Source organism: Palaemon carinicauda, chromosome 45, assembly GCF_036898095.1.
Source record: "Palaemon carinicauda isolate YSFRI2023 chromosome 45, ASM3689809v2, whole genome shotgun sequence".
Lineage (NCBI taxonomy): Eukaryota > Metazoa > Arthropoda > Malacostraca > Decapoda > Palaemonidae > Palaemon > Palaemon carinicauda.
Genome location: NC_090769.1, coordinates 39,282,774 through 39,343,960, shown reverse-complemented (window position 1 = coordinate 39,343,960; position 61,187 = coordinate 39,282,774). Strand labels below are relative to the sequence as shown.

Sequence of the window (61,187 nt, the reverse complement as noted above, 5' to 3'; positions counted from 1 at the left end):
AAGTTTATACCAACACTTAAGTTTCAGAAACTTGGCATTTAGGTTCTGATAAGCCTACATTCTTGCAATAAATATTCCATCATATTCTTAAAGCAGCTGAAGATAATGGGATAGATAATCATAAATTTTAATGACTGGCCGAATCCTAAAACTATCTGAATGCAAATCAATCATGACACTTGAAAATTCTTAAGAAGTCAACTAATAATAAATTCTAAAAAGTAAAAACCAGAGAAAAAACCATACATAAGACATTTTATCTTTTCAAGGTAAAAAACAAAACTTACAATACCAATTCAAATTACAAAACTATGAAATCGAACAGCTAGAGAAAACTAGCTAAAGCCAATTATCAAGACGACTAATAAATGAACTAAAAAAAAAAATATTACGAATCAGATAAAATCAATAGACCAGAAAAACAATCTAAAATAACCAAAACCATAAAATCAAAAGCCCAGAGAAAAAACTGTAAAACCAATTTAAAAATAAGAACACTATAAACAGCCAGAGAAAACACCAAAATAAGACTAATAAAACGGCCAAAGAAAAAAAAAAAAACTGTTTTAGACTTTTAGAAATAGTCTATTTAATAGACTATTTTGCCTTGGAAAACCCAACAAAGATTTGAAATTAAGCATGACAAAAATGCCCTGATGCAATAAAGACAAAGAACAAGCCATGAATTGTAAGTTACTAGAGAAAGCTTTAAACGGAACAGAAATGGAAGTATTGTAGATAAGAGGCATTGAGGAAGAGAAAACTTGTAAGCTTTGACTACCAACGAGGTCACAACTTGTAAGCTTTGACTACCAACGAGGTCACAGCTAAAGTACTAAAAGTTTTGGTTTTTGTAGTACTGTAAAAAATAATAATTAAATAAACTATCGGGACAATGAGGTCACAGCTAAAGTACTAAAAGTTTGTTTTAGTAATAGAATGTAAAAAAATTAAAACTGATTCTTTAGTTTTAACTACTGTACTAACCAATTAGCTGCTCTAGTTTTGTTTCATGCAGAGACATTCATAACATCGATGTTGAGTTTTTTCTATCCTCAGTCTGAATTGTCGTTTGTCATAAAAATCCAGCTCTTGGGCATTTCACATCTTCGATTATACCACTGTAGGACAAGGTTTAAAAAGGTTAACTCGCATCAATCAAGTCATAATTCGTTTAATCTGTAAAAAACAATTATAGTTTATTTTCTAATGTAAAACATAATTATGAACTAATTTCTTTCATTGAGTAAAGCTAAGAAAATAAAATTATGAACTAATTTCTTCCATTGGGTAAAGCTAAGTAAAAGTAATCCAATTTGTTTGCATATAACCCATAACGGGATTATAATAACCCATAACGCTACAAAATACCTGAACTTTTCACCAAAAAATTATATTTAAAAAACAATCGCTACCTCAAAGGGAAAAAATTTGAATTAGAAAAAATAAATGGTGTGCGTCCAAAACTTCTTCATTTCAAATCAACTAAATATCTAAATATTCCACTGCAGGGAATATTAAATTCTACTGAAATATAGTAAAAAATGAATATATATTACATCTTTAAAAGTAATTTGTATTATTCCTAGCTATACGAACCTGAGGAAATGTCCTCTTGAATCTTTAAAATAAAGAAATTTGAGGATGGGTTAGTTGAAATTCACCATCAAACCAAGCTGGCTCTTTTTCTTCCCTGGAAATGTCAGCCTGCCTAGTATGGGAACAAAGCAGATGATTCTAGCAACCCCTTTCCATAGGGATGAATAATGCTGTACAAAATTGGTAGGTGGTTAAAGGAGCGATACCTTTCCCCTAAGGAGATTGGGGTCTGGAGTAATACAGTATACTTATATATGTTGGTGTACTGTATATTCCACTATCTTCCCCCTCGTCTAAGCAGGCTCTCTAGAATCCTAAGAATGATGCTCAGTAGTGTAATTACTGGCATCACGTCAGATCCAGTGAGTAATGATTCTACCACTTCATCCTCAAGAGCGGAGAAAAATGCAGAAGAGCCAAATGATGCTCAGTAGTGTAACTTGCTGGCATCAAGTCATCCAGGGAGTAATAGTTCAACCACTTTGTCCTCAAGAGCGGGGAAAAATGCAGAGCCAGTCATTTTACCTCTAATTCCAAACTTACATCTAAATGTTACCAGATACAAGATGCTTCTACACAACTTTTTGAGCACCACAGAACCAAGCAGATAGGGGTCGAGGGACTTGCGGGTATACTTCTGTGGGTGTAAAGACCTCCTGTAGTTAGAAAGATGTGAAGATTGTTTGGCATTTGATTCCCCCTTTAACACTGCTTTAAAAAGCAAGAATTGGGGGCTATGCCCATGACTCCTTGAGCCCTGGTCTTTGGTGGTACCTTGACCGTCTCTTGTTCCTTGACAGCTCTTTCTTGGTTCTGCCCGTGCTTAAGCAATGCAGAACCCCACGGAACGGATAATGGGCAATAGCCGGATTGGTCACCTTGCCTACCTAAGCCGGTAAACACGGGCATCACCACAGGAGACACTGACACTGGAAAAGCAGTCTATGAGCTACCAGCTCCCTTAAAGATAGGAAGGGCTTACCTGGTACACCCAAGGAGGCCCAAGCCTCATTGTTGGTGGTCCGCACGACCTAATAAATTTTTCTAGCCCTCTTCGACTGGGTGTGGCAATCACTATGGGAACCCCACCAAAACCTGAAAAATCTGCCAATGATGATCACAGGCCTCCTCACTCGTGCCATATACTCCCAGGTTCAGAGCAGGGGTCGTATACACAAAAGCAATCAAACTCGATGAGGGAAAGAGGTACATTAAAAGACTTCCTCTTTATCTTCTTGGTCATTACCAAAACTGACACCGCAGAAGACTTAGCTCTTTTTTCCCCTTCAAAGCATAGACCTGCAACCACAGTTTTGCCATAAACTGATTGTAGCATCCACCCTTTCCCCAGCAAAAAAAGAATCTTTTGCTTCTCATTCATCACACACACCAACAGCCTGTATTAATTTTTTGCAAAGAAAATGAAAAAGATAAAAGCCCTTGGTTAGGGAGCCCCTAAGTCCATACTATAGAATGGTGTGCCTGAGTGTACGCTCAAGCAAGAAAACTCTAAACCAAGACCGCGCAAGACCATGGTACAGAGGTTATGGCACTACCCAAGACTAGAAAAAAATGTTTTGATTTTAGTGTCCTCATAGAAAGGCTGCTTACCATAGCTAAGTGTCCTCTACCCTTACTAAGAGAAGAGTAGTTAATGCCCTTGATTGAAGAATTCTTTTATCATCATAGTGTTATCAGGAGTAAAAGGAAAGAGACTATTCATCGTATGGGTAGGGAAAAGAAAAGTGAGGGATCCAATTTAGTACTATCTGGCCAGTCAAAAGGACCAAATAACTCTAGTAGTAGTACCTCAACGGGTGGCTGATGCCGTGGCCAACCAACCTACCTACCCATTATTATACAGAAACAAGAATCAAAGAGATTTTCAAAGAATATGAGTCCTTTAAAAGTCACTGAATAATGGAATCTTGTGTATTTAGTCTCACTGGTACACTGACCTCATGGTTTCAAGATTGGAGAAAGGTAGCCAGTCAGTTAAAAGGTTAATTAGAATGCACGTCCTTAATGAGAGGATGGACAGAAAGATGAAAGAAACAAGATGAGGTAAGGAAGTTTAAAAAGTAAGCGCAACTAAGGGTGGAAGACATTAAAGAGCCTTGAGTAATGTCTATATGTCGATATCAAACCACACACTCAAAAATTCTCAGGGTACTTCCATAAAACAAGACGAAGTAAGAATCAAGAATAGAGGAAGACAACACTCTTGAAGTCTTACACTAAAAGCCAAAAGTCTACTTAATAACTTCTGGCAAAAAGAGACAAATATATGAAGTCGCGGTAAATGACACCAATGGTTATCCAAAATACTGCAGTTAATATAACAGCAACAACAAAATATAGTAAACTGGTAAATGTGATTACAATATTATCCAGTACACTCGCTTCAAATACGAATTGAAACCATTTGTCAGAAAAAATTATGGAAAAGCTTAAGAAATGATTTTAACAGCAAAGCAGTTAAAAGCTTTCATTCCATGACAATGGGACATGTTCTCTAATAAAGAATTACCAGTTAACCACAGAAACTAGTCTTGAAAAGAGTAATTGAAGAGGGAAGACATGTCTTAATAACCATTTCAATTTATCTGTAAAATAATTATTTCAAACTAACACTTGTTCAATTTTGAAGATCAAATCTCCACCCCACCCCACCCAAATAAAAAAAAAATTGCATCTGTAGAATCATAACTGAAACAACAGTTTATAAGTAACAAAATAGACAAAATTATTACAACAAAGGAAAAGCTTCATATTTCTTTCTACAATTAAAAAATCCAAAAGCTTATAATTTGTATTTTTCTCAACTATACAAACCTGAGTCCTTTAATAGGAGTATGATATCAGCTCAACTAGAAAATTCGGCTGTTAAAATATATAACAAGATGGTGGTAGTTACTGCTAGGTAGCAAGGAAGCCACTCTGACCACCTAGAACGTGCGGGGTTGATGAGGCAAGATTTAAAACCTAAAGGACTCGAGTTTGTATTACGAAAAATACAAATTATTTTTTACATTTTTTATTTGTTCCCACATGTATACAAACCCTCATCCTTTAATAGAAGACTTATTATTGTTGTCATTGCTACAATCCCAGTTGGAAAAGAAGAATGCTCCACCTTATAGTTAGCATGGGGTGGGGGTAGGGTAGTTTGCTACCCCGCTCACTCACACACCTGGGTTGAGTAACCACTCTGCTTGGAGATAGGGCTTTTAGGGAGATATGTGTTGGCAAGCCAATTTGTATAAATAGCTACAGGTTTTTATCATTAGAAAAAATACAAATTACTTCAAAATTTGTCCTTTGTTCCGTTACTTTATACAAACCAATGCTATTTATAGGGGATGACTCGCCCCTTAAGAGGGTGGAAGTCCGCACCAATCTGGCTTGTTGGCATTTGACCCAGGGTTTTCTCCATACATGATATGCACGTAATTGGTTTCCAAAAGCCAGAAAGAGGTCCTGGGGTTGGCAAGACTGCTCAAAACTCTTCATCAGCACAGACAGCTCCCATGAGGAGGAAAGGCCTATAACATTCAGGCAAAAGACCATGCCTAAGACTGAGCAGTAACCTTTTATAGCCGCAACTGAGAGGAGCTTTTCTCGGCAAAAGATGAGGAGGAAATCCACAACCTGACCTAGAATTGCTTGTATGGAGAATTATCCCTTCTGCAATACCAATCACAGAAGATGGCCCATGGACCCTAGTAAATAGCTGCAGAAGACTGTTGCAGGTACTCAGACATCTCCTGTGCAATACCTCACGTTTTACCTTTTGCTCGGAGAAGCTGGATAGTTTCCAACCATGAAGTTTCAAAAACTTCATGAATTGGAGGTACCCCTGAAGGTGTGGCTGACAGAGTAGTATGGACCATTGGGGCAAGTCTCTTGGAACCTCGACTAACGGACTAATAGATCTGGATGGCAATTGACATGGGATCATCTCATCTGGGAGCCATCAAGGTTATTCAAAGCCCAGGTGTAATAAACACTTGGTTGATCAGAGGGCAGATGAGGCTGGACGGAGGAAAGGTATACACGTCCAGGTGATCCCATAAGTTGGAAGGCATCTCCAAGCACAGCCCACAGGTCTGCAAAAAACAGGGAGCTTCCTGTTCTGTTGTGTTGCTAAAAGGCGGATCGCCAGTAAAACCCATGGGAAAGACACCTCTCCACCACACAAGGATGTAAGGACCATTCCGAACCTATAACCTGCACCTAGAGACAATGTGTCTGTTAGTACATTCCTCTTGCTCAGAATGTATCCTACTGACAATTCAATGGCATGGATCATCACCCAGACATGCATCCATTTTGTTAGCTCCCAGAGAAAGGGCGAGACCCTGTACCCTTGCTTGTTGATGCAAGCCTTTACAGTTGTCACCGCTCATTATCAATACCAAGAGCCTCAAAAAGCGTTCTTGGAATGCTTGCAGCAATAGAAAGGCTACTTGCATTTCCAGGAGGTTGATGTACAGTACAGATGCACTTCTTGTGACCCAACACGAGACAACCAGGTTGTTCAGAGGCGCAACCCACCACTTCACCGAGTGAGATTCCCCTGGTGATGTGTTCCTCATCCACCCTGCCAGGTAAAATGGTCCCAAGCCTTCTGTCCCACTGGGACAGGAAGGAATGGGTGATCCCTAGCAGCTGACCATTGTGATCTTTCAAACACCAATAAAGAGATCTCTGATGAAGGCACCCATGTGGAACAAGTTTCTTCTACAAGGAAAGGTAGCCGAAAAGACTGGGCTGGTGCTGAAATGGGAATTCTGTCTTGAACAGAAATGCAGGAACAACCAACTTGAGCTTGCTGATGCAATCGTCTGATGGAAAAACTGCTTGCTGCCATATCTATCAGCATGTCCTTGTACTTCAAACTCTGTTTGGGTATGAGATTCGATTTCTCCCAGTTTATCACAATCCCCAGATTGTGACAAAATGAGAGAATTTCAACTTGATCCTGTAGCAACTGCTTCGCTTAGGAGAACAGGATAAAAAAATCAAGATAAATTAGCAAATGTATCCTTTGTGAGTTGGCCTGCACACCCAAGTGAACAACTGGGGAGCTGTACACAGTCTTGAACGGATACGCTGTACCGTAGAGAGGACAGATGCACAGGTACTAGGAAGTACGCATCCTTCAGGTCCACCAAAAGCATCAAGTCTCCCTCTCTGATGGAACACAGCACAGTATTGTTTCCACCCTCAACTTTAATTGTCGAACAAACTTGTTTAGAGGCGATGACCATTCTTTAACCCATGCAGACTATAGAAGCCCGGAGACTAGTCTCGAATGACTTTGAGTGCGTTCTTAAGCAACATACCTTCTACCTGTCTAAGCATGGTCAGGCCTTTTGGCAATTTTGAAGCATCAAATAATGCTATTACTAAGTGAGACAGCAGGAGGCGGTCATGAAAGGGTGGCAAGTAAATATCCTGAAAGACATTCACTATGCACGGTTCAGCCGCATCTCTGCCACGTTACCCAATGGCTATATGGGCATCTCCCCTTACTCTAGGCATCAGGAGATGTGGAATGCAGTCATCAGCATTTCCCTTTCCCTCCAGTCTCCATACTACAACCCTTCTTGAAGGAACTAGGTTGGGTGGCTTGATAGAACTCTGCATGCACAGGCTCCTATGGGGATGAAGTTGTAAGTGGTCTCGATCAGGGTCTAAGAGCAAGAATGGGTCTCTTCCTTGCACTAGATCCCACAGGCTTGACTGATAGTTCTTCAAAAGACCAGGACCCTGAACGAAACTACATGATGGACCAGGAAGTCCTGTAAAGTAGTTCTCCACTTCTCCATTGCATGCCACTTTGGAAAGATCCAAAGGGTGGATCTAAAACTGGTCTACTCATAACCCGGTTGCTGTGTCCACCCTTTACCCAGCAAGTACGAATCTCTTGCTTCTCATCCATTACAACCCCCATCAACAGCTAACATTCACTTGCTGTAAGAAAAAGAAAAGCTCGGAGAATGGTACAGCCGGAATTCAGTGAGGCTCTTCCGACAAGTGGCAGGGGGGGGGGGGGTTTTTCTAGTCCACTCGCACCATCTGTCATTAAATACTTTGTTAATGAATTCAATGGCAGTGCCATCTTGCACCAAAATCATCTCCCTATTTAAAGAACAAAGGGTTGCATATGCATAGGAACATCGACAACCGGTCATATTCAACTTTTAACACCTTAGCTGATATAGTTATATGGTTGACATACACTCATCTCATTGAGACAATTCACTTTCCTACAAACAATACAAAATTTAGTTATCTGGCTATCAAATTCAAAATTACATCTTAGTTTAGCATTGTGGCATAGTGTAATGGGAAGGTCCTTCTAAAGTCAAAAGTCTAAATCACTTCTCCAAGTCTTCTTAGTCTTTCTTTGCTGTGAATACTCTACAAAAAGTTGAATAATTCTGAATGGTGATTCTTATTAAGAATCAAGCTTCACAGCTAATAAAAATACAAAAGCCGGGGAAAGGACAATTACACACACGGGCAGCAAGGAAAAAATTGAAGGTTCCTGGTGGTGAGACAGGATACTACCCTGTGTGGACCTGGTCGCTTTACATCGCTCTTCAAGTCAGTCTTGACTCAAAATTTGAGTGGGCAGATTGCTCATTAGGAACAAGATGGCAACCAAAGCTTGATAGCTAGCAGACAAATTGCATAAATAATTATTGGATAATGATACTAAATTAATTCAATCATACCAAGGCCATACTGTATTAGTAATCAACAGACATTACCCAACTATTTTACCTAACCTAGGATGCTGGGTTAATTTTCATTAGACATCTCTCACCTTCTATGTTCTAATTTATTTTATTTTAGTGAACCATGTGAAAACAAAACATTTCTTCTCAATAAATTACCTATGCAGATTAATAACAACAGAGGAAAAATAATAAAATTACAGTAAGTACAGTATGACATTTAACTAAATTGTCTGATGATGTTTTTCCATATCACGATTTTTAAGACGACATGATTACACATGATTTGCACTTTACCATCTCTTATCTCTGTCGATTTGACCAAGCCTTACCTTGAATTAGCCAATTAAAATTCAGATACAATTCAAACATTCTTTTTATTGTGTTATCATTTGTCATTAAAATTTTTCAATTAAAAATTGTCATTTCAGTCATGGCCTACATTTGTGAGAGTTGTAAACTAAGTTCAATATTATAAGCCTTATTTTATGTAATAACTCAGAATCATTGGCATTTCCATATAACAAGGTTATTCTTCCAGGAGAAGTCAAGTGTCCTGAGTGTGTTAAGACTTACTGTCTACGTTCAGATCGACACTACTAGCAGTGTCACACAAAAGTCTGTAAGCCTAAATCTAAAAGACGTGCACAGTGTAATCTAGGCCTTCCCCAAATGTTGTTCGTTTTGGTGCCATTGCTCCCCGTCATCCAGAAGCATCAGACTCCGACTGATAGGGAAGGACAATATAGCATCTCAGGTCAGCTTAATAATAATGATACAGGTTATAGGTAATTATGATACATTAAATAATGATCCCCACAGGTGGTGTCCACCACACATACATGTACCTCTTGCTAGAACAAAGAAGTGATGAGATAATGTTAATTTGTGAGCCAAAGGAGCCACAGCAAAAACAAAAATGATTTGTGGGATGTGACATAAATCATGGGTAATCATGATCAGTACTTCGATAGTTACCCAAGCGGTTGGCATGTACAGCATATTCATGTACCGCTTGCCAGAATACAGGAGCAATGCAATAATGTTTATTGGTAATAAACATGAAAAACTATTTTTTTCTTTGGTTTTCTTGTTGTTTTCTGCTGTTGTTACCTTCCACAACCCTATAAATCCCAATAGTAATATGGGTCCCCCTGTGGGAATTGGGATTGTGGGTGAGGGAAAAGGAAAACTAGGTATATGCAGAAAATAATAGCAGAATAAAACAAAACAACAAGAAAACCAAGAAAAAAAAAATTTCATGTAAAAATTAGATGGCGAAGCAAATCCTACAGAGTGACTGCAGCAGAAGTACCTCTCTCAAGCACAGTTTTCTATATCAGCCCGATTTCTATACAACAATATAGAAAACTGGCTACACAGAAGGCTTTGTGATTTACTGCCACTCAAATGGTTTTTGCTTTGCCATGGCTAATTTTGCTCAAAATAAACAATTTCACTGTTCCTGTAATCTGGCAAATGATACATGGATATGGTGTGAACGTCAGCCGTGTGGATTGCTATCACAGTAGAGCATCATAATTATCAATAATTTATATCCCGTCCCTCATGTGGATTTTGCTTTGCCGTGGCTCGCTCCGCTCGAAATAAACATTACCTCAATGATTCTTTTGTTCTGGAAAGTAGTACATGAATGTGCATGCACGCCAGCCGTGTGGGTCATTATTTAATGTATCATAATTATCTACAACCTGTACTATTATTATTAGACAGACCTAAGATGCCATATTGCCCTACCCTATCAGTCGAATTCTGCTGTTTCCAAACAAAAGGCAGCAGTAGCACCTGAACGACCAGCCGTTGGGGAAGTCCCAAATTGCACCATATACATCTTTTAGTTTCAAGCTTACGTCCTTTTCCATGACACTGCTAGTAGTGTCAACCTGAACATAGACTGTAAGGCTTAACACACTTAGGATACTTGACTTCTCTTGGAAGAACATCGTGGTTATGTAAAAATGTCAATTATTTTTATTTACTATGTAAAATGATATTTTCATAATAAAATAAATTTTTGAATATACTTACCCGCTGGTTATATAAAAGAGCTGAAGTCCCTGACGCCAGGGCAGAAATTCAAATCTCGCGCTATCGAAGATACGCCAGGTGTACCAACCGCACCCTAGCGGTAGAACAGGTGGAACTACACACCAACTCCAGTTCTTCCATGCCTCATAGCCATACCATAGGTAGTCTCTAGAGGGGAGGAGGGTGGGTGTTAAATTTATATAACCAGCGGGTAAGTATATTCAAAAATTTATTTTATTATGAAAATATCATTTTTAAATATAGAACTTACCCGCTGGTTATATAAAAGAGCTGATTGACACCCCTTGGTGGCGGGTCAGAGACAGCTACATATAGAAAATTCACTTAAGGGTTACATACAATAAACTTAAGCAGTTCTCACCTGATAAGGAAGCTGACAGCAATGATACTCTGCCTCATTTCGTCCGCTATCCTTAAGAGATCCAGTAATCCACTCGGGCTGAAAATCTCTAGGAGCTGTCAAACGGTACAACCACCTATAACATGACAGAACCTCAACCAATACCTTTGTTCCGGGTGCACTCAAGGAACAAATTGACCACCTAACCAAATCAAAGATTGCGGAAGACTGACGCCCAATCTCCACAAACAACCATAACAAACGAGTTCCAAGAGATAGAAAAGGGGTACAGTGAACCCTCGCTACTTCGCGGTTCGACCATCGCGGATTCACCACTTCGCGGATTTTTTCCATAACCCATATATATACAGTAATATATATATATATATATATGTATGCATGTATTTATGTATATATGTAGGTATGTATATGTGTATACATATAAATATATATATATATATATATATATATATATATATATATATACACACACACACACACACATATATATATATATATATATATATATATATTTATATATATATATATATATATTATATATATATATATTATATATATATATATATATATATATATATATATATATATATATATATATATATATATATCTAAAGTAGGAAGATGTGATGTAGTTCTAAGGGAAAAGTATGGGAAATATGTCTGGGTAATAAGCAAAGCTCTACCTCCAGTTTGTTTCTACATTATGATCAGAGATAAATGTAAACAAAACATTGGTTGCCATTTTTTATCGTGCTTTTTAGCATGTTTAGGAAATGCATGATATAAAATCACCTTTAATATTTGTGCCTGTTTTAGTTTAGGGTACTGTAGTACATGCATTAAGTGTTCTGTACATTAAAGGGTAGTTTGTTAACAGTACTACGTACAAGGGAAGGTTTTAAAAGTCTGAATATACATGTTGAATAAATAGGTAAATATGGTGTCAATACTTCGCGGATTTTCACCTATCGCGGCCGCGACTGGAACCTATCTACCGCGATAAACGAGGGTTCACTGTATTAGGAAAAAAGGGAACGTAGTGGTAGATCATTCACCTACTATCGCATTAGCCGCTATAAAAGGACCCAACGTAAAAAAGTCCTCATAGCGAGTCTGAACATTCTTCAAATAATGGGAGGCAAAAACAGACTTACTTCTCCAAAATGTTGTATCCATCAGACTTTGCAGAGAACGGTTCTGTTTAAAGGCCACTGAAGTCGCTACCGCTCTGACTTCATGTGTCTTGACTTTGAGGAGCCTCTGATCCGACTCATCACACTGAGCATGAGCTTCTCGAATCAACAATCTAACGAAAAAAGACAAGGCATTCTTAGACATGGGCATCGAGGGTTTCCGGACTGCACACCACAGAGCGTCTGAGTTACCTCTCAGATTCTTAGTCCTGTCCACATAAAGCCGTAGCGCTCTAACTGGACAGAGAACCCTTTCCAATTCACCGCCAGCCAAATCAGAAAGGTTAGAAATCTCGAAGGATTTGGGCCATGGCCGAGAAGGGTTTTCGTTCTTGGCCAGGAACCCCAGTTGCAAAGAACAAATGGCTTTCCCATTCCGAAAACCAATGTTCCTGCTTAAAGCGTGTACTTCACTAACTCTTTTCGCAGTGGCGAGGGTAACTAGAAAAAGGGTTTCCAAGGTTAAGTCCTTAAATGAAGCCGAGTGTAAAGGCTCAAACCTGTCACTCATGAGAAATTTAAGGACAACATCCAAATTCCAGGCGATGGGAGCTGATTGAATCTTCTTGGTCGTATCAAAAGACCTAAGTAAATCTCGTAGATCTTTATTATTAGAAAGGTCTAGGTTCCTGTGTCGAAAAACCGTCGCCAACATACTCCTGTAACCTTTAATAGTCGATGACGAGAAGTTATGCTTAACTTTAAGGTCCAAGAAAAAATCTGCTATTTGGGAAAGCGAGGTACTGGAAGAGGAAATCGCGTTAGTTCTACACCATTCCCTGAACAACTCCCACTTGGACTGATACACCTTGATGGTTGAAGACCTTCTTGCCCTTGCAATTGCCTTGGCTGCCTTCTTCGAAAATCCTCTAGCTCTAGCGAGTTTTTCGATAGTCTGAAGGCAGTCAGACGTAGAGCTCGGAGGTTTTGATGATTTCGGGCCAAGTGAGGTTGTCTGAGAAGATCGGGTCTCATAGGAAGGCTTCTCGGAACATCCACCATCCATTCCAGTACCTCTGGAAACCAGCTCCTTGACGGCCAGAACGGAGCTATCAGTGTCATTCTGGTCTCCTCGTGTGAAATGAACTTCTGAATCACTTTGTAAAGGATCTTGAACAGAGGGAAAGCATAAACCTCCATGTGTGACCAGTTCATCAGAAAAGCGTCTATGTGCAAAGCTTCGGGGTCTGGAACCGGAGAGCAGTAACACTCTAGCCGTTTGGTCTTCGCGGTGGCAAAGAGATCCACGAGAGGTCGACCCCATAACCGCCACAGACTCTTGCAGATGTCCGGGTGCAGAATCCATTCTGTGGAGAGAACCTGACCTTTCCTGCTGAGTCTGTCTGCGCTCACATTGTTGACCCCCTGGATGAACCGCGTCAAAAGAGTCACCTTCCTTTCCTCTGCCCAGATGAGGAGCAGTCTTGCAATCTCGTACAGAGGCCAAGAGTGGGTCCCGCCTTGTTTCACAATATAGGCCAGAGCTGTCGTGCTGTCCGCATTGACTTGGACCACCTTGCCCCTGATCTGCTTTTCGAAGCCGATGAGAGCTAGATGAATAGCTAAAAGCTCCTTTTGATTGATGTGGAGAGAGGTTTGCTCCATCGTCCAAGTCCCCGAAAGTTCCTGCTTCTCTAGAGTGGCTCGCCACCCCGAATTGGAGGCGTCGGAACACAACACGAGGTCTGGGTTCCTCTGAAGTAAAGACAAGCCTTCTTTCAGTCTGGGTTCGTTGTCCCACCATTGAAGATGAGACTTGATGGAAGCCGAGATGGGAATGCAATCCCTGTCGAGGCTGTCCCCTTTCTTCCAATGGCGGTTGAGATGAAACTGAAGAGGACGCAAGTACAACCTCCCCAGGGTCACGAACTTCTCTAACGACGAGAGAGTCCTCAGAAGACTCATCCAATCTCTGACGGAGCAAAGATCTCTCTTCAGGAACGTTTGGACTTTTAGGAGGGCTGCTTGGATTCTCACCGACGACGGAAAAGCCCGAAAACTCCGACTGTGAATCTCCATCCCCAAATAAAGAATCTCCTGGGATGGAATCAGTTGTGATTTTTCCGAGCTCACCAGGAGACCCAGTTCTCTGGAGAGATCCAAAGTCATCTTGAGGTCCTTCAAACAACAATCGGCTGAGGAGGCTCTTATCAGCCAATCGTCCAGATACAGAGAGGCCCTGATTCCCCTCGAATGCAGCATGCTTGCCACGTTCAGCATGATCTTGGTGAACAATAGAGGAGCCGTGCAGAGTCCGAAACAAAGAGCCCTGAACTGGAAGACCTTGTTTCCGTCCATGAACCTCAGATAACGTCTGCAGCTGGGATGAATCGGAAGGTGGAAATAGGCATCCTGAAGATCTAAAGAGACCATCCAATCGTCCTTCCTCACAGCTGCCAGAACTGTTTTCTGAGTCTCCATAATGAACGTCGAGTTCTGGACGTAACCGTTTAGCACACTTACGTCCAGAACCGGTCTCCACCCCCCGGAACTCTTGGGTACTAGAAAAAGGCGGATGTAAAACCCCGGAGACGTAACATCCTGCACTTCCTCTATTGCTTGTTTCTCTAATAAAAGACGTCTGTAGAAGCATGGCTTGCTTCTTGGGACCCTCTCTGTATTTGGGCGAAAGATTCACTGGATCTGTGACTAAAGGAGGATTGGTCAGGAAGGGGATCTTGTAGCCTTCCTTTAACACCTGGACGGACCAGGGGTCCGCTCCATTCCTCTCCCAAGCCTCCCAAAAGTGAGTCAACCTGGCACCCACTGCTGTCTGAAGGAGAGGGCAGTCAGACTTTACCTCGGCCGGACTTGCCCCCTCTGCCTCTAGGCTTCCTTCCTTCTGGTTTAAAAGAGCCTCTACCAGAGGACTTCCCACGAAAGGACTGAGGTCGAAACCCAGAAGAAGATTCCTTAGGTTTACGAGAAGAGAATGACGGAGGCAAAACTTTCCTAGTCGAATGAGTAACTAAGTCATGTGTGGCCTTCTGCGTGAGAGCAGTAGCCACCTCGCCTACCAATTCCTGCGGAAATAAGGAATTAGACAAAGGAGCGAAAAGAAGGCCCGTTTTCTGGTAGGGAGACACTCCTGCAGAGAGAAAAGAGCACATCGTGGCCCTTTTCTTGAGAATTCCAGCTGTAAACAAGGCAGCAAGTTCGTTGGAGCCATCCCTCACACCTTTGTCCAAGCAGGACATCAAATGAACCAAACCACTAGTGTCCGTTTCCGTCATATCAGAGACCCTCTTACTCAAAGCCCCCAAAGCCCAGTCCAAGAAATTAAAAACTTCGAAGGCCCTGAACAGACCTTTAAGCAAATGGTCGAACTCTGGAATGGACCACCAAATCTTCGTCTTCCTTAAGGCAAGACGACGAGAAGCATCTACCAAACTTGAAAAATCCCCTTGGGCAGACGAAGGAAAACTCAAGCCCAACACTTCACCAGTCTCGTACCACACACTAGATTTAGAGGCTAACCTAGCGGGAGGAAAGGCAAAGGCCGTCTTGCCAAAAGATTTCTTGGAGTCCAACCAAGAACCCATTAATTTCAAGGCCCGCTTAGAGGATCGAGAAAGAACCATCTTGGTATAAACTGGGACCTTGGTAGCTTTACCTAAGATGAATTCAGAAGGCGGAGAACGAGGGGCCACAGGGGTAAAAGAATCCGGGAAAATTCCAGTCAGAAAAAGCATAAACTTGCGAAGGTCCACAGCATGCTGATAATGCTTCTCCTCCTCATTCTCAGAGACTTCCTCAATAGGATCATCCTCATCCGACTTTTCCTCTGGTTCGTCTTCTGGCAGTGCAGCAACAGCCGCAGCCTGAACCGAAGGAACAACGTCTGGATGGGACTGCCTGTCAAGGCCAACATCTGCGTCAATCTGATGGGGAGAAGTAGAAGTAGATTGATGCGAAACACGGAGGTGTAGACGATCATCCTCAACCAACAACTGCCTAGACCGCTTAGAATCCGACTGCTGTTGAACAGAAGAACGCTTGAAATCAGAAGGTAACTGTCGAAGATCGCCGCGAGGTCGCGTAAAGTCCGAGGACTGTTGACCCGAACGATCAAAGTACAGTAGTCAGGATGTCGACGCTGCGAATCAATGTTTTGACGCGAAGCGTCCAAAAGTTGTTGACGCGGACGATCCACTACTTCAAATCGTTGACACGTCTCGTCCACTTGTCGACGCCGATGTTCTTCCCCGCGACCAGAAGACGAAAACTGGTCAACCAAAACTCTCTGACGCGACTCATCAAAATCAACCTGGCGTTGAACACTATGACTGGGAGACCGCCTAAGTCATAACTCGTCAAGACCAGATACCATCGAACGTCTGTGCGATAACTGGTCTGACATCGAACGCCCAGACATAACGCCAACACCTGGTTGATAAGAATCCATCAACGACGAGAGTTGTTCCTTCATAGACATAAGCGCAGACCATTTCGGATCAACAGAACTCCTAGAAGGAAGATTCGCACCAACGTCACCACGCATTTCGGGGGAAGAAAGCCAATCCGATGGAAGAGGGGGTGCATGAATAGTAACAAGGTCCGAATCGGAAGGAATCATATCCACACGAACACGGTGATCTGAACGTTTGGCCGGAGTGCAAGCGCTGGGAGAACGGAAACGTTCCGGTGAACCCCACGAACTACATCCTGGCCGCACTGGCGATTCCCGACGCTGTGAAACATCATGCGTCCGTTTAAGCGGTCTTGACGCTCGACGCCAGATCTCACTCCCCGACCCTTCATCGGAAGACGGGGATAACGCATGAACCTCACCTTTCCTACGATGAGGGTGAACGACCTGAGCTACGGCAACAGGAACGTTCGAGGGGACGTCTGCACGATTGATGACGCTTCTCGTTCCCTTAAGCCGTTCGACATTACTTCTCCCATGGGTTCGAGAGCTCGAAAGAGGTCTTAGGCTAGGTGAATGACAAGATCGTGCCGACGCACCCTCCGCAACACTAAACACATTATCAACACTTGTCACAACACCGAGAGAGTCACGATTCTTCGGTACCACATCAGACACTGAAACACTTTCCACAGTTCCGATAGGCTCACGGTTTTTCAATACCTTTAATTCGGAAAAGATAGTATTTCTATCGGTTGCTAAGGACTCAACTTTCTCACCAAGAGACAAAATAGCAGTGAACATGTCCTTCATAGTAGGTTCCTGATCTACCACCACAGGGGAAGGAACAGGATTAGGAACAGGTAAATTAGGTAGGGCTCTATCCACAGATCGGGAAGAACTACGCCTAACTCTATCTCTCTCTCTAGTCTCCTAACATAACGATCGAAAGTAACAAAATCATCCTCAGTTAAGGAAAGACACTCATTACACCTATCATCTAATGAACAAAATTTACCCCTACATTTTACACAAATAGAATGAGGATCAATAGATCCTTTAGGAAGTCGTGTACGACAACCCTCACTAACACACCTACGCTGAGCAGGGGAGGAGTCGGCCATTTTTAAAACTAACGTGAGAGACCGACAAGCAAAAAGTAAGGGAAAAAGCAATAAAGAAAATCTCAAACAAAAAGATTTCAAGATAAGAACCAAGGGAAATTAATCAACGATAGCTTAAACTCAAAAAAGAACGTTGTACATCACCAAACAACTTCCCAAGAGAGTAAAACACGAGAGCCAACTTCTATATGTCAGTCAGCTATGACGGCAGAGAGAAGAACTGGAGTTGGTGTGTAGTTCCACCTGTTCTACCGCTAGGGTGCGGTTGGTACACCTGGCGTATCTTCGATAGCGCGAGATTTGAATTTCTGCCCTGGCGTCAGGGACTTCAGCTCTTTTATATAACCAGCGGGTAAGTTCTATATTTAAAAATAAGGCTTGTAGTACTCAAATGTAAGCCATGACTGTAATGAGGATTTTTTATTTGAAATAAACTGGCAAAGATAATTTTTCATGCAAATTTTTGACTGAATTTTTTAATTAGGATTTTGAGTGTATTTTTTTGTGAGGATATTTCATTTGAAATAAACAGGCAAAGTGAATTTTTTTTAAAGACACTTATGAGAAAAAATAAAAAATTTTGATGAAATTATATTTAAATCTTGATTGACCAATTCAAGGTAAAGTTTAGTCAAATTGTCAGAGATAGAGATGGGTAAAGTGCAATGCATATGCAAAGATGTCCTGATCTTAAAACTCATCATTTGAAAATTGAAAAAAAAAATCAGCCCATAAAAATGCATTACCAGAGATACTGGTTTCTCATTGGAGCACTTAGCTCAGTGGGTGGAGCTACTGCGAATGTAAATGAGGAGTCAAATAGGGTGGGCAAGACATACGAACATAGGGAATTACTCATCGTGACATGAGAAACATCAATAAAAAATTTATAAAAATGTTATATGTAATTACCGTAATTAGATTATTTTTATTTTTTGCAGCTGCAGAACAACCTTCTCTGTAGCCAGTTTTCTACATCGTTGTATAAAAATCGGGCCGATATAGAAAACTGTATTTGAGAGGGCTACCTCTGCCGCAGTCACAGTGTTGTTTTACTCTCCTAGTTCTGCAGGAAAAAAAAACATGACAAATTTACAATAATTTGTATTTTTCGTAACTATAAAAACCGAGAGCTCTTTTTATTATTATTATTATTATTATTATTACTAAACAAGCTACAACCCTAGTTGGAAAAGCAGGATGCTATAAGCCCAAGGGCGGCAACAGGGAAAAATAGCCAAGTGAGGAAAGGAAATAATGAAATAAATAAGCGATGAGAAAAAATTAACAAATTATTCTACAATCAGTAACATCAAAACTGATATGTCAAATAGAAACAATAAAGAATCATGTCAGCCTGTTCAACATAAAAACATTTGCTGCAAGTTTGAACTTTTGAAGTTCTACTGATTCAACTACCCGATTAGGAAGATCATTCCACAACTTGGTCACAGCTGGAATAAAACTTCTGGAATACTGTGTAGTATTGAGCCTCATAATGGAGAAGGCGTGACTATTAGAATTAACTGCATACCTAGTGTTGCGAACAGGATGGAACTGTCCAGGAAGATCTGAATGTAAAGGATGGTCAGAATTATGAGAAATCTTATGCAACATGACAAATTCGTAGATAATTTGTATTTTTCCTAACTATACAAACCTTAGCTATTTACATGGGGTAATTACTTCGGCATAGCTGAATGACGAGCCATAAAAGTTTTAACGAGGGTTTACTACCCCACCGCTAGGTGTGATCTCGAAGCGAAGCTACGGCTTTGTGGAAGATGCTGGCGTGTGGTTGTTTGAGTAGCTCGTGACGTGGAGGGAGTTCTCTCGGAACCTCCGTGAGGAGTTGCAGAAGGTCCGGGAACCATTCTGCGTGATGCCATAGCGGAGCTATCAGGGTCATTGAAAGATTGACCGATATTCTGGTCATGTTGAGCACCCTCCTCATCAGACAGAACGAGGGAAAGGCGTACACATCGACGTTGTCCCACCGTTGTTGGAAGGCATCCTGCCAGAGAGCCTTGGGGTCCGGGACCGGGGAACAGTACAGCGGGAGCTTGGAATTCAGCGCTGTAGCTAACAGATCCACCGTCGGGGAACCCCACAAAGTCAGGACTTTGTTGGCTACTTGAGGATCCAAAGACCACTCGGTACTCACTGCTCAGACTGTCGGCGAGCACATTCCTTTTGCCTGGAATGAAGCGAGCCGATAGTGAGATCGAGTGGACTTCGGACCATCTCAGGATCTCTACTGCAAGATGGGATAGCTGTTCCGAAAAGGTACCTCCCTGCTTGTTGATATAAGCCACCACCATGGTGTTGTCGCTCATCACCACCACAGAGTGGCCTGCCAGGACTTGGTGGAACTTCTGAAGTGCCAGGAACACGGCCTTCATTTCTGGCAAGTTTATATGAAGGTACTTTTCTGATTCTGACCACAGGCCTGAGGTCCTGTGGTTCAGAATGTGGGCCCCCCACCCTTTCTTTGATGCGTCCGAGAACATCATCAAATCTGGGGGAAGGACGAGAAGATCCACTCCCTTTCGTAGGTTCTCGTCCGCCACCCACCACTGGAGATCCGTCCGTTCCGCAGGACCCATAGGGATCAAAGTTCCGGGGAATCGTGACCTTGATTCCACCTGGACTTGAGTCGCCACTGGAGGGATCTCATTCTGAGGTGACCGTTGGGAATGAGACGGGCCAGGGAGGAGAGGTAGCCGAGGAGACGTAGCCACGATAGGGCTGGGAGTTCTTCTCGATTGAGGAAAGGTCTCGCGACCTTCCTCAGCCTTGCTATCCTGTCGTCTGATGGGAAGTCTATGTGGAGATTGGTGTCTATGACCACGCCTAGATATACCAGTTTCTGAGAGGGCTGCAGAGAGGACTTCTCGAGATTTACCATGATCCCTAGATCCTGGCAAACTTCGAGGAGCTTGTCTCGGTGGCGAAGAAGGGTTGCCTCCGAGTCCGCTAGGATCAGCCAGTCGTCCAGATAACGAAGGAGACGGATGCCAATCCTGTGAGCCCACGAAGAGATGAGGGTGAACACTCTGGTGAACACCTGAGGGGCCGTGGAGAGACCGAAACACAGCACCTTGAACTGGTAGATCTTGTTGTCTAGGTAAAATCTTAGGTACTTCCTTGAAGACGGATGGACTGGGATCTGGAAGTACGCGTCCCTTCAGGTCCAGTGTACACATGAAGTCTCGTGGTCTCACTGTGAGTCTGACCGTGTCTGCCGTCTCCATACTGAACGGAGTCTGCTTGACAAACCCATTCAGGGTTGAGAGGTCGATGACTGGTCTTCAGCCTCCAGACTCCTTTCTCACAAGAAAGAGTCGACTGTAGAAGCCTGGGGACCCGTCTACAACCTCCTGGAGAGCGTCCTTCTTCAACATGGTCTGGACTTCTGCCCAAAGGGCTTGCCCTCTTGCTGATCCCATGGCAAGAGAGCTCGACACTGGATTCGCTGTCAGGGGAGGTAGAGAGGCTGTGAACGGGACGCGATAACCCAGAGCGATCACGGAAATCGTCCAGGCATCTGCCCCGAGTTGCTGCCACCTTGTTGCGCAACTTGTAGGCATCCCCCTACTGGTGGACATGTAGGGGGGCTGCCAACCCTAGCGTTTATGGCCTCGGCTGTTACCTCTGGGGTTCTTGCCTCCCCTGGAGGACTTCTGGCTCCTTCTGCTCTTGGCAGGAAAGGGCTTAGACACCTTCGGCTTCGCTGCGGTGGTCTTCTTCGTGTCCTTAGCTGGACGGGGCTGTTGAGCCGCTGGAGGTTTGTAGGGCCTCGATGTCAGGGCCCTATGGATGAGGGAATCCTGGTTGGACTTCTTCCACCTCTCAGCGGTAAGCTCCACGTCCTTAGGCTCAAAAAAACTCCTCCCAAACACGGAAGAGTGTCTGAGCCTGCTAACCTCTGAACTGGGAACCTTCTGGTGGAACCTCTCAGCCACAGCGTCCCGACGTTTGAGAATCGTATTGGCCCACAAGCTCGAGACTTGGTGGGCCAGAAACTCAATGGTCCGTGTGCCTGAGAGTAAGAAAGTCTCCAGTGCCTTCCTGGTGCTTTCTTTGGAGAGGTCCTCAGACCACACCAGGATGCCCAGAGACCCCAGCCAGATGTCAAGCCATGAAGTTGCCTGCATGGCACACTTAGCGACCTTCTCCTGGCTTAGGATCTCAGTAGCTGAGTATTACACATGCCGGTTGGAGAGTCTCTCTAGAGGGACTCCCCCGGTGAGTTCATCCACGGAGTGATGCATGGGAAGACCCAAACAAGACACCTCAAGGATCTCTAAGTACCTCCTCTGATGGACTCGAGGAGGAGGGAGGAGCTTGTTACCGGCGCTGGATCTGCTGGAGGAGGCAAGCTCAGAGAGCTGGCCCTCGACCTTGTCCCTGGCACTCTTCATTCCTTGAGACCAGGGCAAAGCTGCACTGGCCCTCCAGGGTTTCTGGGTGCCGTAGGCGCGGTCCAAGACCGTGTCCTTACCATCACGAGGAGGAATCTCAGGATCTGGGATTCCGTTGAGGTTCCTCATGAGGGTCAGGACTTGCCAGAATGTGTGTTCTGACTCTTGGTGCTCTCCTCCTGAAGGACTGGCAGCGAAGTCTCCCGTCCCCAGTGGCTCTTCCTAGGGGGACACGTGGACATCCTCGGAAGGTCTAGATGGCTCCTGCCTGATCCTTGTTGACGATTTAGGGATCGCCTTAGAGTCCTTCAGTTCCCTCCTTGGCGGGATACAGGACTTGAGTAACGATGGGTGCAGGCTCTTTTCCACCCCTGGACGAGAAGACTTCTCAGGGAGAGGCGGAGCTTCCCCCATTGGTGCGATGGGGGAATGGTCCGGCTCGTCCGACTCTCCTGAGGATGGGTAATCCTCATCCGCAGGTGAGGGAGAGAAAGTCTGGGGGGGGAGGAGCCTTCCGCAAGGATCTGCGGAGACAAAATAGGCCTTAGAGGTGTTTCCACGCGAGGGACTCCTCTCTTCCTCTTCAGGGGGGAGGAAGCTGCCACTGATTTCCGACCCATGTCAGAGAGGGCGGGCTTCATTGCCTGCACAAGAGCTCTGACCAGGGTACCGAACCAGGGCTGCTGGCTGACAGTCGCGCTGTCAGACACCCCCTCTGGAGGGAAGGGGATCGTTCGATCCCTTGGAGGAGTCAACAAATGCGGTTTCGCCTGTGAAGCTGGAAAGAAAGATTCCTTAGACCTGTCCGGGAACCGCAGCTCCTCCGGCGAAGGCGCTGGTCTGCGCTTGCAGGGAGGGGAACGGGACGAAGACCTGTCCGCCTGGCGACGCTCGCGCTGGAGGTCGCGTGATGGGCCCTGGTCAGGGTCGCGCGCAAAAGGATCGCGTGACACAGAAATCTCGCGGTCGCGCGGGCGAGAGAGGGTGGTGGAGCGGGCGCGGTGGCGCGTAGGAGAGGTCACAGGCGCGTGGGAGCGATGGCGCGCAGGAGATGGTGCGGGCGCGGCGCGCAGGAGCTGGTGCGGGCGCGGCGCGCAGGAGCTGGAGCGAGCGCGTAGGGGATGGCGAGGGCGTGTGGCGCGCAGGAGCCGGAACGGGAGGCGGCCGGATGCGAGGATGCGCAGCATCCTGATGCGGCCCTAGAGGGCGCGAGAGGACAGGGGCGCCTGAGCGCGTATCCGGAAGAACTGGTCGAGGGCGCTTGAGCGCCGGTTCAGGATAGCGCGAGGAAGGGATGGCGCATTGGCGCGTAGGTAGGCGCTGGTCCGAAAGGACAGGCATATTCGCCTGTGGGTACGCATCAGGATGTGGATGCACTGGTGTGCCCTGCTGCGGTGGGCGAGCAGGACATGCGGTTTGATGAGGGCGCACAGGTGTGCGCTGGAGGGTTGCATGAGGCGCCTTGATGACTGGAACTTGGCGCGCAACCGGACCGTCGCGAGCGGCTGGAATGCGTGCAGGATCGCGAGGTCTAGAAGGAGAGCCCTGGGGTGCCTGTGAGCGCCCGTGCGCTAGCTTAGGCGCCTCCTGGGCGGCGCGCTGCGATGTGGAAGCGCGCTGGCCCGTTGGCAAGCGCATGAGCGCTGGGACTGGAACTGCACGCGGGCGCGCTCTGCGCGTAACTCCAGACGGGCGCTGCAAGTCCAGAGGAACCTGTGAGCGCCTGTGCGCTAGCGTAGGAACCTCTTGAACTGCGCGCGACGAGGCAGGAACTGGGGAACGCTGGGGTGCAGGTGGGCGCTGGCGCGCTGTCACAGGAACTGCTGGAGGGCGCCGGGGCGCAGAAGGATGTGGGCGCGCAGGGGAACCCTGGCGCGTAGCAGGAACAGGGGCACGCACGCACGCGCGCAGGTGAGCGCTGTGGCGCTAAGACTGGAACAGCGGCAGCAGCAGGAGGGCGCGCAGGAAGAACCTGGCGCTTGAGGGCAAGAGGCGTGGTTTTGAACTCAAGGTCCTTCAGCCCCGAAGGGCCCGGTGCCTGCGCAGTGGCAGGATCAGGTGTCGCGCAACGTGCATCCGCAACATCGAAGGGTGACGGCAAGTCAGCAGGTCCGGAGGAAGACTGGTCACAGTGTCCCGAAGGACGACCATCATCCGAAGGGGATCGCGAATGATCCCCGGAGAGGTCTAAGGTGGTAGCTGGCAGGGTCGGCGAACGGCAAGTCATCTCCTCCGCAGAGGACTGTGGCGACGACGAGCCGAAGAGGCGCCTCCTAACTCCCTTGTGAGGGGAAGGAAGGCCTCTATGGCAAAGGGGAGGACGAGCCTTTCGCCTTATACGCCCACGAGGGGCCGTGGGATCAGCAGGCTGACCATCAAGGGGCCTCCGCAGAGGAGTCTCTGTAAGTGAACTCCCCCGAGGGGGAGAATCACCGGCAGGAGAGACCGTTGGACGTAGATTCTCCCTCGAAAGATGTTCGGAGGGGGAATCTAAGCCGTCAGCTACCTCAGCAACAGGAACGGGGGTTTGACTAGACCCACGAGATGTCTCCGTCACAACAACGTCAACCACAGACAGAGGATCTATCCCTGCTGTAGTTGGCGATTGTTTGACAGCTGCACCAAGTTTGATCATGTCAAACAGGGCTTCATTGGAGGGGCGAACCCTGCAGCCCCAAGGAAGCCCCCAAAGCTGTAACAAATCACGATTAGATAAATTCAAATCCTCCTCCGGGGGAGGAGGGGCAGCTGCCTCGCTATGAGAGGCGACTACCTCTCCCGCACCCCGGGATCGGTCAACAGCAATACGGTCTACGCTACCACTCGCCGGCCTCTCGGAAGAGACCGCTTGAGGGAGAGCTTCGGAGGAGGAAAGGGCTAAGGAAGAAGAAGTCCTGGAATTTTCTCTCTTCAAAGAAGCCTCTGAAGGAGAAAGATCCCTATTAGACTTTTTCTTCCGGCGCCGGGCAAACCTCTCCAACTGGGAGGTAGACCACTTCCTACATTCTATACACACGTTACCACTATCACACCACTGGCCCCTACAGTGAGGACATAAGGTGTGAGGATCGGTGTCGACCGCCGACATAAAGGTCCCACAAGGGCGGCCGGGAAGTCCAGGGCATGTACGCAGAGTAGTAGAGGCCAACTTCAAACACACTGAAAAAGAAAAAGTAAAAACAGATTAAATATGGCAGTCAAAGCAGGGAGAGAGCAGACAGGTCTGTTCTCTGCCCCCGAGCCAAAAGTAAAGTGAAGCATTCACCGGTGTGTGTGTGTGTGGGGGGGGGGGGGGTTTAGCTAGCTACCCCTCCCTACCCCCCGCTAACTAGCGGCGAGGTAGTAAACCCTCGTTAATACTTTTATGGCTCGTCATTCAGCTACGCCGAAGTAATTACCCCATGTATATAGCGTGGTTTGTATTTCAGTTACGGAACAAATGCATAATGATCTAATTGAATGACCGTGCCAAAGATTAATGTCTAGATCAGGAATAAGAAATTTAATAGATCGTAAGTTTCTGCCCAACAAATTTTTCCTAACAATACAAACCTTAGCTATTTAATAGGGGTTATTACTTTCGGCATAGCTGAAATGACGAGCCATTAGAATTTTAACGACGGTTTACTACCCCACCGCTAGTTAGCGGGGGGTAGGGAAGGTAGCTTTATATCCCCCCCCCCCCTCACACACACCTCTGCTTGAGCTCACTTTGCTTAGAGGTAGGACTTCAAGGGGGATAGGGCTGGCAGGCAAATTTGATTAAATAGCTAAGGTTTGTATAGTTAGGAAAAATACAAATTATCTACGAATTTGTCATTTGTTCCGCAACTGATATACAAACCAAGCTATTTAATAGGGGTGACTCACCCATTAGGAAGGGTGGAAAGTCCCAGCCATTACTGGCTTTTGGCTTTGTCCGGGGACTCAGTATTTGAGTGTGTCAGCACTCAACAATAAGGAGTCCCTGCACCTCGCTAGAACCTTGCTACGCAAAGTCTGCGGCATACGTAAGCTGTGTGTGAAGGTATAAAGTGTGACTTGTCCTAGGAAGTTGACCTGTAGTCCTTTAGATGGAAACTTAGGCTAGGACTCTCCCAATACCACCTCGTCAGGGTATGGGGACGTGACAGTATTAGCTTAATACTAGGAACACAAGGAAACATGGTTTACCTGCAGGGGTTTGAGGTCAGCTGTGCAGAGAACCCAGGATGCTGCTTTCCCCAAGAGAGGGGAAGATGAAGAAAAGAATAAAGGCCAGACAAACCTTTTCATTCATGCAGACTAAGACTGGGTAACAATGCCCTCAACCTTCTGCTACTTGTCTATTCAGCAGCCTGAGGTTTTAAACCAGCTGTTGTGCAGCCACCACAGGGCCGATAGAAAACGTATCGAGCCTCCTGTGGGTCACGTCTTGCAGGTAGTGGGCTGTGAAGGTCGTCTGACGCTTCCACACCCCAGCTTGAGAAATTTTTCTCGAAGGCCAGGTATGTAGCTACGCTCCTGACATCATGTGCTCTAGGGCGACGTGACGGAGGAGGGTCTGGATTCAGGGACAGATGAATCACCCTACGAATCCATGCTGAGATGGTGTTCTTAGTGACCTTCCTCTTAGTCCTCCCAGTGCTCACAAACAATGCCTGCACCTGGGGACGGACTGCAGCCGTTCTTTTGAGATATAGCCTCAGACTCCTTACTGGGCACAGTAGGAGATGGTCTGGGTCATCTGTTACAGAACGAAGTCTCGAAATCTGGAAGGAGTCGAAGCGAGGGTCCGGCACCCCCAAATTCTGAGTCTTAGCAACAAACTCAGGAACAAATTTGAATGGGCGATGTCATACGAGAGACCATGAAGTTCACCGACTCGCTTGGCCGATGCCAAAGCTAGTAGGAACACAGTCTTCCAAGTTAGGTGGCAATCTGAAGCCTGGGGAGGTCTCTTAAGAGACCTGAGAACTCAAACCACGTTCCATGGAGGAGGTCTCACTTCCGACTGAGGGCAGGTAAGTTCATAACTTCGTATGAGTAGGGAAAGTTCCAGCAAGGAAGAAATGTCCATTCCTTTGAGCCTGAAGGCTAGACTTAAGGCTGAGCGATAGCCTTTCACCGCCGAGACCGAAAGGCGCATTTCTTCCCGCAAATACACAAAGAACTCCGCTATTGCTGGAATAGTGGCATCGAGTGGAGATATACCCCTTCCACGACACCAACCACAGAAGACTTTCTACTTTGCCTGGTAGACAGATGCGGATGACTTTCGCAGATGTCCAGACATCCTAATCGCAACTTGTTGCAAAAATCCTCTCTCAGCAAGGAGATGCTGGATAGTCTCCAGGCGTGAAGTCGTAGCGAAGCTACGGCTTTGTGGAAGATGTTGACATGTGGTTGTCTGAGTAGCTCGTGTCGCGGAGGGAGTTCTCTCGGAAGTTCCGTTAGGAGTTGCAGAAGGTCCGGAAACCATTCCGCGTGATGCCATACCGGAGCTATGAGGGTCATTGATAGATTGACCAATATTCTGGTCTTGTTGAGCACCTTCCTCATCAGACAGAACGGGGGAAAGGCGTACACGTCGATGTTGTCCCACCATTGTTGGAAGGCATCTTGCCAGAGCGCCTTGGGGTCCGGGACTGGGGAGCAGTACAGCGGAAGCTTGAAGTTTAACGCTGTCGTGAACAGATCCACAGTCGGGGAACCCCACAAAGTCAGGACTTTGTTGGCTACTAGATGATCCAAAGACCACTTGGTACTCACTATCTGAGACGCTCTGCTCAGATTGTAGGCGAGCACATTCCTCTAGCCTGGAATGAAACGTGCCGATAGTGGAATTGAGTGGACTTTGGTCCATCTCAGTATCTCTACTGCAAGATGGGATAGCTGCTTCGAAAAGGTACCTCCTTGCTTGTTGATGTAAGCCACTACTGTGGTGTTGTCGCTCATCACCACCACAGAGTGACCCGCCAGGTATTGTTGGAACTGTTGAAGGGCCAGGAAGACGGACTTCATCTCAAGAAGATTTATATGGAGGCACTTTTCTGATTCTGACCACAGGCCTGAGGTCCTGTGGTAGAGAACGTGGGACCCCCACCCTTTCTTTGAGGCGTCCGAAAACAGCATCAAATTCGGGGGGAGGACGAGAAGATCCACTCCTCTTCGTAGGTTCTCGTCTGACACCCACCACTGGAGGTCCGTCCGTTCCGCAGGTCCCATAGGGATCATGACGTCCGGGGAATCGTAACCCTGATTCCACCGGGACTTGAGTTGCCACTGGAGAGATCTCATCCTGAGGCGAACGTTGGGAACTAGACGAGCCAAAGATGAGAGGTGACCGAGGAGACGTAACCACGATTGGGCTGGAAGTTCTTCTCGTCTGAGGAAAGGGCTTGCGACCCTCCTCAGTCTTGCTATCCTGTCGTCTGATGGGAAGGCTTTGTGGAGATTGGTGTCTATGATCATGCCTAGATATACCAGTCTTTGAGTGGGAAGCAGAGAGGACTTCTCGAGATTTACCACGATCCCAGATCTTGGCAAAGTCCCAGAAGTTTGTCTCTGTGTTGAAGGAGGGATGACTCCGAGTCTGCTAGGATCAGCCAGTCGTCCAGATAACGGAGGAGACGGATGCCGATCCTGTGTGCCCACGACGATATTAGGGTGAAAACACTGGTGAAAACTTGTGGTGCTGAGGAGAGACCAAAACACAGCACCTTGAACTGGTAAACCTTGTTGTCTAAGCTGAATCTTAAATACTTCCTTGAAGACGGATGGACTGGGATCTGGAAGTACGCGTCCTTCAGATCCAGTGTACACATGAAGTCTTGCGGTCTCACTGCAAGTCTGACCGTGTCTGCGCTCTCCATGCTGAACGGAGTTTGCTTGACAAATTTGTTCAGAGCTGAGAGGTCGATGACTGGTCTCCAGCCTCCAGACGCCTTCTTGACAAGAAAGAGTCGACTGAAGAAGCCTGGAGACCCGTCGAGGACCTCTTGGAGAGCGCCCTTCTTCAACATGGTCTGGACTTCTGCCCGAAGGGCTTGCCCCCCTTGCTGATCCCATGGCAAGGGAGTTCAATGACACTGGATTCGCTGTCAGGGGAGGTAGAGATGTTGTGAACGGGACGCGATATCCCTGACTAATTACGGAAATCGTCCAGGAATCGGCCCCCAGTTGCTGCCACCTGTTTGCGCAACTTTGTAGGCATCCCCCCACTGGTGGACATGCAGGGGGACTGCCACTCCTAGCGTTTGCGGCCTCGGCCGCTCCCTCTAGGATTCTTCCCTCCCCTGGAGGACTTCTTGCCCTTCTTGTCCTCGACATGAAAAGGCTTAGACACCGTCGTCTTCGCTGCTGCTGCCGGTTTCGTGGTCTTGGTAGGGCATGACTGCTGGGGTGCTGGAGGTTTATAGGGCTTAGATGTCAGAGCCCTATGTAGGAGGGAGTCTTGGTTCGACTTCCTCCACCTCTCAGCGCCTTGCTCCACATCCCTAGGCTCAAACAAGTTCGTCCCCATCATGGAAGAATGTCTGAGCCTGCTGATCTCGGTGTTGGGGACCTTTTGATGGAATCTCTCAGACACCGCATCTCGACGTTTCAATAAGGTGTTAGCCCACAAGTTCGAGACTTGGTGGGCTAGAAACTCGATCGTGCAAGTGCCTGAGAGTAAAAAGGTCTCCATAGCCTTCCCGGTACGTTCTTTGGATAAATCCTCTAAACGTATCAGGATACCTAAGGTCCCTAGCCAGATGTCCAGCCACGACGTGGCCTGCATGGCACACTTCGCCACCTTCTCCTGGCTAAGGATCTCAGTCGCCAAGAATGAGACCTGCCGGTTGGAGTGTCTCTCAAGAGGGACTCCCTTAGTAAGCTCTTCCAATGAATGGTGAAGGGGAAGAGCCAAACAAGTCTCCTCTACGATGTCAAAGTACCTCCTCTGTTGTACACGAGGAGGTGGGAGGAGCTTGTTGCCGGCGCTGGAACGGCTGGAGGAGGCAAGCTCGGAGAGCTGGACTTCGATCTTGTCCCTAGCACTCTTGACCCCCTTGAAACCAGGGCAAAGCCGCACTGGCCTTAGAGGGTTTTTGAGTCCCAAAGACTCGGTCCAAGACCGTGTCTTTGCCTTCACGAGGAGGAATCTCTGGGTCAGCAAATCCATTGAGAGTCCTCATGAGGGTCAGAACCTGCCAGAACGCATGTTCTGAGTCCTGCAGCTCTCCTCCTGAAGGACTAACAGCGAAGTCTCCTGTCCCCAAAGGCTCTTCTTGGGGGGACTCGCGGACGTTCTCCGAATGACTGGCTGGCTCCGGTCTAAGTCTTGATGAAGACTTTGGTACAGTCTTGGAGTCCTTCGACTCCCTCCTGGGAGGGATGCAAGACTCCAACAATGACGGAGGCATGCTCTTCTCCACTCTTACCCGAGAAGACTTTTCAGCGCGAGGTGGGATTTCCCTCATTGGTGCGATGGGGGAACGCCTCAACTCACGTGACTTCCCTGAGGACGGGAAGTCTTCGTCCGAAGGGGAGGGAGAAAAAGTCTGGGGTGGAGAGGAGGCCTGCCTCAAAGACTTACGAGGAGTCAGCTTTACCCTCGGAGAAGTAACCACGTTAGAAACTCCTCTTTTCCTCTTCAGGGGAGTAGAAGCTGCCTAGGATTTGTGGCCCAGGCCAGAGAGAACAGGCTTAAACGCCTGCTGCACAACCGCTCTGACCAGTGTCCCAAACCAAGGCTGCTGGCTGACGGCTGCGCTGTCAGATACTCCCTCTGGAGGGAAAGGGATCGACCGATCCCTGGGAGGAGTTACCAAAGGGGGTTCGCCTGAAAAGAAGATGATGATGGAGAAGAAATGTCCCTGGACCTTTCTGGAACCTTCCCCCCTGCCGGCGAGCGCGCTGTTCTGCGCTTGCGGGTGTGTGTGTGTGTGTGTCTTTGTGTGTGTTGGCGATGGCGACTTTGACGCGCGTTGTCCTGCAGCGTCGCGCATGGTATGGTATTGGCGCTCGCGCAATGGGAAATACCAGGTTCGCGCGCGGGCAAGCGATGGCGCGTAGGAGCGCGTGCCGGTGACAGCAAAGGGTGCGCAGGATGAAGAGCCCGTGCGGGCGATGATACCGTTGGGCGCGCGTGCGCAGGAGACATCCCTTGCGCGCGGGCGCGCATGTATGCGCACATCAGGCTGGGGAGATGGGCGTGGGCGCGCATCCTCATGGGCGCGAGTGGGTGACTGCGCGCGAATGTGTGCTGGCGAGAGATGGCGTGCAGGTGAAGAACAGGGGAAGTATTCAACTTCCCTACTGCGCCCAGATCGGAAGATCGTGGGTGCGCAGGAGATCGTGGGTGCGCAGGAGATCGTTGGTGCGCAGGAGAACGATGGCGCGCAGAAGGTTGAAGGCACGCAGCTGAGCGCTGACGCGCAGGTGAGCACTGGCGCGCTTTAGCAGGAATGTCCGCCAACGGTGAGCGCTGGCGCGCAGGTGAGCGCTGACGCACTTTGTCAGAATCGTCGGCAGCAGAAGAGCGCTGGCGCGTAAGGGACGTAAGCGCTGGCGCGTAAGGGACGTAAGCGCTGGCGCGTAAGGGACGTAAGCGCCAATTTGAGCATACGCCCTTGATGCCCCGAAGGGACCGTTGCCTGTCTTACAAAAACAGGATGGGTGGTCGCGCACAGAGCATCAGCAGCCAGGAACGGCGATGGCAGGTCAGCAGGTCTGACGGGTGGAAGGTCGACGTGTCCTTTGTAAGGACGACCTTCCACCAAAGGGGATCGCGAACGATCCGCAGAGAGGTCCAGGGTTGTAGCAGGAACAGTTGGGGATCGATGATGAGGCTCCTCTTATGAGGACTGCGGCGATAATGATGAACCGAAGAGGCGCCTCCTCACACCCTTGTGAGGTGAAGGAAGGCCTCTCCGGCGAAGAGGAAGGCGAGCTTTACGCCGAATGCGCCCTCTGGGGGCCGTTGGGTCAGCGAGCTGACCGTCAGCAGTCCTCCGAAGAGGAGTCTTTGTGAGTGAACTCCCCCGAGGGGGAGAATCACCAGCAGGGAAGACTGTTGGACTTAGTTCCTCCCTCGAAGGTTGAGCAGAGGGAGAAACTAAGCCTTCAGCTACAGCAGGTTGATCAGTTGCAGAGGTCGGAGATACCGCATCGGAAGCCTCTGCCACCACACCGTCGACGATAGACCGAGGATCAACCTCTGCCAAAGATGGCGATTGTTTGACAGCGGCACCCAACCGGATCATGTAAAACAAGGCTTCCTTGGAGGGCGAACCCTCGAGCCCTAAGGAAGACCAAAGCTGAAAAAAATCATTATTGCTTACATTAATATTTAAATCCTCCTCCGGGGGAGGAGGGGGAGCTGCCTGGCTATGGGAGGCAACGCCCTCTCCCGAACCCCGAGGTTAGGAAACAGTACTATGGCCTACGCTACCCCTCGACGGTCTCTCGGAAGAAACCGATCGAGCGGGAGCTTCGGAGGAGGTTTGGGCAACGGAAGAAGAGTCCTTGGGAATTTCTCCTTTCAAAGAAACCTTTGAAGGAGAAATATCCCGCTTGGACTTCTTCCGTCGCCGAGAAAAACTCTCCCGCTGGGAGGTAGACCACTCCCTACACTCAGCACTTATTAGTTCTATCACACCGCTGGCCCCTACAATAAAGACAAAGGGTGTGAGGGTCCGTCTCAACCGCCGACATAAACGTACCACAAGGGCGGTCGGGTAATCTAGGACACTTGCGCATGATAGCAGAGGCCAACTTCACAGACACCTGTAGAAGAGAAAGCAAAAATGCACTAATGGCTGTCAGAGAGGCGAGGGTGTGAGCGGACACGTCCGACTACCACCCGAGCCGAGAGCAAAGTGAGCTCAAGCACAGGTGTGTGTGAGGGGGGGGGGGGGTAGCAAGCTACCCTCCCTAACCCCCCGCTAACTAGCGGTGGGGTAGTAAACCCTCTTTAAAATTCTAATGGCTCGTCATTTCAGCTACGCCGTAAGTAATAACCCCCATTAAATAGCGTGGTTTGTATATCAGTTACGGAACAAATGAGAATTAGCAGCGGAAGACCAGACTGGAGAACAATACTCGAAACAAGGTAGAATGAAAGAATTAAAAATCTTTTGCAGAATAGATTGATCCCAAAAAATCTTAAAAGATTTTCTCAATAAGCCAATTTTTTGTGTAATTGAAGAAGCCACAGACCTAATGTGTTTCTCAAAAGTAAATTTGCAGTCAAGAATCACACCTAAAATTTTAAACAAGTCATACAAAGTTAAAGAAACATTATCAATGCTGAGATCCGGATGTTGAGGAGCCATTGTCCTTGACCTACTTACAATCCTTCATACATAGTATTATTTCGGCGATAACTGAAAATGACAAATTTGTAGATAATTTGTATTTTTCCTAACAATACAAACCTTTAGCTATTTATTGGGGTATTACTTTTGCTGAAACTGAAAGGACGAGCCATTAAAATTTTAGTGAGGGTTAACTACCCATCCCACTAGTTAGCGGGAGGTAGGAAAGGGTAGCTTGCTCCCGCTCACACACCGGTGATTTGGCTCACTTTGCTTGGAGGTAGTACTTCAAGGGGAATAGGGCTGGTGGGTAAGTTTGTATAGATAGCTGAAGGTTTGCATCATTAGGAAAAAGGCAAATTATCTATGATTTTGTCATTTATTCCGTAACTGGAATACAAACCTACACTATTTATTTAGGGGTGACTCACCCATTAGGAAGGGTGGACGTCCCAACCAATCTGTCAAAAAAAAAAATTTCCCTTTCGTTCTTTTTGCCTCTTGCGTGAGTGCACAGGAGAGTATTGGAGCGTTGGAGAGAACTTGTGTGCAGGATAGCACTAGCGCACACGAAAGCACTGCCGCGCAGGAAAGCACTGGCGGACACGAAAGCGCTGCTCAGGAGAGCGCTGGTGAGCAGGTGAGCGGGCAAACCGGAGTATCCTGGTGCGCAGGTGAGTGCTGACGAGCTGGAGAGCGTGCTGAGAACCCAGGATGCTGTTTTTCCCAAGAGTGGGGAGGATGGAGATGAGAGGGAGGATGAAGAAAAGAAGTGAGCCACTCACTCCTTTTCACTCACATAAACTAAAACTGGTTAACAGTACCCTCAACCTTCTGCTACTTGTCCAATAAGGAGCTTGAGGTACTAAACCACCTGATGTGCAGCCACCACAGGACCTCTTGCGGGTCCCATCTTGCAGGTAATGGGCTGTTAAAGTCATCTGGTGCTTCCACACCCCTGCTTGTAGAACCTGTGTCACTAAAAAATTCCTTTTGAAGGCTAGGGACAAGGCTATGCACCTGACATCATGAGCTCTGGGTCGACGTGTTGGAGGATCTGGACTCACAACGTAATCGATGACACTGTGAATCCATGTAGAGATAAGTGTTCTTGGTGATCCTCCTCTATTTCTCCCTCCCGGTGCTGACGAAAAGCGAAGACACCCGAGGGCAGGCTGCTGCTGTTCTCTTGATGTAAAGCCTCAACTCCTAACTGGGCACAGTAACAGCTGATCTCGATCATCAGTTATGGGGAGGAGACTCGTTATCCGGAAGAAGTCAAAGCTAGGATCCAACACCCCTAGATTCTGAGTCTTTGTAACAAACTCAGGGACGAAGCTGAATTACCTCTCCCCCATCTCCTTGAATGGGGAGTTGTAAGAGACCATGAAGTTCACTAACTTGATTGGCCAAGGCCAACGGGAGTAGAAACACCATATTCCAAGTGAGGTGGCGATCTGTTGCCTGGCATAATGGTTCATAGGGAGGCCTCTTTAGAGACCGGAGAACTCGAGCCACGTACCGAGAGGAGGTCTCACTTCAGACTGAGGACAGGTAAGTTAATAACTCCGTAAGAGTAAGGAAAGTTCTAGTAACGAAATGTCCATTCCTTTCAGTTTGAAGACGAGGCTCAAGGCTGAGCGATAGCCTTTCATTGCCAAAAATGAAAGGCCCATTTCCTCATGCAAATACACAAGGGACTCCGCTATTGCTGGAATAGTGGCATCGAGTGGAGAAATACCCCTTCCAGGACACCAACCACAAAAGATGTTCCACTTTGCCTGGTAGACTACTGCTGAGGACTTCTGCAGGTATCCAAGACATCCTCTTTGCAATTTGTTGCAAAAATCCTCTCTGAGTGAGGAGATGCTGGATAGTCTCCAGACATGAAGTCATAGCAAAGCTGTTGCTTTGCGATGGATGTTGACGTAGAACGTGTCATGGAGGGAGTGCTCTTTTGGGGCTACATCAGAAGCTGCAGAAGATCCAGAAACCATTCCACACGATGCCATAGCGGAGCTATGAGAGTCATTGACAGGTTAACCGATATTCTGACCTTACTGAGAACCCTTCTCATCAGATAAAAAGGGGGGAAAGGCGTAAACGCTGAAGTTGTCCCACCGTTGTTGGAATGCATCTTGCCAGAGCCTTGGTGTCTGGGACTGGGGAGCAGTACAGTGGAAGCCTGAAGTTTAGGGCCGTTGCGAACAGATTCACCGTCGGAGAACCACACAAAGTCAGGACTTTGTTGGTTACTAGATGATCCAAGGACCATTCGGTAACGACTATCTTGAGGTGCTCTGGTCTGATTGTCGGCGAGCACGTTCCTTTTGCCTGGAATAGAGTGGGCTGATAGTGGCAATGAGTGGACTTTGGCCCATCTCAGTATCTCTACAGCTAGATGGGATGGGAGCTGCAAAAAAATCCCTCCTTCTTTGTTGATGTAAGCCACTAATGAGGTATTGTTGCTCATCACCACTACTGAGTGGTCCGTCAGGAACTGATGAAACTGTTTAAGGGCCACAGAGACAGCCTTCATCTCTAAGAGATTTATGTGAAGGTCGTGTGGTGCAGCACATGGGGCCCACACCCTTCTTTTGATGCGTCGGAAAACAGCATCAAATTCGGGGGGAGGACAAGAAGATCTACACCCTTCCACAGGTTCTCGTCTGTCACCCACCACTTGAGGTACGTCCGTTCCTCTGGTCCCATGGGGATCAGAAAGTCAGGGGAATAGAAGGCCTGATTCCAAATAGACTTTAGTCGCCACTGAAGAGATCGAATCCTGAGTCGGCAATTGGAAACTAGACGGGGCAGGGATAAAAGGTGTCCGAGGATACATTGCCACTTCTGGGCTGGGAGCTCTTCTCATCTGAGAAAGTGTCTTGCGACCTTTCTTAGCCTCGTTATCCTGTAGCCTGATGGGAAGGCTTTGTGGAAAATGATATTTTGATTATAAAATAAATTTTTGAATATACTTACCCGGTGAATATATAATAGCTGACGTCTCCGACGGCTCGACAGATTCCAAAAACTCGCGAGCGATCGCCGTGAAGGTTGCGGGTGTGACCACCAGCGCCGACTATCGGCCAGATACCGCATATACTTGTAAACATCTCCAGTTCTTCTCAGTCCCCTAGGTCTCTATCGGGGAGGAAGGGAGGGCCTTTAATTTATATATTCACTGGGTAAGTATATTCAAAAATTTATTTTATAATCAAAATATCATTTTTAAATATTAAACTTAGCCGGTGAATATATAATAGCTGATTCACACCCATGGTGGTGGGTAGAGACCAGTATTAATACAATAAAGGCGTATATGCTCAAGAGTTTTTGACAATTATTCAAAAAACAGACTTAAGTATAGGTACCTGGTAAGGAAGCAGACTCTGATTATTACTCTGCCTCATTAGTCCGCTATCCTCATGAAGCCCAGCGATCCTCTTAGGATGCCGAAAGACTCCCAGGATCTGCTATAACCAGGGTGAACACCCCTATAACAGGACCTCATCAATACCCTTAATCTGGGCGCTCTCAAGAAACAATATTTTGACCACCCGCCAAATCAAAAAGATTGCGAAAGACTTCTTAGTCTCCCGTACAACCCAAAATAAGATTAAAAATTTCAAGAGTAGATTAAAAGGATATTGGGATTAAGGGAATGTAGTGGTAGAGCCTTCACCCACTACTGCACTCGCTGCTACGAATGGTCCCAGTGTGTAGCAGTCCTCATAAAGAGTCTGGACATCTTTCAAGTAATATAAAGCGAAAACCGACTTGCCTCTCCAAAAGGTCGCGTCCATAATACTTTTAATGGGTCTATTTTGCTTAAACGCTACAGAAGTTGCTATCGCTCTAACTTCATGAGCCTTGACTTTAAGTAAATTATGATCCTTCTCACTTAATTGAGAGTGTGCCTCCCGAATCAAAAGTCTAATAAAATAAGACCACGCATTCTTAGACATAGGCAAAGAGGGCTTTTTAACGGAGCACCATAAAGCCTCTGAACAACCTCGTCGCGGTTTAGTTCTGGATAAACAAAAATTAAGAGCTCTAACGGGGCACAGCACTCTTTCAACTTCATTCCCCAAAATCTCAGAAAGACTGGGGATTTCAAATGATTTAGGCCAAGGACGAGACAGAAGTTCATTCTTGGCCAAAAAAAACCAAGTTGTAGAGCGCATACTGCTTTATTAGCGGAGAAACCGATGTTCTTGCTAAAAGCATGTATCTCACTAACCCTTTTAGCCGAAGCCAAGCTCACCAAAAAAAAGTGTCTTGAGGGTAAGATCCTTCAGGGAGGCTGAATTTAATGGTTCAAACCTGTCTGACATAAGGAACTGTAGGACCACGTCCAAGTTCCAAGCAGGAGTCGAAATATGACGCTCCTTGGAAGTCTCGAAAGACTTAAGCAGGTCTTGGAGATCTTTGTTATTAGAAAGATCCAAACCCTTATGCCTGAAAACAGAAGCTAACATGCTTCTGTAGCCTTTAATGGTGGATGCAGAGAGGGAGCGACCGTTTCTCAGATAAGGCAGAAAATTCACAATCTGCGCTACAGAGGCACTTGGAAGAGGAAATAGAGGAGGACTTGCACCAGTCTCTAAATACCTCCCATTTCGACTGATAGATCCTGATGGTAGAGGATCTTCTAGCCCTCGCGATCGCTCTAGCTGCCTCCTTCGAAAACCCTCGAGCTCAAGAGAGTCTTTCGATAGTCTGAAGGCAGTTAGACGAAGCGTGGGGAGGCTTTGATAAAATCTCTTTACGTGAGGCTGTCGCAAGAGATCCATCCGTAACGGCAGACTTCTTGGAACGTCTACCAGCCATAGAAGTACCTCTGTGAACCACTCTCTCGCGGGCCAGAGTGGAGCAACCAATGTCAACCTGGTCCCTTCGTGAGAGGTGAACTTCTGCAGCACCTTGTTTAGGATCTTGAAAGGTGGAAAGGCATAAACGTCCAGGTGAGACCAGTCCAGCAGGAAAGCGTCTATGTGGGCTGCCTCTGGATCTGGAACTGGAAAGCAGTAAGTCGAGAGCCTCTTTGTCAGAGAAGTCGCAAAAAGATCCATGGTGGGTTGACCCCATGTCATCCATAGCTTCTCGCACACAGTCTTATGCAACGTCCACTCCATGGAGATGACTTGTCCTCTTCTGCTGAGGCAGTCCGCCAAGACATTCATTTTTCCTTGCACAAATCTCGCCAAAGGAGAGATGTTACTTGCCTTAAATGGAGTTCCTTCTGATCCGTGGATCAAAGACCCGAGCATTCCAGACTGTCCAGTGGAGCTCCCTAACCCAAATCCGATGCATCTGAATACAACACATGGTTTGGGTTCTTGATCGCAAGAGAAAGACCTTCTCGAAGTCTGATGTTGCTGTCCCACCAAGTCAGACATGTCTAGACTGAGTTGGAGATTGGGAAAGAGATACTCTCTAAGCCCTTCTCCTTGATCCAATGGTTTAGGTGAAATTGGAGAGGGCATAGGTTGAGTCTCCCCAGAGAGATAAACTACTCTAGCGATGAAAGAGTTCCCACGAGGCTAGTTCAAACTCTTACAGAGCAACTGTTTTTCTCTTGCAAGTGAAGGACTTTTAACAGAGCTTGTTCCATTCTTGTGGGAGACGAAAAAGCCCGAAAAATCAGACACTGTATCTCCATTCCCAAATAAAGAATAGTCTGGGATGGGGTACTGTAAGTTACGACTTCTCTACGTTCACTATGAGACCTAGCTCCTTGGTTAGGTCTAATGTCCATTAGAGGCTCTCCAGACAGCGATATAATGACGACGCCCTGATTAGCCAGTCGTCAAAATAAAGGGAGGCTCTGAATCCTCAAAAAATGTAGAAAGCTTGCTACATTTTGCAAGGGCCTTGTAAAAACAAGAGGAGCAGGAATGAGGCCGAAGTACAGTGCTCAACATTGGTACATTACTTTCCCATCCACAAACCTCAGATGTTGTTGAAAGTTTGGATGAATCGGGATGTGGAAGTATGCATCCTGAAGGTCGAGAGAGACCATCCAGTCGCCTTCCCTTACTGCTGCCAAGACAGATTTGGTAGTCTTCCTCGTGAAGTTTGTCTTGACAATGAACACATTGAGCGCACTTACATCTTAAGTACTCCTGCAGTGAACGTGGCTGCCAGATCATTGGAGCCATCCCTGAAAGCCTTGTTCCTGCAGTGAACGTGGCTGTCAGATCATTGGAGCCATCCCTGATAGCCTTGTTCATGCATGACATAATTGTACAGCAATACATTGACAGCTGGAGAGACCTTCTTACTTAAGGCTCCCAGGGACCAATCCAACAAATAAAAACTTCAAACACTCGAAAAACTCCTAACAGGAGATGGTCTAGCTCTGAAGCCGACCATAAAATCTTGGAGCGTCTCATGGCCAGGCGACGGGGAGAGTCTATGAGGCTTGAGAAGTCTCCCTGGGCAGAGGCAGGAACTCCCAAGCCGAGAACTTCTCCCGTGTCATACCAGACGCTCGCTCTAGAAGCCAGTTTAAAAGGAGGGAAAGCAAAGGCTGTCTCCCCCAAACTCCTCCTGGTGATCAACCAGTCGCCTAGCAAACGTAAAGCTCTCTTTGAAGAGCGAGAGAGCACTAGCTTAGAAAACGACGGCTTCGAAGTAGCTAGGCCTAGCGTAAACTCTGACGAAGGCGAACGAGGAGCAGCAGTTACAAAATGGTCCGGAAAAAGATCCTTAAAAATCAGCATGATTTTTTTAAAGTCCATAGAGGGCTGAGCAGCTTTAGGCTCCTCTCCGTCTGACAAAGTCCCCAAAGGAATATCAGTAGGAGGAGGATCAGCAACTTCCTCATCTGAAGGAACCTCGTCCGACAATTGCCGAGTCTCATGAAAAGGAGAGACCTGCCGCGGCGGCAACGCTAGACAGGCAATGTCAACAAGCAAAGGAGCAGCAGTAGCAGTAGAGGAAGCGACGTCACGCCGCTGCTGAAAGGACTGAAATCCTTGTGACTGACCAACAACAACAACTGAAGTTGATTGACGCTCGACGTCACGTCGGAACTGCCTTGACTGCATAGACTGAGCAGGCAAAACAACCTTCGACTGCGGTGATTGACGCTCAACGTCAAGTCGAGGCAACTGAGCCGGTCGGCGAACGTCAGGTCGGGGCTGCGGCGGCAGCGGCTGAACGTCAACACGAGACTGCAGCAGCGGCTGAACGTCAACACGATACTGCGGCAGCGGCTGAAAGTCAACACGAGACTGCAGCGAGGGAGGATCCATGTCACGTGACCGACGTGAAAAACTACTGACATCACGTTTCAAAGTACAAGAAACGTCAGCACTAACGTCAAACGGACGAGTAAATGCTCGTTTGGGCGGCTGACGGCCAGAGTCTCGTTTAGCGTAACGGCGACTCGAAAGCGAAGGTTCATCGTGAACCTGCTCAACGTCATACTTCTCCATAAGGGAGGCAAGCTTAGTCTGCATGTCCTGCAGGACAACCCATTTAGGATCAACGGGAGTCGGAACGGGCCGAGACGACGGTAACAACTGTGTTGGCAAAACATTGCCTTTACCGCGACCCTCGGACCCCGTGTTACGCTTGCGTTTAATAGGCGAACAGTCTTCCGACGACTGCAAAGGGTCAGAGCTGTCCCAATGGCTACAGCCAGGACGCTGGACCTGTCCTGAAGGGACTGACTTTCGCTTCAAGGGTCTAGAAACCTTGCGCCAAGGTTTCTTTTGCGAAAAGTCTTCGGATGACGAGGAGAACACAGTCTCACCCGTCTTATGGAAAGAGCGATCTTGACGAGAAACGTCCGATACCAAAGAGGGAACGTCTGTACGTTGGTTAAAGCCTCTCGTCCCCTTAAGTCCTACGACATTACTTCTCCCTGGTGCAGGGGAGCCTGAAAGAGGTCTCGGACTAGGGGAGCGACAAGCACAAACAAACAAACCCTCCGCAACACAGAACATGTTTTTTGCACTTCACTGATATCGTATTTTTCAATAATTTCACATTAGGCATGAATAAAACTGATTTCTACCTGAAGAACGCAATTCTCCCTTACATCAAAAGGTTATAATTGCGAAATGAGTCGTATAATGTAAGCACATTAGTACAAAATGAAACACACATGCAAAAATCAATAAACATATACATATATATCGAATAAAACGGAAATATATAAAGTTAAAAAGGATCAGTGACTGGGGAGGAGACTAAACACTAGTTCACTAAAGACTACGTTTTCAATCTCTCACCGTACAGTGCCTTGGGACGAGAATAAAAACTAAAAACGTTTTATCCTCTCTCCCCGTACAGAGACTTGGGACGAGAGTAAAAAACTGAATCAAGAACAACGTTACTCGCTCCCAAACTCCTTGTACAGAGACTTGGGACGAGAATAAAGATCGGATCGTTCTCTCTTTCTCTCTCTCTCTCTCCGTCTCTCTCTCTCTCTCTTGTCACACACAAGAGAATTGCCCACTCACCCTTCGTCAATAAACAGGTTATTTGACCAAAGGAAAAAACTGAAAGGACTAAGAAATTGAAAATTAACAAGTTCCTTTAAATTAGTATCTAAAACACTTCAGTTTGAAAGAAGAATGAACAAAACGTCAAAATCGATTTACTCTTTCTGCAAAGTGAAACCGTGATACTCTCTTTCTCTATCGTAACGATAGAGCGCAAACTGCGTAGCATAAATAAACCAAACGTTAGTTCATCTTTGAAAAAAAACAGCACGAAGACTATTCAAAGAATATATTTCTTAAAATATTTTCTAAAAAATATTCATTTCATAACTCTTACAGAGCAATTGATTTAAACTTAACAAAAATAAAAGTTGAATGGGCTCAACATTGTTTAACTTCGTTTTCCAAGTTAGGACCGCCTACAAGGAATAGGTAAGGGCCGCATATAAACAAAACATAAAATTTATCTTGATGTTTAGTATAAATGGAAAGCTAATCGAAGAGGCCTAATAAAGGCGGGTGAGATATAAAATATATAGAGGAAAATCTATAAATATCAACAATAATTTATAACGTGATAAAATAATTACTAAAAGCCTTAAACACACTTCCGTACACTGAGGGAAGGGTCGGCCATCTTTACTCTATGGAAAAACCAGAGATAAAAAAAAAAAAAAAAAAAGCACTTTTCCTCTCCTTTCAAAAGCATTTCTTTTGAAGATAGTATTGAATAATCCAACACGGCGAAAGCAATAAAACCAAAACCAAGTACTTCACCAATTCGGTAGAAAACTCGAGGTCATAAAGCGAGTGGAACCAACTTGTCGACAAGACCGACAGAGAAGAACTGGAGATGTTTACAAGTATATGCGGTATCTGGCCGATAGTCGGCGCTGGTGGTCACACCCACAACCTTCACGGCGATCGCTCGCGAGTTTTTGGAATCTGTCGAGCCGTCGGAGACGTCAGCTATTATATATTCACCGGCTAAGTTTAATATTTAAAATTGGTGTCTAAAATTATCCCTAGGTATACCAGTCTCTGAGTGGGAAGCAGAGAGGACTTCTCGAGGTTTACCATGATTCCTAGATCTTGGCAAAGCCTCAGAAGCTTGTCTCGATGCTGAAGAAGGGTTGCCACCGAGTCTGCTAGGAGCAGCACCCTGAACTGGTATTTTTTGTTGTCTAGGCTGAATCTCAGATACTTCCTTGAAGACAGATGGATCGGGATCTGGAAGTATGCGTCCTTTAAGTACAGTGTGCACATGAAGTCATGTGGTCTTACCACTTGTCTAACTGTTCCTGCTGTCTCCATGCTAAACAAAGTCTGTTGGACAAACTTGTTCAGAGCCGAGAGGTAGATGACGGGTCTCCAGCCTCCAGATGTCCTTTTCACAAGAAAGAGTCAACTGAGGAAGCCTAGGGACTCGTTGTGTACCTCCTAGAGAACGCCCTTCTCCAACAAGGTCTGAACTTCGGCCCAAAGGGCCAACCCGTTTTGTCACTAGATCCTTGATCAGGGGAGGGAGAGATGAGATAAACAGGACGCAATACCTGAACGAATCACGGACACTGTCCAGGGATCGGCCCCGAGCTGCTTTCCCCTGTCCCAGCACCTTGTAGGCATCTCCCTATTGGTGGACGAGCAGGGGGATTACCTGTCCTAGCGTTTGCGGCCACAGACGCTCCCTCCTCGAAAAGACTTATTGCCTTTCTTGTCTATGGTCGGAAAGGACTTCTTTGACACCTGTTTCTTTGCTGCCGCTTTGTTTGTCGAGGCTTTAGGCTCGGGCTGGGAAGCTGGTGGTCTGTAAGGCCGGGATGTTGGGGCCCTATGGAGGAACTCCATCTTTCCGCAGCCTGCTCGACGTCCCTAGTCTACAACTAAGAGGAACCCTTCGGAGAGAAGTTCCTGAGCCTTGCCATCTCAGCATTTGGGACTTGGTGATGGAGCTCTAAGATACCGAGTCCCTGTGTTTGAGGATGGTGTTGGCCCACAAGTTCACCACTTGGTGGGCCAGGAACTCAATAGTTCGGGTACCTAAGAGGATGAACGTCTCAATTGCCTTCTTGGTACTTTCTTTGGAAATATCCTCTGTCCGTGCGTAGCCTGTATGGCATACTCCGCGACCTTTTCTTGGTTAAATATCTTTGCCGCCGGGAACATGACCTGACGGCCGGAAAATCTCTCTAGAGAGACCCCCTTAGTCAGTTCCTCTAAGGAATGATGAAGAGGAAGAGCTGATTAGGGCTCGATCAAGACCTCAAAATACCTTCCCTTCTGGACACGAGTAAGTGGGTGGAGCTTGACGGATAAGCCTAATCGAAAGGAGGAGGAGACCGCGGAGAGCTAAGAAGCAATCTTACGTTGGGCACTCTTCAGCCCTACGCTGCACTGGACTTAGTGGGCACTTGAGTGCCAAAGAGGAGCCAACTCTGGATCAGACAACCCATTGAGGGCCCTCATCAAAGTCAGACCGTGCCAGAAGGCATGTTCAGACTCCTTCTGTTCTCCTTCTGAAGCGAGGCTAGCAGTGAAGTCTCCGTCTACCACCATCGGGAACTCGTCTCAGTGTGGGTCATCAAGATTAGGATGGCTGACTGTCCTGACCGACACTGCGTGTCCGAAGGTCCTCGAAGAGGACTTAGGCAATGTCTTGAAGTCCTTAGACTCCTTACAAGGAGGAAGGTAGGTTTCCCGCATTGAAGGCCTGGATGGTTTGGCTTTCCTGGAAAACTCTGAAGTGACACTATTGTCAAGGGGAAGGTTCTCCTCAAAAGATGGTAGGGGGGAGTCTGGAACGGACTTCTCACACGATACTCTTGGCAGCGGTGACAAAAAGCCAGGAGAATGGTGGAACGAAGAACAGGAGAGTTTCAACCTTGCCCTTGACGGCTTAACTAGTGTCGGATTTATCCTTGATGAAGTTGTAACCTCAGGAACTCCTCTTTTTCTCTTCAGGGGAAAGACAGCCGAGGTCCCTTGCCATGCATCTACTGAAACCAAAGGTCATGGAGGGTTCTCAGGGCCTCCTGAGGAATGAGCTGAAAGGGAAGGTCCAAAAGCGTGCTTCACTGCCCTGACAACAGCTCCGAACCATGGCTGTCTGCTAATGCTGGCACTATCTGAAAAATTCCTTGAGAGGAAGGAAGCTGAAGGATCTCTTGGAGGACTCTTGTCTGGCGCTGAAGATCTAATCTTAGGGTCTGGCTTGGAGGTGTTAACTTCGGGATCTTGAATTCCCCTAAATTGCCCCTTTCCTCCTTCCCCGACGGTCACGCTGATATGCGTTTGCGGGGAGGGGAATGGGTCGACGGAGACCTGTGGAGAGGAATTTCACTTTTCCTTGGAGAGAGGAACGATGTTCTGGGGGGCGACGATCTACCTTTCCGCTCTTGCTTCTCTCCTCTGTAATCACCTACCTTGATCTTAGAGCCCTGCTGCAACTTTTTGGAAGTTGGAGGATGATAGTGGCTGTTGTCTTTCGCCTTGGGCTCTGGCTCTGCCTGTTGAACAACCCTAGGTTGCTGAAGCGTTGGAAGGTGTTTCCGTGTTGGCGAGCATCTATGCATTGGCAAGTGTTGCCATGATGGTGAATGCTGATGCGGTGGAGAGCGTTCGAGAGTGGGAGAATGCTGACGAACTGGCATCGTCGGCTTACTGGTGGGCATTGACGTGTTGATGAACGCTGGCGATCGCTGACGAACTGGTGAGTGTCAACACGTAGGAGAACGCTGACCCGTGAGAGACAGCAGACACTTTTGAGAGCGATGGTGCAGCACCAATTGCTGACCTGCAGGCAAGCGTTGATGCAGTGAACACTGATGCTTGGGCGAAGGCTAACGAGCGCTTAAAACAAGAACCTCCGTAGGCGCCTTATGCGATGCGAGGCGTTGGTCTGTGTGAACGTGAGCGTGCAAATGCCGTTCTGACGCAACGCGTTGCTTCGGGGAGTGCTGAAGGGAGGAAACCCATCGTTGGGAACAACATGTTGGTCAGCGATGGTCAGTAACCTCGGGACGAGCAGGCGATCGGCAAGCGGTAGGATGACGGGAACCAGAAGACTGAGCAGGAGACAGACGAGCAGGAGCTCGTCGACGGTGAGACGATGGTTGACGAGCAGCTGGTCGATGATCAGGAGATGGGATGTGGCATTTAGAAGGGCGAACGTCCTTCGAAGGGGATTGCTAGCAATCCTTCGGCGAAGAATTACGAATCGAAGTTCAGTGACAAGCAGCAGAGTTGGCAGGAGAAGGTCCGGAGGCAGGCAAAGGTCGGGAACCAGGTGAAGACAGACGCGAAAGCTCCTCCTTCAAGGAGGGCTATGGGGAGAAGGCAGATGAGCCAAAGGGGACTCTCTTCGTCGACTGTGAAGGAATACCTTCAAGGCGAAGAAGTGGACGGAAACAGCGGAGTCTACAATCACGAAGGGCTGAAGGATCAGCAACCTGACCATCATCAGCAACAGCAGTCCTCCAAAGGAGAGTCTCTATGAATGAACTCCCTCGGGAGGGAGAGAGACTCACAGGAGAGAGATGCCGATGGCTTTTCTTGCTCGACCCCCCCCCCCAAGGATGTTCAGCAAGGGGGAAACCGCAATCTTCTGCTACAGCGGAAGAAGCAGGAGAGTTAGCCTGAAGGGCACCAGACGAGTCCTCTGACGCCAAAACGTCAACAAGGGCCAGAGGACCCATCTTCGAAGTCAAAGGCGGCTGCAAACCTGCACCGGGCAACACCGCCTCCTTGGAGGGCCACCCAGGTAAACCCAAGGAAGGCTAAGCCTGTAACAAAGGAGAAAGTGACACAGAACCCCCGGGGGAGAGGAGTGGTCACTTCGCAAGGGGAAAAGACACCGTCTCTCAAGGACCGAGGTTATCCAAAAGTTAAGCGGCCTGCACTACTCCTCGACGGTCCCCCGGAGGAGGCCGAACGAACAGGAGCTTCGGAGGTAGGTGGGAAAGCGAAAGCAGCAGCCTTGGTTTTCTTTTTCTTAAAAGTAACCTTCAAAGGAGAAGAATCCCGCTTAGACTTCTTATGTCGTTGAACAAACCTTTCCAACTGGGAGTCAGACCACTTATTAAACTCACTTCACTGTTGACCCCTACAGATCGGGCAAAGGCTGTGAGGATCAGTGTCCTCGGCGGACATGAAGGTACCTCAAGTGCGGCCAGGTCAGGTACGCATATCCGCAGGGAAGACGTCAACACACACACATAAAAACTGAAAAGAAAACGCCAAACAGATTAATGGCAGTCCAAAAATGCGAGGATGAGGAGCGGAAACCTCCGTTGATCATCCAAGCCAAAAGCAAAGTGAAGCACAGTCACAGGTGTGTGAGCGAGAGTGTTAGCAAGCTATCCCCCTACCCCCCCTTACTAGCGGGATGGGTAGTTAACCCTCGCTAAATTCTAATGGCTCATCCTTTCAGCTTCGCCAAAAGAATACCCCTATAAATAGCGTAGAATTGTATTACAGTTATGAAACAAAAATTATCTTTACTGTATTTAGTTTTCTAGTTATGTTGAGTTTCCTGTTATCATCTTCGCCACATCACTAGTTTTCATTTCCCACAACCACAAACCTGATTCCAACCTGGGGAACTCCATTACTGTTGGGGTATGTAGGGCAGTGGTAATAGGAAAACAATAGTTTTCCAGAGGATAACAACATAAGAACACACAAAATAAAAAATGGAGCCTTGCATATCAGCATCCCGTTCCTCCCGCATACATAGAACTAACCTAGACTTCCCCACCTAACCTAATCTACTTACTTAATGGGGGGCTAATGGCCCCCGGTGATCCTCCTTACACTGCCATAATCTTAGTTGACCGTTATCATACATGCATGTGGCCACTATAATACACACACCCCAAAAAATTACAATTTTCCATACAAAAAATGGCTGGGTAGAGCCTAAACAAAATTTACCAGTTGCTATGTTCTCCCTAACCAAATAGCTAAATAAATCTGAATGACATATATAGAGATTTACCCATATAACTGTCATAGACAGAAATACTCTAGACTACAATGTTGTTTTGGAAAATACCAGCCAAGAACTCTAAGTATCCTTTTAGTGTTTCATACAAGTAACCTGTTACCAAAATTTTACTAAAACCTTTACTTATTAAAGACTTTAGTAACTACTAAAACCTTTCAAATCTTATTACGTAAATATAAAACTAGAATAGCTACTCACCGTACAAGAAAAATTACTGGTATCTTAAATAGCACATACATTTTAAATTATCAATAGATGATCTTCTGTCCTTATATCTAAGACACATTCAGGAAATAAACAATTTTCTTCCTGTGCAGATTAGAGAAACTGATGAAATAATAGTAAAAATAACAAGATAACGGATTGACATCACATACCATACTGACATTAAAAATTGGTAAAATTATAGAACACGGCGGCACAAGATTTCTAATAAGAAAAAAAGTTTTCCTACAGTAAATATTGTTCTTTCAATGAATTTGACCTTTATTTCCACTGCAAATAAGATGTCCCAACGTTATGGATGCGCCTCCCTCCTTCCTGACAGATACAGGTGGAAACTCGGGACTTTGATTGTGCGAAAACAGGACAAAACGTGATTATTCAACACTTTCGAGTTTTGTAAAAGTCCACAGAACCTAAAAAGAACCACCTAACATAACCTAGTAGTTCCCAGGTCACAAACTAAAAGCAAATAAAAAATATATACTGTAAATCCTTACATTATGATAAAGTAAATTACAAATAAATCCTTACCAGAATTGCACTTGAGACACTTTAACCTTTGAAGGATACCACAATGAGCTTTCAAAAAATTGTTCACTACATCAGAAGTACCAAGATAATCACCGTGAAACATGGCTATAACATCGAAATTGCCATAAGAGCAGCCATTACACTTTTGTTACTTTGGGCTCCATAATGCACACATGACACGTAACACAGCTGCAAAAGAACTGAAGAGTTGTCCTAAGAAAACGGGGTGTGTCAGAGAATTGCCTATGTCACACTCAAGCATAAATACATGCCCAAATATGGTAAACTTTGCTACATGATAGGGGAATGGAGGAGGAGCTATTTACAAATGAATAAACATGAGTAATTCCATTGGTAGAAAGAAAGGGGAAGGAGGGCTTGTGCGCAGGAAATATAGTCGTTATCGCGCAACAAGATATGCACAAATGCACAAACGGGAGCAGACACGTACGACTTTAAACCGGCTAGCGGTTGTGACCTGGGAAGGGGGGTCAGGGGGGCTTGCCCTGGCTAGAGGTTGTGACCTGGGAAGGGGGGTCAGGGGGGGGGGGGCTTGCCCTGGCTAGAGGTTGTGACCTTGGAACTACTAGGTTAGGTTAAATGGATTGGTTAGGTTCTGTACCCTTTTACAAATCTCATAATTGTCAAATTATTACGTGTTGGCCTGTTTTCAGCCACTTACATGAACCATATATTTTTCCAACTGGTTATCTTGAGCTTATTTTGCATTTCTGACCATTATTATTGCTGCAAATCACTCGTTTAAAAAACCCCCCAAAACCCCGGTTTCCCACTAGGGTCCCCCATAATTGTCTTAATATAAGGGGTCCAATAACTCATGAACGGGTGGTTTGCCCCCCGTAATCATTGTCAGAAATGTATAAAACACGAGATAGCGAGTAGGAAAACTATATGGTTCATGTATTTGGCTAGAAATTAAAGTTCCATATATTTACCGAATAATGTATAGATAGGGAAAGGTTAGTTTTACCATTATTTATCGATTCGCCAGTAAATTTCCCCCACCCACATACCCTATTTCCCACTGGGTGGCCCCCCTAAGATATACAGTATGAAGGTATATATTATCAAATATTTATTTGCAATGGAAATAAAGATCAAATTCGAAGAAAATGGGAGTTTTCCTATGTATAACCCAATTTCTATGCATAAGTTTTTCCCGAGTTATTCTATAATACCTAAATAATCACCAAAATCACTCATTTCAATGAGGTGCAATAGCATTTAGGTCTCTTTCAGATACTTTTGCAAGAAAAAATACAAATCAGTATAAAGGTGTGAGCTGGAATTATTAAGGAACCATTGTAAATTCAGAGGTAAATGCTCGACTTCAATACTTATATTTCTTGATAATTTGCACAATAAATTGACTATTAACCACTCGATCATTTCACAAAATGCATCTACACGACTCGTCCATATAATATAAACAAGAAAAATTTTAAGATAAAACCAAAATACCTTCAAATGATTGACAAAACATGGAGAGTTGAAGTCAGTTTTCTGTGCCTTAGGGACAGCCATCTTATTCGGATCGTTGAATTCGTTCACTGTGACAGCACCGAGTCACTGATCTGTCTGAGTGAAGTTCCTTTAGAAGAATTTGTTTAAAAATCTCTATAATAACATAAATTGCACAAATACCTTTATATCTTTCACAAAATTAAAAAAAAACAATAAACAGCAATAAATATCTAAATTATGATTTTAAGACTGTGAATAAATGTTTCTATGGTTATGAAAAACACTGTCGCTGACAACAGTTCCATTGTACACTTTACCAAAGACTATATACTGAGGTCTTTGCACTTTACCATCTTTGTAGTTTACCTGGATGTGCATTTACATACAGGTTCATATACTAGTCAACAGTACCCAAAGTGCTAACGTTATCAACGGGTTGTGTCCCCAGTGGGCACCTACCCACTGAGGCTAAACATGTTATATAGGGAATATGCAGGGGTGACCAACACCCGTTTTTTTACCTTTTTTATATATTGTGTTAAGTGTGTATGGAACAATTCATTAAAATATACATGATAATATTACCGTAGCATTGCTACCATTAGCAATGCCTTTGTAACGTTGTTAACACTGTGTATCATTGGTAACGTTGCTTATTTTAACATTCCCAGTACATATGTGAGTTTTGTGACCTGGGAACTCATAGGTTAGATTAGGTGGGTTTGTTAGGTTCTGTACCCTTTTTTTACTTTTTATATATTGTGTAAAACTTATATTGAAAAAATATTTAAAATACGTATGAAAATATCTAGCATTACTATCGCTGGTAATATCACCGTACCGTTGGTAACGCTGTGTATCATTCGTATCGATGCTAATTTTACCGTTTTCAGTAAATACCTGAGGTTTGTGACCTGTCAACTATATACGTAAATAGTTTAAAAAGTGAAGTTGATCCTGTCCAAAGCTATTTTTATTCCACTCGTAACCTCCATTTCTTGTTCTATATCTTCTCTTAAGTCAATGACCATAGTATCTCATTGACAGATATTTGCAATTGCCCTTATGATTTTGGTTAAAACTACTATTAATACCTCTCCTTTTACAGAGTCAACAGCTTTACTGAAGTTTATAGCAGCTACCATAAGGGGGTTTCTTGATATTATAGCTCACTTCTACACAGCATTGTAATATAAAGTTTTCAGTTTATATAGGAAATATTTATTTAAATGTCATTGTTCTTAAAATATTTTATTTTTCCTTGTTTCCTTTCCTCACTGGGCTATTTTCCCTGTTGGGGGCTCCAGGGCTTGTAGCATCTTGCTTTTCTAACTAGGGTTGTAGCTTAGATAATAATAATAATAATAATAATAATAATAATAATAATAATAATAATAATAATAATAATGATAATGTCCTCTATCCCGCCCTCTCCTGTACATCATATTTGCCACTCATTATCTTCCTCATTCATTCTTATGGTGTTTTTGTATTTCGCCTTTAACCATCATCATGAATATTTTATACGAAATATTTAATAGAGCTATGGGTCTTAGGTCTTCTGCCATTGGCTTTCTTTTCTTTCCAACCGTCTTTGCTCTCGACGTCTTCCACGTAATTGGTTTTTCTTTTTCGTCCAACTCATTTGGTAACATTCTTGTAAGGTTTACAGATTTTTGCTTTTTCCTAGTGTCTTATAGAGCTCGGGTTTAAGACCATCCGGCCATGATACTTTTTTTGCCTTTAGTTTTCCAAGGCAATTCTTTACTTTGTCTACTGTGATTATTGGATTTTTCATTTTTTTTTCTTTTGTTACCATTACAAGGTCATAAGGTTCTCTGAATATGTCTGAGATATTATATCCATCTATTCATGTGATATCTTCCTGGTGCGCTATTTCATTTTCATATTCTATCCTTTTTCCTTCATTCCAAACTAAGTCTAGTTTATTTTCATACTTAGGCCTAAAATATATATTGTTCAAGTATTTGTCTAATTCTTTTGTTTCTTCATTAATTAGCTTAGTTCCTTGCTCACCATAAAGTTGTATTATCTTGCCACGAGCTTTCTGTCTGTTTCTTATTCTGTCAGTGTTTCCCCAGAGCTTTTTGTTCTTATCTATTTTAATTCTTCTGTTACCTTTTTCTCAAGTATAGTAATTTCCCTCCTTATCAATTCTTGCACTTCTCTCTTCTTTTGATCATATTTCTACTCTAATACGTTTTTTTTTTTTACATCTATATTGACTTCCTTTCTTTTCTTTCTGTTTAAATCTTCCTTTCCTTTATTCCCTTTCTTTTTTCATCATTCAACTAGAGTTGTTCATGTACCTTTTCTTCAATAAGTACTTTCCTTTTGTATACTTTTGACATTTTTTCTTCAGCGGCCTCTTTTATTATTAAGTCCATTTCTTCTATTCTGTCTGATTGTCTATCTCTTACAATTTCCTCTACCCTTGTAGTACATTCCCTTAAATAATTTTTTCATCTGTCCTGAAGTATTTTACTTCTTCCCATCTTCCTTTATTAAATTTTTTATTCTGATCAATCTTGATATCCAGTTCTATAGTGATCAGATTATGATCCGAGATGTCAAAGTATGATTTTTCATCGCCTATGTTCATTTCCCTACGGTATTTGTACATTTGTTCATTTATTAGCCCGTAGTCATCCACACTTTTCAGTTGTAGTCTTTCCAAAGTGCGTACCGCTTTACATCTTATATCACCGTACAATAAGACTAAATCATTGTCATTCATCCAATCTAAAATCATTTCCCCATTCCTTCGTTTAAGTTTCTCATATTTTTTTTTTATATTCCTGTCTTATTGTCTTGTCCCTACTTTTGTCTTCTTCAATGTTTCATGCCGAAAAATAAACCAATGATCATATAAAGGTATGATTGTATGCATTGCACTTGACATACATTGTGTCTTTACTTTTAGTTTCTATCTTTTCCAATTATAAACTTGTGGAGAATTTTTTAATGGTTATGTTCTGAGTGGAATCGTAGTCCGGGAAAGTCTCCTTATAACAGTTACATAAAGTTCAACAGGGGAGGATATGAGCACTTACTCTCGGGGCACAAACACCCTGCTAATACTTTACTGTCACAATTCACTAACCATCACTCTTTAAATACAAAAGGGGGAAATTTTACTGTCCAGAGGCCGAAGAACTCCACACGTAGGATTAACAATGATTTATGGCCTACTCTAGCTTTGTCAGGTCTATAGTCATCTCATTCTCAGGCTCTGTTCCGGCTCCGTCCCAGCTACCCCAATGAAATGCTGGACAGGAGCCGGAACAGAGCCTGAGAACGAGATGACTATAAACCTGACAAAGCTAGAGTAGGCCATAAATCATTGTTAATCCTACGTGTGGAGTTCTTCGGCCTCTGGACAGTAAAATTTCCCCCTTTTGTATTTAAAGAGTGATGGTTAGTGAATTGTGACAGTAAAGTATTAGCAGGGTGTTTGTGCCCCGAGAGTAAGTGTTCATATCATCCCCTGTTGAACTTTATGTAACTGTTATAAGGAGACTTTCCCGGACTAAGTTCCCACTCAGAACATAACCATTAAAAAATTCTCCACACGAGTGGTCCTTCGAACCGGATCTTTTACCTTTGACTTGTTAAGCATTAACGTAATTAATCAGCTTGATTGAGCTCATAGTAACTCGCTATATCACTTACCCACACGCACACAGCCAGTTGTCGAATGTGTAATGCCCAGACTTTAATTGGGAAGAGAAATTTGTAATCATTATGATCTTTTTGTATCGACCACGTGTTTAAGGAAAGAACTACGTAACCAGGTTAATTTGTTGCTTGAATGTTCTCTACAGAAAGACTAGAATTTGTCGTAGGAACTTCACTTTGTCTCGGATCCGTTCACCCACGTGTTGTGGCGGAATCCACTTATACCAGAAAGTTCTAAGCTACTTGAACTAAGGTTTTTTGTTGTTCAGACGCCCGTGTTTACTGCTCAGCTAGAGCACCGGTGTACTCGTTCTGTCAACTAATTTTGCTAGCTAAGCATCTAATTTGTAACATTTTGTACCTTGGTCTACCTTCCTTTGTGTCGTTTACCTTCCCTAACCAACATTAACTTTTCTAACTAACGTTTCCCGTATACCCAGCACATGTCCTTGTCCTAAAGAGCGAATTGGCGCAACATAATTTTAAGTGTTCTTACGAGTAACGTAGAAACTTAACCCCAAGTCCGTTTCATTCCACGTGTTTGTTCCAAGATGGCGGATCTTGTTTACAGCCCAAACTAAGGGTGCGTAATTGTTTGCTAGCGTAAGTGAATTACTGCGTGTAGTTCATTTAATTTCCTTTAGCGAGGAGATATTATTTGTGTCCTTTAGCGACGATATTTTTGTTTTACCTCCGCGTGAGGGAAATTTTATATATGTTTAGCCTCCACGAGAGTGCACATTAAAGTCGTTGCCTCGTGCGCCTATCTACATTTTGAGTAGTTCAGTGGTCGCCTTAGTGCGCCCGTAATTGTGATATCGTCACAACAGTGTCAGCCTCGACCTGTTATTTTAACTTTTAACTTACCTTTTTGCATTCATAAGCCCATGTGCCTTCTAATATGTTCTTCTTTAAAGTAAATTAATTAGTCATTATTGCCACGTGCGTATATAATTCATTTTTAGCAAAGTCTTTAACGTCACGTGACCTGGGCATCGTCTGCTTTGTTGGACCCGGTCACTTTGAATTTTAAAGTAATTTCATGATTTATATTTTTGTCCATTTAACTTGTCCTCCCATCATGAGTAAATTTAAATGTTCAATTACCATGCTATCAAATTTGTAAAGTTTCATTTTTACATTCCTCTAAAATTCAGTTACCCCTTATTTGCTTTTACGAATCCGTTCATCAAAACGTGGTCAATCCAAGATGGCGGACTTCATGTTTAACGTAAACAACCCTTCACCGCCTTAGGCGGAAACGCTTAGCCCCAAGGAGATTAACGCTAGGCTTAAGGAACAGGAGTTGATGTTCACCTTTGTGTGTGAGGACGCAGACCTAGCACTTCATGCTCTTGCTTCTGTAGATTTTCCCAGCATGGGTTCAGAAGCCGTAAGTCATTTTAAAACCCTTATTGGTCAAGTAAGAGATGAACTTTGTAATTACAAGAATTTTTGGAGACGTCATTACGACCATCCCATTGTTAAATTAAATTATCCCGTACTTGCTGCCTGTTCAAGTAAAGTTGAGATTGCTTTTAATAGCCTCATGGCTCATCCCAATTTAATAATTAAAGATAATCAATCGTGTTCCTCTTCAAGGGTAAAACCTTCAGTGACACGTCCAGTTGTAAACGCTATTAATAGTCCCCTAATTGTTACTTCTAATATATCAGCAGTCAAGCACAATGCTCATAATTTTGTCTCAATTCCTCAACCTGTAAAATCTTCACATTTCAATACTATGTTGCCAACACGGCATACGATTAGTAATTTTGTGTCAGCCCCACCTGCTCTGTCCTCATCTCCAAACCTTAAGCCACCAGCCTTTGATCGCCCTCAAACCCCTTTATCTTTGCCGCCGGTGACAGTCCGTCCCGGACGAAATACCATTCATTGTCTTGTCATAGACCCCCCAGGTGGTAGCGCAGATACCACACAACTTAACCGTGTGCGTGATGGCCAGCAGAGGCCTGTACCGGTTGTAGATTCAATCATTAAAGTCGTACCATCCCATGGACCAGTGCTCACGTTGCCTGACTGTCCAATTCTTAAGCCAGTAACTTCCGCTCTAACCCGTGTTGACGCTAAAACATCTATGTCAAAATTTGAAACCCGCTCTCAGAATGAGGCGCGTGATCGCAAGGTTAAGACTTTAGCAGTCAGAAAGGAACCTTTTGCGCTGACGGCGGATTTAGCGAAGGTCACACATGTAGACCTAGCACCGGAGCTAAGAGCCTGTTCACAAATCCCCTTGCTTAAGGATAAGGGTACATTGAACAGCATTCATTATTTTTATTCAGTTTTATATGGCGCAACTTTAATCATTTATTATTTTTGCCAAGTCATTCAGCAGCATTTTTTCAGCCAATCCCTTGCTTTAACTTTAAAACGTAAATTTAATTCTTGCCTTGACAATTTGTCATTTTATTATAATCCCCCTGACATCCTTCAGCTGGTGCTGCATATAACTTTTCCTTTAATTGCTCTCCTTGCAACAATATATTGCCCTGTCCTTAAGTCCCGATATGGCACCCCCAATGGATTACCGTGCGCATCAAGCTCCTCACCTGTTTGGCAAGGTGAAGCCAGGTGATCTCTTCGACCGTAGAGTCGGCCGCATTCTACGAGAAGCTATCAAGCTACCCTGGCCTGCTGACCTGCCTGGTCATTGAACCCGTGCACTTCTGGCTCACCCCCCCCCCCCCCCCCCCGCACTCTCTCTCCCAAAACTCGACTCACAAAAGGTTGCTGCCGGTCGGAGAGATTGAGAAGAAGAGGACCCTGATGTACCTAGTTGCAGCCACAGTGAGAATTCTTGGGGTGAGCCAGGCAAGAGGGCAACGTGCCAATTAGTGCGACAACCAGGTCAACAGCCACCACGGGCATAGGACTAATCTCAAAGGAGTGCAGGTACTACATCAATGGCCATTTAGTTTTCCCCCATTTTTTCTTAGCTTAGACTAATTTTAACTTGATAGGGAACCTGGCTAATTACACTATTCGGACTGTGTGCGGTGGGATTGTGTGTAAATATTTTTCCGTTATCATTTCTGGTTTGAGACTAGCATAGTCTCTGGGTCACGTGGGCCACGTGCCAGACCCCACATGATTTTTTATTGTTGCAGACCACGTGTCTAACCCATCATTTTCATTATTTGAATTGCATTTCTTTTGATACCATTTTTTGTGTTGTTAAGATGTCCGTTTTGTTTTAATGTAAATTTGTGAATAAATCAATATTAGGTTAATTAAACCTCCTTAGTATTTTTGCTCCCTCATTTATTTTAATGTGTGAAATGAATAGTTGATCACGGGACAAAGTACCCAATATTTAAAGAGAAAACCTAAGTAAGTCTATAGGTGGTAACAGCGAGGTACTTTGCATTAATATATTTGCTTCGAAGGTAAAGATCCTTATCTTTAAACTTTTAAACTACTTTACATCACTGCTCCCATTTTGGATTTTGTCTTAATTACATTAACGTAAAATACCTGTCCAGCATTTCATTGGGGTAGCTGGGACGGAGCCGGAACAGAGCCTGAGAATGAGATGACTATAGACCTGACAAAGCTAGAGTAGGCCATAAATCATTGTTAATCCTACGTGTGGAGTTCTTCGGCCTCTGGACAGTAAAATTTCCCCCTTTTGTATTTAAAGAGTGATGGTTAGTGAATTGTGACAGTAAAGTATTAGCAGGGTGTTTGTGCCCCGAGAGTAAGTGCTCATATCCTCCCCTGTTGAACTTTATGTAACTGTTATAAGGAGACTTTCCCGGACTAAGTTCCCACTCAGAACATAACCATTAAAAAATTCTCCACAAAACTATCATTATTTCTATAAGTATTATTAAACCTCCCCCTTCCTTATAATTCATATTCATCGTATTTTCTAATGTTTTAAACATCCCTACTTAAGTTTAATCTAACTTTTGGTGTGTCTGTCAAAAAAAAAGTTTATTTCTACTATTTAATTCCTTCTCAACTTCTCAAGCACTGTATGTTCAACGAATATATCTTGAAGTTTTCTTTTATTTCATGGTTATTTTTCTCTTTTTTCTTATAATCCTTGCGTGGCCTCCTCACTCTGGCGAAAATTTTCCCTTCTGTGCAACTTTCCTCTCTTTATGTACCATCCATCTTCACCACTTTGTCTCATTTGTAATTCTTCCCTAGGCATAACTCACCTTTTTCTTTAATATAATCAATGTGTAATGGTTTAAAGAAAATGAAATTTTGTAGATTATAGGGCAGACTTCACTATACACTTAAGCAAATGAGACTGACAAAGCCATGAATTTGGGGAGTGGCTATGGTGTGAGAATCGTTCATAGAATTATTAATTATTCTTAGCGTCCTGGCCGTCTTGTACGGCTCTCATTATCTTACAGGTTAAACTCCCACATTTCATAAGTTAATGATAATGATCAGGTCTTGACAGGTTCCCTTTTTAGCTGCCTTTAATTCCTGTATTTCCCCTGAGTGTGGACCCTTCCCTATGGGATTGTTCTCTCTCCCCGTCGACTTTACTATGCCTCTGCCTCTCTGTGTCAACATGCCTGGGGGTATTGACAGGTCAGTCTTTATCTTGGTTACTAGAAATAGTTGCCACTTCAACCCAGCTGCTGCCGCCTCGGGGGCAGCTGTTGCTGGTCTAAGCAGTCTGATGTGTGACCTTGCCTTCTTAGGTTGTTTCAATAGACCTACTCTGGAGGTTCTGGTGTCCCTTTGATGTGAGCCTCCGTATTCCTACCACATTGTCAATTAGTTTGCTTTATAAATCTCCATTGATTACTGAGCTGTTTTTAGTATATCTTGATTATTTGTAATCTTTAGCCATATTTAGGTGGTAGGTTTATTTATGTTAGTTTTTCTCTTAAACATACAAATACATTTACTTAACTTTAAGAAGATATAATTTTTAATGATGTATACTCATTTAAATTTTTCTTCTTTATAGGTCACTGATAATATGAAGGTAGGAGGTTTCTAGAAGAGCTCCCAATAAGGTGCCCCTAAACTTCCTTCTCTGGAACTGAAGTACCTCCTCTTTCCCAAGGCTGAGGTGACCTCTGTGTTTGGTCACCAGTTACCGACGGTTCAACTCCCGCCAGTACCAGCAGATTGTGGGGATGATGAAGTTTGGGACGCTCTGCACGTCGACAACTTCTTTTCGGTCCTCACAGAGAGAGAGGATCCTGCCAACCACGGAAGCCTCTGAAAAGTCTTTGGATGTACATCAGGTGAGTACAGTTCCCAGTGCCTCTTTAGTTTGTTCCCCCCATCCCTACTGCTCAAGCCCCAGCTTACACCTCCACCCCTGTTCCTACATTAGACAAACCTTCGATTCCTAGCAACTCGGAACTTATGGTGTTCATGAAAGCTTTCAGGGAAAACCTAACCACCAAAAGTGAACGTTCCCAAGCGGACCTAATACCGGGGATTGAAGCTTTACAAAAGGCACCTACTTCTAAGACTGCCCCAGCTTCGAGCCTATCAGAATGCGCAGTTAAGAACCCTTGGCGTTATGCTGAGCATATGGCCTTAAGTGAAGGGTAACTCCACATCAGAGAGGGTTTGGGTTCCAAACCAGTCGCGGACTTGGAATTCTTCCCATTGATCGATAGTTATCCTTACTGCTACGTAAGGCTTAACTCTGAAGCCTCAATTAGGGATGATACAATCCCTAAGGAAACAATCATCCTGGACCATAACAAGGCTCAGTCTCTTTCCATTAAGGAGCTAAAGACGGCCGAATTCACTAATACCCAACTTTCCGCTTTTGGCAGGAAGCAGGCCACCTTTGTAGTCCCATAGGATACTGTCTACCCTTTCGCCTCTAAAAGTTTAGAGGCTGTAAATAAAGCAGTAGTGGAGGGTAGACCATTCCCAGTGCTAAAAGAGTGCAAACCTGCCTCCCTAGCCCTTCCTTTTGATTTGGACAGTTGGGAATATAGCCAATATACCTTTAATGTTGGAAAACTAGATAAAGACATCGGGGGCAAGCAGTTTAATGAGAAACTGCCTAGATTTTCCGAATCCCTATTACGGGAGGAATTGGAAGCCAAAGATAGACTATCTGCCTCTTTATTATCTAGAGATGCTTATTAGAAACTATTCCAAATCTGATCTCTTCCCTGTCTTGGCAAAGACTCGCCTAACCATATTTCATAATGATCTCCATGCTTTCTTCCTAACAAGGAGAGCATGTAGAGAACATGTACTAGCCACTGCTACGATCAGGAATGAACCTAAAAAACTGATCGACTTCAATATCTGGGGGAAAGATCTCTTCCCCGAAGAATTGGTTAAGGAAGTCATAAACAAAATACCCTAGGAGAATAAGAGCCTTGTAGACAAGTGGTGTCTGTCCTGTAAACGGAAATTTACCCCCAGTGAAGGACTTCAACCCAAGGGCAAGAAGCCCAGATGACACTTTAAGGGAAGGAAATCCTTTCCTCTTGAGACAGCCTCAGTTGCCGCCATCCCTTACGCTGTATACACGGTTCACCAGCAGCATGTACCACAGTCTCCAGCCTTCAACCCGGTGTATGAGAGAGCCACCATCACGTTCCACCCTGCCAGGGCTCAAAAGAAGGGCTCCAGTAGCAGGGAAGGGTCAGGAAAAGGAGGTCAATCTAGAGGCCGAGAAAGTAGAGGCAAGGCGGTTAAAGACGCTGGTCCTTCACACCAACAATGAGGAGCTCTCGGTAGAGGGACGAATTCACCTGTTCAAGGATCAAGTGGAGTTTGATCCCTGGGCTCACAGCATAGTCTCAAACGGACTAGGCTGGAAATGGAGAGACAAACCTCCCCAGTTCAAAAGGTTCTTCCAACCTACAAACCCAATTTTGAAGGATTATGCACGGGATCTTCTCCAGAAAGGGAGTCATCCATTGCACAAAATCCATGAATTTTCAAGGGCAGCTATTCTGCGTGCCCAAGTTTAGAACACTTCGAACTATCCTGGACTTGTCCCCACCAAACAAATTCTTTCTAAACGACAAGTTCCAGATGTTGACTATCTCAAAAATATGAACCTTACTACCCTAAGGGTCCTACACCATCTCCATAGATCTTACAGAAGCCTATTGACATCTGATAGGTCGGCACTTTTCCCACTACCTTGGTTTCAGACCGCCAACAAAGGCCTACGTATTCAGAGCTATGTCCTTCGGGCTCAATATAGCACCATAGATTTTCACAAAGCTTATAGAGGCCATCGTCCAACAATTATGGAACAAAGGCTTCCAGGTGATGCAACGAAGTCAGAGTGTCTTCAGACAGTTCAAAAAGTCATGAAATTCCTACAGTCTCTGGGCTTTCAGATCAACTTCAAAAATTCCAGTGGGTAGCGCTTCACTGGAATCTAAAGTCATGCACCCTCTCTCTACTGCAAGGCAAGAGAACGGAATAGCAAACTTTGTCGGGTGCCTTCTTTGGTCAAAAGCACTCGCCAGACGGCAACCGGAATGAGTCTTGGATTCACTGCACTTCGCTGCCGTGACGGACTTGATCCTAAAAGCGAGATTCAGAAATGCCAACAGAGTCTGGAGAAGAAAGGCATCATATGCTCGAAGAGATCTTCGCCACAAAACCCTGGTCTTACTGCG

The 61,187-nt window shown here is 45.3% G+C and overlaps 1 long non-coding RNA gene across 1 annotated transcript; it reads right to left on the bottom strand.

Moving 5' to 3' along the window:
• Window positions 1-992: 992 nt before the first annotated feature.
• LOC137635005 (uncharacterized) lies at window positions 993-49,978 on the bottom strand. The gene is made up of 3 exons (XR_011042601.1): window positions 49,873-49,978; window positions 47,833-47,943; window positions 993-1,179 (listed from the first exon to the last, which is right to left on the bottom strand). It is a non-coding gene; the product is annotated as an uncharacterized lncRNA (long non-coding RNA).
• Window positions 49,979-61,187: the final 11,209 nt, after the last annotated feature.